The sequence below is a fragment of the Callospermophilus lateralis genome, unplaced genomic scaffold, assembly GCF_048772815.1.
Source record: "Callospermophilus lateralis isolate mCalLat2 unplaced genomic scaffold, mCalLat2.hap1 Scaffold_96, whole genome shotgun sequence".
NCBI lineage: Eukaryota > Metazoa > Chordata > Mammalia > Rodentia > Sciuridae > Callospermophilus > Callospermophilus lateralis.
The window spans coordinates 5,105,467-5,175,910 of NW_027517776.1; the positions used below are offsets into that span (position 1 = coordinate 5,105,467).

General features: G+C 54.2%; 1 protein-coding gene and 2 pseudogenes across 1 annotated transcript; 1 reads left to right on the plus strand and 2 right to left on the minus strand.

The window, feature by feature from the left end:
• The first annotated feature begins 1,205 nt into the window (after positions 1–1,205).
• On the plus strand, positions 1,206–4,670 carry LOC143641336 (RING finger protein 223 pseudogene; annotated as a pseudogene).
• A 14,822-nt stretch (positions 4,671–19,492) lies between these two features.
• LOC143641337 (agrin-like) lies at positions 19,493–36,637 on the minus strand. Its single transcript, XM_077108589.1, is given in 38 exon segments — positions 19,493–19,689; positions 19,917–20,020; positions 20,303–20,527; positions 20,774–20,806; positions 21,532–21,555; positions 21,726–21,813; positions 21,883–21,912; positions 21,915–22,074; positions 22,205–22,333; positions 22,745–22,856; positions 23,013–23,177; positions 23,259–23,358; positions 23,534–23,650; positions 23,738–23,957; positions 24,373–24,586; positions 24,745–24,867; positions 24,869–24,944; positions 25,086–25,439; positions 25,532–25,651; positions 25,740–25,854; positions 25,979–26,106; positions 26,500–26,637; positions 26,822–27,154; positions 27,238–27,343; positions 27,421–27,545; positions 27,628–27,771; positions 27,928–28,092; positions 28,172–28,288; positions 29,112–29,217; positions 29,297–29,445; positions 29,527–29,727; positions 29,815–30,009; positions 30,081–30,299; positions 31,275–31,481; positions 31,594–31,818; positions 31,897–32,121; positions 32,212–32,427; positions 36,322–36,637. Coding segments are annotated over 38 exon segments (6,021 nt in total).
• A 251-nt stretch (positions 36,638–36,888) lies between these two features.
• Positions 36,889–42,419, minus strand: LOC143386841 (podocalyxin-like protein 2; annotated as a pseudogene).
• Between the last annotated feature and the right edge of the window lie 28,025 nt (positions 42,420–70,444).

Below are 70,444 nucleotides of genomic sequence, written 5' to 3' on the forward strand. Positions count from 1 at the left end.
AGGCCATGCTCTCCTGGACTCACCTGCACAAGGACAGCTCCTCTATCTGCCACCCACATTAGGTGGGGAGGGATGAGTGAGGGCCTGGCCCAGGGAGCCCCCAGGGTGAGGGGTACGGGGAGAGGAGACAGGAGAGAGTGAGGCAGACCCTGTGTGCGCACACGCACCCATACACTTCATGCATGCACAATGCTCACTCGGCCATTGTTAGGGTGCTGGTGCACACACCCCATTCACTCGCTTGCCTACTCATGATGTGGTAACAGGTGTGCCCCATCCACTGCCCTGGACACAGCCTGCCAAGTCCCCTCACTGCTGGGTGGGACTCCCCCAGGCCCAGGTGGGGGAAGGCAGGGATTCTGGCCCCACCTCTGCAGCAAGGCCTGGTACATTCCTTGGGCCTCAATGTCACACTCGCCTCTGGGTACTGACTGTCCCCTGAGGAGCCCGGTGACCTCACAGTGACAATATTCACAGGAGCCTGGGGAGGAGGTTTCAGGGCAGCCAGGAGTCTACTACCTGGAGGGCTTGTGATGCTGAGTCACTGGGCTCGCACAACTGGCTCCAGGGGCTGATCACAGCACCCCAGGAGCCCCCGACCCTGCTCAGGGAGCCAGTCCCTCTCTAGTCACTACCTCCTTCTGGGCCCCACCCCCTCCCTGGGCCCCAGCTGCTCTCTGTTCCCCTGCTTCCTATCTGGGCCCCCTCCTTTCCTGGCCCTGAGATCTCTCTCCACTCCAGGAGCAGATGGGGACGCTGAGGTCAGGTTCCCCTCTGGTAAGGCGTCACCCCCCAGCTCTCCCTCAGGCCCTGGGAGTCTTGTCCTTGAGCACCAGGATTTTGGGGAGCAACACTGCAGGGGCTTCTGATGCCCAGTCCACTGAGGTGGTCAGTGGTGCCTGCAGGTGGGCGGGCCCCCGAGGAGCAGGGGCATCCCTTACCCTAGCATGGCCCCTCTCACAGGGTGCCCTTTCCACAGGCCTGTGTGTGGGCTCCAACCTCAGAACCTGGGTTCTTGCTAGCAGTAGGCCCCGTCCCAGTTCAGCATCACTGGTGAATCGACCACTGTGCTAGGCAGAAGGAGGGAAAGCTCAGGACGTGGGAGGAGAGCCTGACCGTGACAGAAAGGGTGGGGAGGGCCACATCCATTGGAGGGATCCAGGTTGGTCATCTGGAGTGGAGTGGGCAGTACTCCTCCACTCACAATGGGCGCTCAGGTGAGCTGGCGAGGGGGTGGTCTGTGCCACTGGCTACTGCTTGGCCCATCGGGCTTTGGTGCAGTCCCCTCACCCTCCCTCCACTCTAGCCTCAGCCCTGGGTGAACACTGACACTAGCCCGGGCCTTTGCCCCGTGGTTGACTAGAGCCCCATGCTGACTGGCCAAAGCCAGAAAAGCTTCTGCGATCCTCTGCTGGACCTGGGTCTCCCTCAGCCCCTGGTCCCTGCCCCACAGAACACGGTGCCGGAGGGGGGAGGCTTCTTGCCCACAAGCTGTTGTGACCACCCAGATCACAAATGTCCTCGCTCTGATTTCATCCTCAAAGTTGCTGCTCAGGCCCTGCCTAGCCTTGACTTCTCACCTCACTTCCTGGACCCCAACAGAGGGAGGCTGGGCTGGAGTGGGACCCTGGGCAGAGGCAGAAGAGTGCCATGCGTGAGAAGGATAGTCACAGGTGGATGGGTGGGAGGGGGTGGAGCTTCTGGGGAGGCAGGTAGCAGTGCAGGTGACAAGCTGGGCTATAACTGTGAGGTGTTTGTGGGTTCCCCTGCTTTGGGCCCACTCAGGAGCCATGGGCAGCCGGAACTAGAACAGAGTGGACAGACCTCCATGCTGCAGAGGCCTGGGCTGACCCCAGACCCAGAACTGCTGATCCCCATGTGGCCATGCCTGTCCTGCTAGGTAAAGAGGATGGCCAGCCAATCCTGAAGCCCAAGCCACACCCCCAGCCACCCTGGAGGTATAAAGGCACCTGCCCACAGCTCATGCCTTGAGAACTCACACCTGTCCCAGACGGCCAACACCAGGACAAGCACACGCATCCTCTATTCCTGACAGCCCAGTTACACTTGCCAGTACCTCAGGACAGCTGCTGGCCACTGGGCCCAGGAGAGACACCTGCCAGGTGGAGCCGAGGCCAAGCCAGGACTGGAGGAGAGGGAGCAAACAGTATTGGAGCTGGGGAGCCCAGAGGCTCAGCACCCCTCTGTGGTCGGTGGAGAGGATCATGCCCAGGAGCTGCTGACCCCCCGCTGCCAGGTAAGGCTGCTCAGCCTGTCCTCACCCTTCACCTGAATAGGCGCCTCTGTGAGGGTGGGGCCTGGTGCCAAGGAGCAGGTTCTGTGGGAGAAAGGTGGGGGAGGGCGTCCCGAGGTCCTCCCAGGCTCTCCAGGGCCACAGCTGTCCCTGAGATGTGGTGACTTCACATGCCAGGAGCCTGGGGCCCTCGTGACATCACGGTGATGTCAGGTGACTCACAGGATCACAGTGACAATTAGCAATACCTGCACCATCCACCTGCCCCCAGGACTGGCCAGTAAGCCTAGATCAGGGCCAGGAAGGCAAGGGGCCACCTCTAGTGAGGCCTCCAGGGCTCCATGGGTCCTGGGACCAGAGCCTTTGAGATGAAAGGCATTGTCACTTGCCTGTCCTCTAGGCAGGACCCTGTGGCTGGGGAGGGGCAGCAGGCAGGGCAGGGCAGGTGTCTGGTCAGCGGGGTCTTCTGAGCCCATCAGGGAAGTAGAAATGGCCATGGAAGAGAAGGCCCTGGACCCTTCAACATCCTGCTTCCTCTTCAAAGGGCAGCCATGACCTGACATTCAAGGGCACAGAGTGGATGGCTGAAACCTGCTTCACCCTAGCCGGGGGGTCATTGGCACAAGACCCTGGTCACCAGCCAGACAAGTGGGCCCCAATGTGTCCAGGGTGCAGCTGGGAAAGCCCTCCCTTGGGATTTCACTCAGGCCTTCCCAGTCTCCCACCATCACAGGGCTCCGCTGCCCTCAGACTCAGAGACCCCCCACTCTACTTGGCCACTTACAACTCCAGCACGTGCCGACCAGCCCAGGCGCCCACTGCATGTAGTTTCACATCACTTCAGCCGCCCAGAGGCAGCCCACAAGCCCAGGGCCCCCATCCTGCAGGCTCCGGGTTGAGTCAACCTGGTTGAGCTGCCCACCCTCAAGCTGCCTTTCCCACAGGGCCTGTACCCCAAAAGATGGGATGTTGCAGGAGCCATCACAGACCACTGCCATCAGAAGTAGAGGCAGGGGCAGAAGGTGTCCACTGAGCCATGAGATGCACCCCAGCACCCTCTGGGCCATCTAGGCCTGGGGCCCACTGGAAACCCAGCCCTGGGACAAGTAGGGGAGGGTAGGTGATAGCTTGGGTGAAGGAGCTCCAGGGACACAGAAACTTCAGAGGTACCCCCAAGTGGACAGTGTGTTCCCTGGAATCTGGGGGCTGATGCTGGACAAGACTGACCTCATAGGATGGGCAGGAGACACTCACAGCAGCCTCTGTTCCGCAGCCCAGCACCATGTCAACAGGCCAGCAGGTATGGCACACGGTAGTACCACCCCACTGCCGGGGCAGCCCCACAGTCTCGACACCCAGGTCACCCGGCACCCCTGGTTCAGAGAAGGTGGCCTCCCCACTGGAGTGCTCCATCTGCTTCTCAGGTTATGACAACATCTTCGAGACACCAAAGGAACTGTCCTGCACCCATGTCTTCTGCCTGGAGTGCCTGGCCCAGCTAGCGGCCGCCCAACCCACAGGCTCCGGCAGTGAGGCTGTGCCTTGCCCATTCTGCCGGAAGCCCACAGCTGTGCCAACTGCTGGGGCCCCTGCACTGCGTACCAGCCGCCAGCTGCAGGCCAAGATGCCCGCACACCTGCAATGAGAGGAGCCAGTGTGGCTAGAGGGCACCAAGCTGTGCTGCCGCCCACTGCCTGCCACACCTGGCCGTGAGGCACACAGCTTTGTGTGTGTGGATGTGGGCCTGAGCAAGCCTGCTGAACCTACCCCACCTGCGCCTGTCCCAGACCTGGCCCCTCGCCGGAGCCGCCTGGCCCGCTGCTGGGCACGCTGCAGGGACTGGCGGTGCTTGGCATTGGTCTCTGTCCTGCTGCTGGTGCTGTTCTGCATGGTGCTCTGGCCCGTGCAGTGCGCGCTCAAGACTGGGAACCTGCACTGCCTCCCCCGGCCACCTACCGCCTCCAGCACTGCTGCCGCTGCCTTCTCCCTTGAGCCCCTGGCTAGCAACTAGGGTCACCAGCCTATGGCCAGGCCTCTGACCTGCTGGGGTCAGGAGCACAGCAGCTACTGGAAATTTATCCCCTAGGGCCCCACTGAGGGTCCTCATGAGATGGACAAAGGGTGCCCAAAATCTCTAAGAATGATTAGCTCCTACAGGCCCTAGAAGCTATCCCTTCCCCTGTCACACAGTGGTGGAAGGGACCCAGGAGGTGCTGGCCAGACCCCTGTCCTCCTCCACACACTGCAATGCATGGATGGCTTACTGTCTTTGAGGCCATTTCACCAGGGCCTTCCCAGGGCTCTCTCTAGGCAGGGCTGGCCCCTTCTGTTGGAGGGATCAGAGAGCAGAGGCAGGGCAGGCCCTCTGCCCAGGCCACTGCAGAAACTGCCCAGATGCCCTTCTATGCTTGCAAATAGTACATTTTAAAATAAAATATTTTATATCCATGTTTGGTAAAATGTTCTCACTCTGTGTCCCTGCCGCCACTCAGTCCCCACCCCTCCAGAAAGCCCCCTGTTCCACCCAGCCTAGCCTCTGTCCAGGTTCCCCATTGGATCATGGGTGGGACCAAGGACTAGGGGGCCAGCTCCAGTACCATGAGGTTCCCCTAGGGAAACAGGGAAAGTCCCAGGGCACCCCAGCAGGTTGGAGCCTCAGCCTGGCCCAGCACCCAGTGGCTCTAAGGGGGCTTCTCTTCCCCATCTCCCACCATGGCCATCCCTGCCTACCCCCAGGAAGTTGTGAACCCCCAGCCCCACCAGGAGAGCTGTTTAGGGAACCATGGGACCCAAGACCCCTGTGGAAAACAAGGCCCAAGGGTCCCTGAAGCAGAGGTGGTGACAAGCAGTGGTGGCCCGATGATCTAGACCTTGGGTCCCTCTGGGAGACCTCAGCCCTCCTGAGCTAGCCCACCTGCTGAGCAAGTGCATGCAGCTTTGTGGGCTGGGCCTCCTGCCCACCCCACCCCACCCAGGTTCTGCCATGGCCCCAGGAATCCTGTACCACAAGGTAAGTGAGACCAGGAAGGCCCAGACCTGCCCCAAGGCCCAGATACTTCCTGCTCCTACCAGCAGGGCCTCTGACGAGGCAGAGAGAGAGAGCAGAGAGAGTCTCTGTAGAATCTGGGTCCAGTCCTAGGGACCACATACACCCCTGGCCCAGCATTAGGGGGGCCAGGGATCAGCCTAAAAACAGAACTAAAACCAGCTTTACTAGAGACGCCCTGATGCCACAGGTAGCTGTGAGAAGGAAGGGTGCCTCCATGGACACAGGCAGGGGTGTCACACCCTGTCACACACAGTCATGCATATGTGGAGTCACCTCACCACCAGCAGGGCCAGGCACGTGAGTCTGCACACACGGTCACATGAGCATCTCTACAGGCTCTCATTCCACAGGCCTTATTGCACAGGCATGGTGGTGAGGAGGCCAGGCCTGCTGCCCTGAGATGGGCAGGGCACACAGGTCAGCAGGATACTAATACCGATGGCTGCAGTCATGTCAGGCATGGACTGTCCCTGTTGCTCACTTCACACACAGGCCAACATGGAGTGGCTGGACTTGAGGCACATTCAGGTTCACATGTGGTCACTGTCAGCTCTGCAGTCCTCACAAGGCCAAGGACACTGGATCTCAAGACTGTTCCCCTATCAGTCGGGGCCAGGTCTGGCACGCAAGTCTGAGAGGTGCACTCCAGGCCCCCGCCACTCCGACACCTGAACACCTCAGGCCCTGAAGCCGCCCTCTGAGGAGCCAACAGCTTCCAAGGGCTCCAGCCCTACCCCAGGGCACAGACAGGACAGCGCGGGTGGAGGGTGGCAGAGGCCCCTCGGCCCCCAGGCTCTGTGGGCAGAGAAGCAGGTCAGCTGGCTCCCAGGAGATCCCACCCAAAACGGGTGGGATTCGCCTGCACCCCGACCGTCAGCCAAATCATGCCGCGGGCTACCGGGACTGCGCAGGTCGGGGACTGCGGCAGAGCTTCCAGTCCTCCGCTAGGACTCGCGCTCCGCTGGGGCCCACGCAGTCCCGCCCCGCCCCCACCTGCTCGCGCAAGCGCAGCTGCTCGCCTCGGATGTAGCACTGTCGCGCTAGGTACACGAACTGGCACTGCGCTCGGTTTGCACCTTCCGCAAGCGCTGCTGCCGCACCAGCTGGTTCCTCCAGCCCTAGGGACAACGGCGTTCAGGGCAGCTGGCAAGCAGAGGAGGCTGGAGGGGTCAGCAGAGAAGGGGGCAGGTGGTAGGGTGGACTCTGGGTGGGGCTAACGGAGAGGGCAGGGCCAGAGGGGCGAGGCCCGTGGGAGGGCGGGGCCATCAGGTCAGGAGTAGGGAGAATGGAGCCTGGGGGAGGGGCAGCGGGAGAGGGTGTGGCTTCTATGGGGCGTGGCCTCCGGGAGGGGAGGGGCCGGAACTGCTCACCAAATTTGCGGATGAGGTCCCCCAGAAAGTCAAACACAATGATGGTGCCCTTGCGTCTGATGCCCACGCTGGGGTCAAACCAGGCGACCTCTTAATAAATTCAAGGAGTGAAGCCCTGGTCCCATCCTTACCAGAAGGCCTGGTCCACAGGTCCAGTCTCCTATTGCTCCCTGCAGTCCCACCCCTGGTAGCACCTGCAATGCACCACTATGAGCCCAGCGCCTGGCAGGGTTCACCTCATCCAGGTCAAGTCCTGAAAGTGCTTCGTTGTGCGCGGTGGCTCCTCCTGGGTAGGGCAGGTCTGGTTTGGAGAATGTGAGTGGCAGCTCCCAGGTAGGGCCACCGGGGTGAGAGTGTCCTGTTAGGACCCCTCGGTGGGAGGGGCAAAGGGGGTGAGCTGGGAGAAGGTGGAGGGGCTGGGGACAGGCCAAGGCCAAGCAGGAGGGGAGGAAGGAAAGGAAAATGGGGGTGGAACAGAAAGGGAAGGAAAGAAGGAGGTGGCTGGGCAGGAGTGGGGACAGGGAGTTTTGTTTAGGCAGAGCCAGCCTCCTGCCTGAGGAATTCGCAGGACCCTCCCACAAAGAGGTGGTTGGTCAGATCAGAGCCCTGTGCTGCTGGGAAGGGGGAAGGATCTGTGCCTGGGGCAGGAATAGGCACCAGTGGCACCCAGAGAAGAGAGCTGCTGACAGGAGCCAGGCAGAGACCTGGGAGGCAGATGTGAGCATGAGCCACCTGGAGCCAGGGCCAGGCCCTGGAGCTGGGGTGGAGACGAGTCCTCTGTGAGCAGAGCCCAGTCTGTGAACCAGGTTCAGGAGAACAGAAGCCACCAAAACCAGTGGGGATAGACTAAGTCAGGTTTCTCAGCTCAGGACCTCCTCTCCCTCAGCATGGACCTGGGGCACCCTGGCCCTCTGACCTACAGCCACACATTCCACTGCCCACCAGACTCACCTGGTCTGGCCGCCCCACTTGTAGCTTCTGTGCATAGTAGCCCTGTGGCACACACATAGATGGCCTTACTCTTGGTGGCCCCGAAGCTCTGGCCAATACCAGAAACACTTGTTCTGAAGGAGGTCAGCCTGTGACGCCTTGCCTGGCAAGCACACGCACACAGGTGCGGTCATGGGCTCTTCTTCCTCCCTCCGCCCCAGTGCCCCACAGCTTTTTGTCCCGGAGGAGGAGCTGCTTCCTTGACCAGTTAAGAGGGAAGCCTGGACCTCACAGTACAGGTAGGACTCCGGGCTCCTACCCACCCCTGCTCCACCTGTCTGATGGTCATGACAGGGACATGTGTGTTCTCTTGGCACATCGTGCCCCGAAGGCAGCTGACGTGGTCTGCAGGGAGCCCTGTGTAGCAATGTCCACTTTGCCCACTCCCAAGTCTGACTTCTCCTCTGGGTCACTCTGAAAGAGGGTGAATGTCAAAATTAAAGCTGAGAGGACAGATCTAAGTTTATGCAAGTGTGCAAAAGAGCCTAGGTGGTTCATGGTTCCTCACACTTAAGGCCAGGGGAGGGCTGAGGAGTCACACTCAGTCCAGCTTGCTCTGAAGACCCTGCTGGCTGGCTTTCAGCCCTGCCAGGGTCCGCACTTTGCTCTCCACCCCTTGGACCTGGCTCTCTGGGACCTCCCAGCATGGTCTCTGGTGCCCAAGATGGAGCCCGGATGACTGGGGGGGCAGACACAGGTCAGGGTCTCCTGTGCGATCCAGACAGGCCTTGAGGGCAGGATGTCATGCACACCTACCTGCTCCCTCACACACCCACCTGATGCAGTTAGCCTTGACGGAGTCGGCTCCAGGCATGCTGGTGTCCACGTCATGCGGGGTGACATGGGTGGTATCAACTGGGAAGGTAAAGAGGCCATTCGGGTCTCCTGGAGAGGTGGGAAGCTCCACCACCCTGTCTCCTTGCCCACTGACCTGTGGTGAGCAGAGGTGGGGAGGTCTGGGGCCTTGTGTGTAAGAGGGAGCCAAATCTGGTGGTGGGCGCTCCCTGCCTCCCCCAGGACCCCTGCCAGGTGGTCTCCACGTGCCCATGACAGTGAAGCACTTGATCACGGGGAAGGACGTTCTTGCAGAGGTTATCAGGCTTGGCCTCTGTGCCTTCTTCCAGGGTTATAGGAGCCAGCTTTCCTGCTGTTGCAACACCTGGGAGAGTGGAGGCTTCAGCTGTGGCCCTGTCCCTCTGCAGAGCCCTCAGTGCCACCACCCCGCCCCAGCCCTGGAGGATGGAGTCAGAGGTAGGCAGCAGGAAGGGAGCACCTCAGACTCCTCCCAGAGACCCTGCTTGTCTTCCCACGGGCATCTGCAGCCTGGGTGAGCTTCTGCACGTGGCTCTCGGCACTGATTCCTGTGGCCTTGCGGGGCTTCCAGGCAGAGCCCCCAGCACCCTTCACCAAGGTGGCCACCACGCCCTGACCAGGCCCAGGACCCTCATTCTGGGGAGGACACTGGGGCCATCTGCCAGGGGCCTTGCCTATTCCTCCCTTCTCTTGGTCCTTCAGATTCCCAGGGCAGGCATGCAGGAAGTCTTACCCCTGGCCTTTTTCGTGGAGGGGTCAATGTGGCATTCCTTTGGCCCCGGGGCTCCTGCAGCAGCCTACCTGCTGGAGCTGCATGACGGCCCCGACTTCTCCACCCAGGGGTCGGAGAAGCCTTCCTGTCGGGTCCCACCAGTTCTCTCAGGATGTAGAACTGCTCCCTACCTCCCGCCACACTTCCCATCTGTTTGTGGGGTGGCAGTGAGGGGCCTGGCTGTGAAGCCCGCCCTTCCCAGAGTCACAGCCCTCTCATGCCGCCTACAGCTTGGATGCAGACCATCATGTAGGTGATGCGGGGCTGCGGTCGGTGCCCGGTGCCTCCTCTGGCTCCTGAGTCAGCACTGTGAGCACAAACTCCCCAGGGTTGCTCTGATTCTCCTGTACCAGGAAGCTGCCCGGATGCCCTTCTCCATCAGCAGCTTCTCAGCCTCCTTGCCAGACAGGTGCCTGTGGTACCACCTGGCCCAGGGTGAAGCACAGATGTGGTTGGAGGCCCTAGCCTGGGAGAGACTCGTGTGAAGCTGACACTTCAGAAACAGATATGGAGACAGAGACAGACAAGCATCAGACCTCTGGCCCAACCCTCTGACCCTCTCTCCCCCAGCAGTGCTAAAAGACAAGACAGCTGTGTTGAGCAGGGTGCGGGGTGGCCACCAGGTGGCAGCCTGGTCCTCAGCAACAAGAAGCAGAGTGGCCTCCCAGACCAGCCCACCGGGTCCCTGGCACAACCAGCTTCCTGTAGTGGGGAAACAGATTGCAGGAGCTGGCTCACCCCAGTCACTAGCCAGGAGGGTAGTGGTGGCATCAGGGCCCAGTTCCCTGCTCTCTCACCCCTGCACCTGTGCTTTGGATTTGGGGGACACGGGCCTCATAGCACACGGGGGCAGGGCTGCCAACACTCTCAGTTTGGCGGCCGCTGCACCTGGGTGACTGAAGAGTAGGTGAGAGGTGGTTCCCAGCAGACTCACACACTTGCACACACATACAGGTGCCATTAGCCCAGGCTCATCACTCTGACATGGGGTCCAGGCAGCCCAGTGGGCCCTGCTGTGATCGTGAAGCAGCCACCCACACTGGCCCGTGCAATGCTCCACCAGCTCAGCCAGCGTGGCAAACTTCTTCCCCCCATACAGGTCACAGTCGTCACCCACGTTCTGGATCATGATGTGGGTCCCTCCTTGTGCCACCTGGAGGGCAGGTTCAAGGGCAGCTATGGGAAGGGAGCCTGGCTCCCACCATCCCCCGCCTCCCATCTTCACTCAGCCTCCAGGACAGTCTCTGGGCTTTTCCTGCCAGAAATAGATGGGGCCAGGACCCTCCCCACTGCAGCTCTTGTCCAGTCAGTGTGGGCACTCCTCCCACCCCCTGCCCAGGACTAGGCTTTGGGACCCCAGGCCCAAGTTCCTTAACCTGGAGGCCAAGGCTGGGGCAGCCCACCACCAGTGGTCCTGCCCAGGAGCTCAACAATCAGGCTCAGTCCCCTACCCCCCCCCTCAATGTGCTCAAGGTGCCACCTTACAGTTGGGGAGCTCTGGGGAGTGAGCCTGCTGCCTCAGGAGAGAACCTAGGCAGATCTGAAGCCTGTTAGCACCCCAGCGGCCACTTCTCCTCACAGACTGATGCCTCCTCGTCCAGGCAGACATGGGTCCAGCTGTCTACTCTGCTGTCACAACTCCTCCCTTGCCTCTCCTCCCACACAATCCCCAGGAGCTGGCCCCCAGACGGCAGGCAGTGGGACCAGCTTTCCCTCACTCCCTGAGCCACCCCAACAGAGTCCTGCCCAGGGGCATAGCAGCTGCCCCACAGCACCCAGTTTCCCTCAGCTACTGGCCACTACCCTCTGGGAGCATCCTCAGGTGTTCAGAACCCTGCCTGGCCAGGCCCACCCTCCGCAGACAGTGTGGAGCCTCCTGGGCTGCTCTTGCTGGGCCTGCCTGGGAAGCTCCCCTGGGGCCCTGGGACAGAAGCAGCATCTCTGCCTCCACCCCACTGGCGTTGGGGTGAAGCCACCTGGTATGGGGACAGTACGTTGGAGACTGCAGACCAGTCCTGCCCCAGCCCCTGCATCATCTCTGCAGCTAACACCCACAGTTGCCAAGTGGGCCTCCCCTGCTCAAAGCTTTTGATGGGCCATGATGAGGAAGGAGGCGGGGGCCAGGTGGGTGAGGGAGACCCTTCCAGCGCGTCCAGAGGACAGCCATCAGAAGCACCCTTCTACATGACCCAGCTTCTCAGGGTGGAGCTGGGTCCTGCCACAAGCATGAGCCCTTGTTCAGACCCCCTAGAGCCACCCCACTGGCCCCTTGGTCTTGGAAGACTTCAGCTTCCTGGCTGCAGGAAGGAAGGCTTTGCCCAGCTCTGGGGTGGCTGCCCTGGCTGACAGAGGCCAGCAGCTGCTGTGCCCTTCTGGCTTGTGCACTTGCTGTTCAGCCCCCATCACAGGCACCACACTGAGTAGCCTGCTGAATGTCTCCTACTCAAAAATGAAGTTCCATAAGTGCCACTCTGTGTGCTGCCATTTTCCAGGGCTGAAAACAGTGCCTGGGACCAGAAAATAATCACATTTGAATCAAGAAGTGAATGACCTGGGCTGGGGATATGGCTCAAGCGGTAGCGTGCTCACCTGGCATGCGCCAGGTGCTGGGTTTGATCCTCAACACCACATAAAAATAAAATAAAGATATTGTGTCCACCTAAACAACTAAAAAATAAATATTTGAAAAAAATAAGTGAATTACCATCAACATTCATAGCAGCACAACTCACAATAGGTAAATTATGACATTGACCCAGATGCCTGTCAATAGATAATGGATTAAGAAATTGTGGGCTGGGATTGTGGCTCAGCAGTAGAGTGCTCACCTAGCATGTACGAGGCCCTGAGTTCAATCCTCAGCACCACATAAAAATAAATAAATAAAGGTATTGTGTCCAACTACAACTAAAAAATAAATATTAAAAAAAGGAAATGTGATATGTGATACACACACACACACACAATGGAGTTCTGCTCAACCATAAAAAAAGAATACAGGGCTTGGGATGTGGCTTAAGTGGTAGCGTGCTCGCCTGGCATGCGTGTGGCCCGGGTTCGATTCTCAGCACCACGTACAAACAAAGATGTTGTGTCCGCCGATAACTAAAAAATAAATATTAAAAAATTCTCTCTCTCTCCTCTCTCACTCTCTTTAAAAAAAAAAAGAATACAATTATGGCATTTGCCAGTAAATCCATGGAAATGGAGAATATTACACAAAGTGAAATTGGCAAAACTCAGAAACCCAAAGGTCAAATGTTTTCTCTCCTTTGTGGAAGCTACAGTAAAATAAAGGAGAGGGGGAGGGAAGGAGAGGATAACATAAAGAACCAAATACAAATCAATGAAAGTGAAGGAAGTCCAGCAGAGCAGAGGAGGGAGAGGGCAGGGAGGACAGGAGGAAAAGGGGGATAAGCAACTGGAGACGAATTCCGTGTGTCTAGGAGTTGGTTGATATAAACCCAACTACCATGTGTAACCTTAAAGCTCCACTAAAAGAAGAAGTGAATGACTAAGAATGGCAGGCGGTAGATGGCAGGGGCTGTCAGTGGATGGGTGGATGGGTGGATGGGTGGATGGGTGGGTGGAAGCCCAGCAGCTGGCAGGAGCCATTGAGAAAGCCAGAGGCCATGAGTTCACTGACTACAGGGCACAGCAGGACAGAGGCAAGTGCTGGTAGGGAGGAGCAGCAGGCCCCGACATGGCAGGCCTCTGCCCCCTCCCAACAGGACTCCTGTCAGGGCCTTGCTGTCGTCCACTGAACATGAGCCTCCAAGTAAGTGCAGGCAGGGAGGCTCTTCTGCAGACCCTGTGTCCCTCCAGATGTCCTTGGGCTTGCCTCCCGCTCCCCAACCCCACTGAGACCTCCTTCCAGGCTGCTCCCCACCTCTGGCCCCAGGTCCTGCTCTTCCTCAGGAGTCCATGCTTGTCTCCCACCTCCGGGGCCTGGCCATGGTGCTTGGCTCCTCATGTGGGGTCCCACTGAGTCCACCTGCCATTCACCTCCAGCCCTAGCCCTGCATGGAGCTGCAAGCTCATAGACACCTCAGCATCTCCATTTGTAAAGAGAGCAGCATCTTTCGCAATATTTGCAGGATTTGTCTCCCGTTCTCCATCTTCCCTCTCAGCAAAGCAAGCCACTGTACACCCACTGCCTGGGCCTCAACCCCAGCAATGATCCACCAGCACTCTCTGGTCACACCTTTGCAACATGCCCAGAGTCACTCCCTTCTCTCCCCGCCCACCGCGCGGCCCCATGGCAGATGGCTGTGTTCTCAGAACTTCCAGTTGGACCTGCCTACTGCTGGTCATCGGCCTTTCGGCTGTTGGGAAGCACCAAGAGTCCTGCAAAGCAGTCCCCCTGCCAGCAGGTGTGCCCCATGGATACAGGCATTCACACTGCCTGAGAGGCCCACCCCAATGCCATTGTGCCTCCATGACTGCCCCTCTGTACGTCACAGGAGCTTGTGGCATGTGTGAGGAACAAGTGTCCCCCTATACACCTCAGTGTTGACCTGCCGCCCTGTGGATTCTGCCCAGGCGTGAACCCATCGGCAGCTCTGTTCTGAACCTGATGGCTCCCCAGAGCATACACTTCAGTTCAGAGGGACCAAGAGCTCAAGGGGCTGCTCCAGGGTGGTCCAGCAGTACACTCTGGTGCCACCTTCCTGTGGGGAAGAAGGGGTTTCTGGGCATAGTTTGGGCTTGGTGCCTGAGCTCCCTCCCACGCTGGCAGACCTTGGGCAATTCCCACTAAGGGGGCCAGGTTGGAACCAAGGAGGGCTTTCTGCAGGAGGAGATGCTATATGGTGACCCCAGGGGCCAGTCTAGGACAGCAGGCAAGGCCACAGGAAAAAGGCAGGCAAAGGTTCCATGTCCCTGCATAGTACTGACACTGCAGAGGAAGAGGGACGGAACCAGAGGTGCCTTCCTGCCCCTACCTGGGCTGCCCACTATGCTGACCCATATCCTGAACCCAGGTGCTGTCCAACAGCCCCAGATGGGCGATACAGAGCTGGGGGCAAGGGCAGTGCCAAGGTCCAGCTTCAAAGCCACAGGGGTGAAGGGCCCCTGTTTGTCCTTTTGGGGACTCTAAATCATACTTTTAATCCCCTGTCCTCCCACCAGGCTGCCAAGAGTCTATCAGGTAGAAACCTCCAATGGGGGGCTCCCTAGCTGCAGTGGCTCCCACCAGTCTGAGGCAGGGTCTGATGGTGGAGTGGGGTACCCAGTAGGCCAGTGGGCATCTGCATCTGGCCGAGGCTGGTAGGAAGAGGGAGGGAAGAAGGGAGGCCACAGGTGCCCATTTCAGAGCCCTGCTGCCCTTGATGCTGCTCAGGGGCTAGCCAGCTCCATGGTATGGCGGTGGCTTAAATCTAACCTGGCGACACCAGGCCTCCTGAGGGGACCCAGGGGCAGAGCATACTGGGCCTAGGCTACTCAGGAACCCAGGGACAGTGAAGGACACCCAAGAGGACAGCCTGAACCCATACTGGCCATGGTGGGCCCAGATCCCCTCACAGCCTTGGCCTTGATGTCCCTTGTAGATATGGACCCAGGGACATTACCCCACAAATATGGGTCAGGGGACACACCACAGCTCATCAATACACCTGCACACACCCAGAGCAGGAACTTCGGTTCAAAGGGATTAAGCACACTTGGGTGCAGACATGCCTGTCTGTGGTGGTGGGAAAGTATTCCAGGCCAGACTCCAGGGATGGGGGTCAGTTCCCCAGAGCACCTGGAGGTCTTTATCCCAGCCCTTCCCTGGCCCCAGCTATTCCTATTCCAGAAAAATCCAACCAGGATCTGTCCCGACTATACAGGACCAAGTGGACCGAGATGTGCTTCCTCTCCAACTCAGGGGGGTACAGTAGGCTTGTCCCCATGGGGTGCAGATCCTCCCAGGCTCTAGCATGGGCACAGAACCAGTCCTGTCCCCATCCTGCCTCGCTATGCTGAGTGGGGGGGGGGGGTGAGTGGTGCCTGTTGACCCACAAACCATGGTGAGAGGGCAGGGGGAGGGCGTGGCTCTACAATTTGGTGGGGCCTGTCAGGCCTGATAGGGTTGTGGGCAGGGGCCCAGGACCAGAGGACGAACAGTCATCACAGGTGAGGGAGGGAGGGGGAGCAGGTGAGCAGAGCCCCACCTGGGGCTTTCCCAGACCAACCTGGGTCACACGCACATGACACAGACATGACCCTCTCTGAGAACCAGTCCTGTACTCAAAGGACAAGTAAGAATGAGGTCCAGGGGACCCAGGGGCCACTCCAGCCAGTTTCTGAGATGGATCATACACATGTAGCTCTGTTTCTTGGTATCCAACTGGACATTATACCTTGGAATCACGAGGCTGCTGGCTTGCAAGTTCTGTGATCCAACTCACTTTCACAGTTCCTCAGCCTGTGAGGGCCCGAGACTGTGCCAGGCCTGTCCTGCCTGCATCCCACACCTCACTCTCTACCCAGAGATCCCAGGACCCTGATCTGGGGACGGTTGCTCAGTATCACTGGGGACCTCTCCTGTGAACTCCAGCCTGACCAAGCACCAGAGATGGGCACTCTGGGTGATATGCCAGATGCCAGGGCATAGGGCTATGTGGATCATGTGCTTTTGCTGATCCCTACCCCTGCCCACCTGCCTTCAGTGCCCTCTAACAGGCTGCATCTCTGGTGGCAAAAGGGAGCAGGAGCAGGGCCTGCCACACTTAAGCAGGAGGAGGTGCCACTGTCCTTCCACAGCCACCCCCCACACCTGGGCTACCTGCAGGGCACCTTCCCTAGGGTGGGGAACAGCTGATCTCCATCCAGGCCAAGCCTCTGCAGTTAGTGAAGAGCCTCCCTCCCACATCTTTGGGGAGGCTAGGTGCAGAACATTGGGCCTGGAGGCCACAGGCTGGAAGCACAGGGAAGTCCTGGGTGGCAAGAATCCCGCGCCCACTGGTGAGAGCTGGTCGGAGCTGCAGCGCATCTCTTGGCATGCACGTATCCGGCTGCACGCAGGCTAGGCGCATCTTTGCGAGGTCACGTCAGCACCAGAGCCGCTCTCCGATGCGCCAGCCCCCGGCCAGCCCCCGAACTCCGCAGCTGTGCCCTCCGGCTAACCAGTCCCACAGAGGCCCCACCCCTGCCGGCTTCATTAAAATGCAAACCCCCGCCCCTGTAACCGCCCCATCGGCCTTGGAGCCCGGGAACTCCGGATAAAGGTGCTAAAGTTTCCCAGGGTATCCGCACTTCAGAGCAAAGGGATGCGCACGGGATTCCGGGTTCTGAATGTTAAGGCGTATCACGGCCCCACGGCCCTAGTGGCCTATGGCCTTGCCACTCAGTCTACACGATTACTAAGGGATCAGCCCTAGGCTGGAAGCTGCTCCTTCCAAGAATCTCCTGTGCTCGCTCCGATTAGGGGCGGCCAAGCCAGAGGAGGGCGGAGTAGAACCCCGCTCCCCCACCGCAGCCCCGGAATTCCAGGCAGAGGTGGGAGGTGGACACCAGGTCATCCCCTTCCTTGCTGCAGTCTCTTCACTTCCTTGCCACAGGGGCACCCTAGCTGTGGTCAAGCCTGCTTGTGTCCTGGGGTTCACAGCCACTACTCTTCTGGGGTCATGCAGACTTTCAAGAAGGGTCCACTGTGGCCTGGAACCATCTCCCCTGGGGTCTTTGACTTCAGCCTTTGCTCCTGCACCCAATGCACTGTCGCCCCAGAGAGCAGGGTCAGTGCTGTCCTGACTTCCTCTCTGACTCACCCAAATCCCAGAAGGGCATGTCACCCTCTCCCTCTCCTGGGCTTCCCTTCTGGGTCCTCACCTTCCCTGTGGTCCTCTCCTCCACCTTGGCTCACCCTGCAGCAGGCCATGTAAATGCTGGAGTCCATGAGGGGCCCGAGCTCCCCAAGCCAGGGGTCCTGGCCAGGTGCTGCCAACCAGGGCCTGTCTTTCCTAGCGTAAATGACCCAAACCCCATCCAGCTGGGCCACAGGGCTCTCCCAAGCACCCTGCGTCCCAGGGCAGGCCTTCTCATGAAGCCTGAATATTTCATCCCTAAAGTCCTCCCCAAGCCCCAACAGCTTCACCCTCCATGGCTTCTCTGACCTGGCCCTGGCCTCTGGCCGTTCCTATGCTTCCTTTCTGCCCCAAGAACCTCTGTTCAGACTCGGGACACTTACATGTGCCACCCATGGTGCAGATGTGCCTTGCAATCCCTGTGCTTGGGTAATGGTTGATATCTTTAGCTGGTAGGGTACTCCCCACCCTCCCTGAAGCCTAAACTAGGGCAGCCCCCACCAGCACCACTGCCTCTTGCAACCCCCAGCACCTGCCTCCCCCAACCCAGCATCTGACTTGCCTGGTGTTCAGCAGCCAACACTCCTTAAAGAACAAGTTAGTGAGGGGGTAGGAAGTGAATACCCGAGGACTCCCTGGGTCCCTGGGTCTGAATTCGAGGGTCTTTTTGTTGGGAGGGGGTGCTCATTAATACAAAATCAAACAGGCGCACTTATTATCTTCAATTAAAGTCATGAGTTTGAGGGAGGGGGTCACCTATGTGACCACACAGCCCCCCTTCATCTCCCTTTCCTTTCTAAGCTCAGACTTCTGCCAGGAATGGGGCTGCGTCTGCAGAAGCTCCTGCATATACAGCACCCTGGTCTGGGCCACCTGTCAGTGTCTCCCAGAAGTGCTAATGGGTGGCCCTGCACACTGGAGCCAGTTCAGCAACTGCCTGCCACCCAACTCACCACACAAGACCCTCCTACACCCACTCGCCCTGGTTCTGGCCTCCACAAGCGTGACTGCCCCCAGGGCAGTCGGCAGGCCCCCTCAGCCCATTGCACATCCTGGAGGGATGAAGGGAGGCTGCTGTGTAAGTGCAGATGGGCATGGGCTTAGTCCACAGGCCTCCCAGAACTCCACCTCACACCCCCAGGCCACCTGGACTAGTCTCTGTGACCCCACCGAGCCCACACCTGGGGGGCCACCTGGATACTGTCTGTGACCCCACCTTGTCCCCACACTGCACAGCACTGTGCTCATCCACACACGGGGCTCCTCACCAAAAAGAGCCTGGAGCCCCAGCTCTCAGTGCAAGGCCACCTAAGGGAGCTGGAAGCCTGTGTCCCCACCATGAAGCCAAGCAGGGCGCCGCCAGGGTGTAGGGCTGGCAGTTGGGGAGGACAGACATGGCCCTTCTTTTAAAGTTTCCAAACTTTATTTCACGGTGCTTGACAAGACACATACTGGAGTTAGTAAGGACACACCAGGGCAGTTTCCTGCAGCCCCCCACCCCCAGCAGAGGATGGCCAGGCTGCCAACCCCACCACCGTTGTCTGGTCTTACTCCCAAGAGGACTGGGAAGGGCATCCAGGCGGGGAGTGGGGGGTGGACGTTGCAGTTTAAGGCATTTCTGACTCTGTGGCCACCTCTGCCACCCCTGCACCTACACTTTGGTCTTGCTCAGACACTGGCTAGACCCCAGTCACTTTCAGATAAAGATGATCACTTCTCATACTGACCCTGATGAGGATGCTTAAATGCTCTGGAGTCAGGACAGGAAAGATAACAGCTCTTCTGCTTTGGGCACCAAATAAAACCAATGGTCCCAGAACATGTTTGGTGGCCAGGCCTGGACATCCATCACTCTAGAGGAGGACACAGGCAACAGAGGTCAACCATATCATGCACAGTGGCCCATTCCCTCTCAGGGGCTGCTCACAGGGCCTGGAGTGTGTGTGTGGAGGCCATGTCCATGGTAGAATATGACATCAATGGTAATGTCATTTCTAAGTCACAGTATTGGCACAGGAGTCCTGGGGTCCAGGCTAGCCTGGGGCAAGGCTATCCACAGCACAAAGGAAGAAACATCAGCTTAAGTAAGGACCAAGAAAGGTCCCATGGGGGTACTCAGTGGAAGGCCCCTCAAGCCCCTCCTGCCCTGGGACAACAGGCTTCATCAAATGCAGCAAGGGTGAGGTCGGGAGCAGGGTCTGCCAGTGGACCGGGTACAGGAGGGAAGTGTGGGGGCCGACACACGGGGACACACAGTGCAAAGGGCTGGTGTGGTGCCCTGAGGCCAAGGGGCACGTCCTGAAGCTGCCACACCACCCCTGGGAGCCTCTTGATACCAGTCTGTCTCTGCAGCACAGCTGCCTGGACGGAAGGGAGGACAGGCCAGCAGTCCTTCTGGCCAACACACAGGCAAGAAAATCATATCAAAAAGCAACAGTTTACAAAAATAGAAAATAATTACAGTAGGGTGGGCAGATGGGGGTGCTCCGGTGTCAGTTTAGGAGGCTGGGCAGGGCCGAGCTCTGGCTTGGTGAGGGCATCCTCCAGCAGGTGCAGTGGACGCTGGCCTACCACCACATCCCGGAGGCAACCCACAAAACCTGTTCCATAGGCCTTTGGCAGGGCCTGGCCCACAGGCAGCTTCTGCAGGCCCCCTACAGGACAGACAGCAGGAGATCACACAGCTGTGGCTAGAGGGCAGAGGGCCACCACTGCCCAGGGAACAGGTGGGTAGTAGGCATGCCCACCCATAGGACCCTGTCCTCTGGCCTTGGGCCTGGGGCCAAGATGGGAGAGGACGCAGATGGACAGATGGAGTCTGTCCCTTAGATAAACTGAGGCCCTTGGATGGCCCCTGGCCTGACCTCCCTCGAGCACTCACCGAGCCAAAGAGCTCCATCTGTGTCCAGTTGTGTGGCACCCAGTGGGGAGGAACCGGTCACAGGGGCCTCATTGCCCACCTGAAGGGAACCTTCTCTCTGCTCCCTGAGGGTGCAGGTGGGGCAAGATTATCAGGGGTCCTCCCCACCTCCTCCAGATCAGAGCCCCCTCCATGCCTTACAGTGCTGCAGGCTGGGCCCACACCAGGTCACCCTGGAGCCCAGGATGGTGGCAGTAACAAGCCTCCTGCCACACTGCTTCTCCTGCATCTTCTTGTCCTTCCTTCCTCTCCTCCCCATGACAGTGACCCTGGGTCAGGCAGTTGGTGACAAGGAGTGGCTGGGAAAGTGCAGGCACTGCCTGCTGTTCTCAGGGGGCCCCACTGACCTGTGAGCCCTGACTCGCAACCAGCGGTTGGTGTTGACCCTCACGGTGGAGCGCAGCACCACGGGCTGACAGCCCAGGTCATAGGCCAGCTGAAGGTGTCCATCCACAATGGCTAGCGCCATGTAGTCTGCACGCTCGGTGGCCTTGCCGCTCCACAGCACCAGCCCCTGTGTAGCTTCAGTGCGCAAGCTTAGCTCAAAGTGGTTGGTCTGCAGTGCTTTCTCGCTGGAGGGTGAAGGGGTGGGTCAGGCCTCCAGGAAGGCGGCAGGGTGGATGGGGAGGGCAGGAGGACAGAGCCTGGACTTCACAGGCCATGGGGGCTGGTGGCTGGGTGAGGGAAACACCAATGGTGGGCGGAGGAGAGACAGACAGATGGAGGGACTGGCAGAGGTGATCAGAGATCGAGAATGACAGGCAGGCACACTGTGGGGTGACAGCCACTCTGCCCCTCAGGCACTGCCACATGCTCACCTGTTTAGGGCCCCAGAATCCGGAGTTTCGGGGCTTAGAAACAGGAAGAGAGGGAAGCAGTGAGCCAGGGACAGACAGGCCAAGCACAGGCCCAAGTCCCATTTCCAGCACTGGGAAAAGCAAGCATACACCTGGACGCGCGTGGCCCTGGGCCCCACTGATGACCCTCCAGAGAGCCATAGAAGTGACATGTGTGCAACACGCGTGTGCAGACACAGCTGGTGGCATGGCCCAAGCTAGTGCAGAGTTCAAGGAATTAGACGTGAATGGCAGATGGAAGCAGAGGGCTCATCTGCCTGGGGGTGGCCCTGATGCCCAGCACACATGCATGTGCACAGAACATGGACACACAAGCAAAGACATGCTCATACACACTTGAACTCACACACGATCCACACGAACACACCTTACATCTCTGCATGCACACACAGGCATACACAGGAACACCTTTACTCACACATACAGATATGTCTAAGTGTGTGCACGCACCCACAGGCACAGGCACAGGCACACACTCACGCCGGCCTGGGGTAGGGTGGTGGCTGCAGGGTGGATGAGGCACGTGTCCTGGGAGGGGGTACCATTTCCCAGGAAAGAAGCTGAGCCTCACACAGCACTAAAGGCCCTAACCCCCACCTCCATCCAGGAGGGACATTTTGCCCTTCGAGGGGCTCAGGACTGTGCTGTGGCAGGGTCAGGGAAGCACAGATGGGCATGGATGAGGGGAAGGTGCAGGTGGGGGCCGAGGGGCTACTTACACTGGGATCTCATTGGTCAGTTCGCTTGGAAACAAAGAGACAGAGAGGTGAGAAGGAAGGAGGGGGAGGAGGGGTGGACACTGGGGCTTCCCGCCTGGTCAGAGCATGGTGTCCTGCCTTGTGTGGTGTGTACAGACAGGATCAGATAGACAGCGGAGGGTGCACCATGTGCTGGCTCCTGGGCGATGCATTACCTCTCGGTCACAGCATTGAGGTACTCGATGTAGGTCCTCCCATCGAAGGCCAGTGCCTCAAGGTCCCCTGCTGACTTCTCAACCAGCCCTGGGAGACAGGCAGGGTGAGGTGGGCTGCAGGTGCAGGTGCAGCCCCGGCCTAGCCACAGGTGCTCACCCTTCTCGCAGTGTAGCCCCGAGAAGCCATGGGGCACAGGCATGTGTAGGTGGCTTCCTTTGGGAGACACAAGGCGCCATGGAGGCAGGGGTGGCCTGAGGCCTGGGTACAAGGGTGGTCTGCAAAGGATGAGACGTCCACCGCCTGCACCACGTGCTCCTGGGCCAACAGCTGGCGGCCTCCCAAGGAGACCTGCAGGGCACAGGGTGAGAGCCTGTGTCTCAGCAGGTGCGCCCTCCCTGCCCTGCAGTCAGCCCGGGGCAGCCCCTCCTCCCCCACTGTGGAGAGCCCTGGCAGGAGGGCCCCACCCCATGCCTCGCACCAGCTGAATGGCACCGTCGAAGCCAGAGTATGCTGCAGCTGCCCGGGCAAGCTTGCTGAAGTCGGGGGCACCCCCGAAGTAGAGTGGTTCCTTCAAATTGAGCATGGTATGCGGCACCTGCAGAAGGCGCTGGATGAGGGTGTGCAGGGCCTACCCACTAGGCAGGGGCAGGTCTGAGTCCCAGACCAGGGTGCCCAACTGCCTGACACCCACACCCCAGCCCCTAGCTAACCAGCAGGCAGCATTAACCACACAGAAATGGTGGACAGGGGCCTTAATGGGGAGGAGCTACTCTAGGGTGGTGTCAGACAATGAGCGGTATGAGCAGCAGACAATAACTGGAGAGCATGGGGGTGCAGAGTAAGAGCCAGAGAGCAGGGCAGAGAGGAGACAGACCAGGCACAGGACAGACGAGAGAAAAGACTTTTGTAAGAACTGGCATGGGGGCTGCCAAGCCCCCAGGAGGAGGAGGAGGAGGAGGCGGAGGAGCAGGGCAGGGTGGGGGGACACTTGGGCCCTCCGCACACCTCGGACACTCACCGGGGACTCTCCCAGCACGCGGGGCCCATCACCCACACGCAGGGCACCCTTACGGCCATTTCTCTCCACCAAGACCCTAATCCAAGAGCCCAGGGCTATGGGTTCCTTGCTCCTGTGAGGAAGAGGCTGAGTGAGCCGGCTGTGGGCTCTGCCTACCCACTGAGTGACAGTGTCAGGAGCCCCAGCCTTACCCCTGTCCAGTCCCAGGCTTCCAGGCCCTCCCTGTGGGCAGCCCAGGACAGAGCCTCCAGCCCTCATGCTTGCCCACCTGATGACTGCTGCCCCTTTGCCCAGGTCATAGCGGAATTCCAGGTGCTGGTCATGCAGGGCCAGTGACACGAAGTCCCCTTTGCCATCGGTCTTTTGCCCATTGTACAGGAGCAGACCACTGGGTCCTTGGGCCAAGAACACCACTTCGAGGGCCATCTTCTCCCTGGGTCACGTGGGTCAGCGTGTCTCACTGCCCCTTCCCTACAGGCTGCCTCCCCTCCTCTGCCTCACCTACCCTACTGACCCCAGGTCTCTTTCAAAGGTGTGCAAGCCTCTCAGCTCCAGGTAGGAAAAGCCATGGAAGTCTGCCAGGAAGGGCTGGGCACTACCGTCCATCTCAGACACTGCAGAGGGAGGACAGGGCTCACTCAGGTCGTGTACCCCACTGTTCTGCCTAACTCGACAGAAACCCACAGGACCCAAATCCCAACTCTTCCTGGACCCGAAGACTGGGCCACAATTCAAACTGAACATTTGACCCTGACTTCTTGTCCCCTCCCGACAGCCTGGTGCCCCTACCTGTCTGGCAGAGCATGCCTCTACGTCCTGCGGGGCACTCGCACTTGGCCCCGCCCTTGGGTAGCATGCGGCAGGGGTTCGGCTGGCAGAGGCTCTTCTCTTCTGCACAGGTTGGGCCTGGAGGGAGATGGAGATGAGTTCCAAGAAGGCAGGCCCCCTGACACCCGGTTCCTAGCCCTCACCCGGATCCCAACCTGCCCTCACCAAAGCGGCCAGGTGGACACTGGCAGTGAAACATGTCGTCTCCCAGGGCCTGGCATGGTGCCCCACCATGGTAGGGGCTGGGCACGCAGGGGTGCTCTCCACACTCTCCCACACCGGAGCTGTGGGACACAACCCCCTGCCAGGGGCCCAGCTCCAGGCGCTGATTGTTGACATCCAGCAGGCGGATGCAGCCCTTCAGGCCCACGCCAACGGAGGTCCGCTCAGGGCCCTGCCACAGGAAGGGGGTCAGAGTAAGCTCAGGCAGAGGCCTCCTTCTCGCGGCCAGAGTCACAGGGTTACAGTTAGGGTCAGAAGTCAGAGCTGCTCCATCCCATCACCCTTTAGACAAAGCAGCAAGTCCCACAAAGAGGACCAACCAGAGGGTGGGGCCGAGGTTAAGGGTTAGGACTGGAGGTAAGGGTCAGCCCAGGCCCTCCTCACTCTGGCACCAAAGGTAAGCCACCCAGATGAGACAGGGAAGGGCCAGGAGCCCCAGCTGAGCTCAGGGTCCTAGCCACACCCACACCATTCTTCTGATCCTATTTGCTATCCAATGGAGGTTGCTCTGGTGGAGTCCCAGGCAAGATCAAGGTCAGAGACCCAGTTTGATGCATGCTCCACCCTCTTGCTCACACATCAGCCTGGTCCTCTGGGACTCCGCCCACAAAGAGGTTGGTATCTAGGTTGAGGCCATCTGTGCCACTGGGGCTCTCACCCAGAACTGGGGTCCCGCCATCCACAGACAGTGTGCCTTGGCGCCAATGCCGTGATAGTTCTAGGTGGTGCCACCGGCCTGGTTCCACAGGTACTGATCTGGTCAGTATTGCTGGTCCAGAACCTGTGTCAAACCTGGAGACCCAAGCAGGTGCTTAGAGCACTGGCCTGGCTCCATCCACAGTCTGGTCAGGAACCACCCACAAATTCCTCCCTGGAAGGCCCTGGCCCCACCACTGAGCATTAGCCCTGCCCACCCACCAGACAGTCAGGAGGCCCCACCCTCTCTGCACCTGAGCTGAAGGCGCCCACCAAGCAGCAGCACCAGTGCCAGGAAGTCCTTGCCTCGTGTGTTGCCATTGTATAGCAGCAGTCCCTGAGGCTACAGGGATCAGAATTCCAGCACCAGGTGCAGCGTGATATGCACGGAGGGTGGGGAAGGCCAGAAAGGAGGTACCCCCAAAGGCAGGAAAAGAGACAGAGGGGCGTAGCACTGCAGGGGATAGGGAGGGTGAGCTGGAAGAGTACCCAGGACCCTGCCCCTACCACCTCCTCCTGGTGGCTTCTCTCTGCCCTCCCTCCTTGCCCCCATCAGCCTTCCTGTCCTTCCAGAGAGGTGGACAGAAGTGCCTACCATCCTCACAGAAGGTGCTTCCCCTGCCTGCCGGGCAGCTGCAGGTGAAGCCCCTGCCAGAGTCCTGGTCCTGGCAGGTCCCCCCATGCAGGCAGGGCTGAGAATCACAGGACCTTGGGTGCTGCTTGGGACTGGGGAGCAAAGGCTGGTGTCCAGCCACATGGCCGGGAGCTGTGGTGGGGGGCCGGTGTGTGTGTTGGGGGGCCGTGGTCCTTCCAATGGGCCTGCTGGTGTGACTGGGGTGGACCCGAGGGATCACGGAGGAAGGTGGTTGGCCCACAGTGGTAGCTCTGGCTGTGGCCACTGCAGCGGTGGCTCCTATGGTGGCTCCCATGAAGAATGCAGGAAACCAGTCTGTGGGGCAGGGAGTGGTCAGGGTCTGCAAGGAGCAGGGGGCGGGGCAGTGGAGGATGGGAACAGACAAGGAGGCCCGGCCTGGTGCTCACCAAAGTCCATGAACTGCACGTGCTCTTGCAGAGGCCTCCTCACCACCAGGGCCCGGGGCCTGGAGGCCTGGATCTCCCAAAGCAGGGCCCGGCCCACGTCAGGTGCCCTGAAGGCTGTGGCTGGGGAAGAGGGGGTACTGAGCATGGCCTGGCCCTGTGCAGCCCCTACCCATCACCTCCTGGGAGAGACTTAGCGTGGGGATCTCACTGGGGTCAAAGTGCACATCCACAGTGGCACGGAATGATCTGCCAGGCCCCAGGTCCCGCAGGTGGACACTCCGGAAGTCCTTTTTGACGTCTGAGTTCCGGAAAAGGTTGTCCAGCTGTGGGCAGGGAGTGAGTGAGGATACTGGGCACCGCTCAACGCACTGAAATCAGTCCCCTTACACTGTGGGGTTCCTGCCCTGGCCCCCTCTGGGTCTGACCTGGGGGGACGCCCCCACTTACAGTGCTCTCGATGCTCCTGGCTGTCTCCCCAAACAGCTCTGACTTGGGGTCGGCCATTTTGGGTGTGTAGAACAGCTCTTGCCCCTCGACCCCCTCCAGCTCCAGCACGCCCTGGTACGCCTTGGTGGCTGTGGGAGAAGGGGCGGTGAGGCCCTGCCTGGTACCGGCCTGGTGCAGGCCCCTGGAGCAAGCCACATAGGGTACAGGGGCAGGTGGATGTTAGTCAGATGGTCATGAGGTTAGTGACCAGGGCTGGCGTCAGTTACCAGGCAGACTCCTCAGAGCAGTTGCCCCAGGCTTGCTTGCAAGGAGAGAGACGGGTTAGGTACACGGTCCTGGGCACGCACAAGTGTTAGGGCTGAGACCACACGTGTGCACATGGGTGCCGGATCCCCAAGGTCTCATACACACTTGAGACCCAAGACCATAAAACCTGGACCCACCTGCTGCCAGCGGTAGGAGCAGCACCCATGGCTGCCCAGGCTGCTCCTCAAGCTCCACCTGCCCTGCCACCCACTCACCAGGACAGTTGGAGCCCTCTGCGTCCAGTGAAGGTGTCTTGCCATCCGAATAGCAGCCCAAAGGTGAGTTGTAGCAGGAGGCTCTCTCAATGGGTGGTCCAGGTGTCACCACACTGCTGTCCATGGAGAGTTCCAGTCCTAGGGATGCGAAGTCTGAGTCCAGCCACAGGTGGGAGCCTCTCTGGGCCCTGCCCCAACAAGGCCCTGCTCACTCCCCAGGCCTGTCCCATGTCCCTGAGCCCCTACTCACCTCCCAGGCCTGCCCCACACCCCAGAGCCCTGCTCACCCCAGGCCCACCCACGTCCCCGAGCCCCTGCTCACCCCCAGAGCCCCCCCCACTGGCCTCCTGGTCCCCACTTAGTTCCTCATCGCGACTCCCATCAGTGCTGCCAGATTCTCCAAAGGCAGACGCGGAGAGACTGGTTGCAGTGGAGGTTTCTATGGGGGGCATGGTCAGCGCGGGCCGAGCTGTGGTCTTGGGGAGCCTGGCTGTGGTCCGAGGTCGTAAGGTGGGTGGAGGGGTGGGCCGGCTCTGGGGGGTACTGCTGAGAGCCAGGGGGAGGGCACTGGGTGGAGGCAGCAGAGGCTCACTTGGCAAGTGCCCCGGGGCTGTCGTGGCCCTGGGGGTTGGGTGAGCGCCAGGAACTGCAGCCTCTGTAAGGAGAGGGAAGCTGGGGCTGGAGTCGGGGAGGGCAAGGCCCTCCTGTCAGTGCTGGGTGGTGGCTCCCAGACCCTACCCTGGCACGGGCCAAGGCTCTGGGTGAAGATGTCCAAGCCCTGGCGGCAGGCGATGGTCTTCAGTTGGCACTCGCTGCCGTAGGTGATGCCATCTGATCCACAGACCTGAGGCGCAAGGCAAGGGCACTCAGGCGGTTCCCCCACCCACTGCCCTTCACACTCTCCACCCTCACCTTGCTCACCTTGGTGGCACTGGCCTCTGGGCAGGTGAGGGCTGGGCAGATGCAGTGGGCAGAACCTGCCTCTTCCACACAGGAAGCGCCAAACTCACAGTGCATCTCCGCACAGGTCACCAGTGCTGAGGGATCTGGGGTGGACACAGAATCTCCACCAGCTCAGGCTGTCCCTCTGCACAGCAAACCCCAGGCCAGCCCAGATCTTGTCCTCACCTGCCTCACAGCCGGTGGGGCCCAGGGTGTGGCCATCAGGACACTGCCCACACTTGGGACCAGCAACGCCTGGCTTACAGGAGCACAGCCCAGTCATCTGCTCACAGTCATCCCGCACAGCGCCCCGGGGGTCACAGCTGCAGGCTGCGGGGAGGGGAGCCTGAGTCTGTACCTAGACAGTCTTCTCCACCTGCTGCAGAGCCTGCCAGGTGCAGTGCAGGCCAGGGCCTGAGCACAGGGATGGGGGTGGACAGGCAGGAGGACTTGACTGGCAGCCAGCCCTGGGGCCCTGTCACTCACAAGTACAGCCGCTCCGGCTGTCAGTGACAATGCCACGGAAGTTCCAGAAACCAGGCTCACATCGGTCGCACTTGAGGCCGCCCACGCCTGGCCGGCAAGAGCACTGGCCTGTGGCTGGGTCACAGGTGCCTCCGTAGGAGCCGTGCGGGTTGCACTGGCAAGTGCCTGCAAGGGAAGGGGAGAGACAGGGTCAGCACAGTCACACAGCTGTGCCAGGCCAGGGTGAGGGTACTCAGGTACTCACTGGGGCAACCGGCCAGGCCCATACCCCGGGCAGCAGTGACATTATCCTGGCAGCATCCGTAGGGGGTCTGGGCACAGTGAGCAGGGGCTGCAGGCAGCAGTGGGGCCAAGGTGAGGCCTGCAGAGAGGGGTGTGGGGTCAGACTTGAGGCAGTGCTTATGCCCACCCCTCTGCCTCAACCTCCTCCACACCACTACTCAGCCTGACACCATGCCCCTCAGGTCTGGAATCTGAGGCTAAGGCCCTGGGTGAGGCCACCATAATCATACAAGGACATGCAAGTGCCACATGTAGGACCCAGCACACAGGAAACATACAGGTCCACATACACACAGAATACCCAAAGTCACGGACACAGCCTTGTGTGTACACAGAGCTATGGACACACAGATAAGTGTAAAGGCAGCACACACACATGAAGACGGACATGCACTCACATTCCTCCAAACCATGCACATTTATATACAACTGTACAGACACATCTGTGAACGTGCATGAGCATACCATGAGCACTCGTGTGTGACATGTGGCATTTACAGACCACTGTCAGTTCCTGCCCAGAAGAGCAAAAGGGCCCAGAAGGTGCCCTGTGGTTTCCTGCTGCCTCCTGCATAGAAGCCTGGCCTGACCTGCAGTAGGAAGTTGGCATACGCTTGCTTTTATGAGGCAGTATCTCACTGCATGGCTCAGGCTGGGCTCAAACTCACAATCCTCCTGCCCACCCTCCTGAGTGTGGTGCATACTTTGACAGATGGGCTTGTGTCCACAGTGCACGTATCAGTGCTTTATACTCAGAAGAACACACAAGACCACAAGCCTACCACAGCACACATGGATGCCCATGTGTCCACACCAGTGCAGGCATACACCTTTGAATATGCACACACAGAAGTGCAGAGGCTGTTGCACAAGCCTACAAGAATGTGCTCCGGCCCACTCACCACGGCAGGGTCCCTGAGCTGCGACGTACAACTCTCCTTGAGACTCGCACCTGGCCCTCTTCAGGTCACACTCACTGCCATAGGTGACCCCATCTGAGCCGCACACCTGGAGGGGTGGGGTCAGCGTGGGCAGCCTTGGCCCCTTCCTCACTGCCCCCCTACAGCTGGGGGAGGTGGGGGCTCACCGGTCTCCTGAGAACACCCTGGCAGCTGAAATCGCAGGCGCATGGTCCATCCTCTGAGTCCTCATCCCACACCCCGCCACGCTGCCGGCAGAGTTCCTGCTCACACTCGCTGTCCTCCCCAGAGCCGGAGCCTCCTGAGCCACACTCAGCTGTGGGGAAGAAGGGCAGTTCACCCACAGGTTCTCCCCTGAGGCTGGTGCCCCACAGCTCAGGCAGCTGCCCAAGCCTACCCTGCTCACAGGGCCCTGCCCGGGCTTCCTCAAGCTGTATCTGCTACTGGCAGGCAGCCTCCCGTAGCTCACACGCACTGCAGTAGGTGACACCATCGCTGCGACACACGGGGCCAGGCGGGGGGCGCTCACAACGAGGACACAAACACTGGCCGGCTGAGCACACAGCCCCAAAGGCACACACTGTGTCTCCACAGGTCTCTGAAACATATGGAGCCAGCAGGGGTCAGCAGACCCAGCCGGAGAGTGGTGGGACCCTAGCCCGCTGGCCCCCATGGCCCCACTCACGACAGTGTCCAGCTGATGCCACATGCAGGCTTATCTGGTGCGTGCAGGCGTGGACATGCAGCTCACACTCGCTGGCATACGTGTACCCATCAGAACCGCACACGGGTTGGGCTGAGGCCACACACTCAGAGGGGCACACACAGCGCCAGGTCTCGGCCTCACACAGGGCTCCAAAACGGCACTGCCCGCATCGGTCTGGGAAGGGGGCTCTGTCACCACTGTGTCAGGAAGGCCATACCCCCCAGGCCTGCTTGTCCACTACTGACCACAGGGTCCTCTGCGGGCCACCCGGATATCCCGCCCAAGGGCACAGGCCATGGCCTCCAGCTCGCAGGTGCTGCCATAGGTGACGCCGTCACTGCTGCACACGGGGTCGTAGGCGCTTGCACACGCCTGCTGGCACTCGCACGCAGCCTCCCCGTTCTTCACCGCGCACGTCGCCTCGAATGCGCACTGCACCCCACGGCACGGGGATGGAGCCTGGTCTGGGAAGGACAGGGCACTCAGCCCACCTGCTACCCCCCATACTGGGCAGAGCCCCCAGCCCCACGCAGCAGGCCCTCTCCCAGGGTGGGGTGGTCAAGGAAGAGCTAGATGTGCAGGACATAGCAAAGAAAGGGACAGACACACGACAGAGGCAGATGGGGACACAGGAGCCTCCTGACTGCCCACAACAGGCCACTGACCCCGACCACCAGCAGCCCTGGGACACCCATGCATGTGGGGGCTCTCTCCAGGCTAAGAGGAGTCTGCACCCCAGAGTCACACCCAGGGCTGCACGGGGAGGAGGTGTCTGTCCACTTGTTCTGAGAACCACAGGCCAGGCAGTAGCGAGCCACCCCCCCCAGCCGCACCAGGGGCAGACCTCGGGCTGTGGGCTCCTGGTGGGCAGGCGCGGCACCTCATCCTGCCAGCAGGTCAGGCTGGAAGACACAAGAGGAGGAGCCTAGAGGGAAGGACCGAGGAGAAGACAGACGCAGAAAGACAGACCAGAGAGATGGACAGAGGATTGACCCAGATGGTCACAGGGTCACTGCAGCCCTGGTCCCCATGGGACATGCTGGCCACTTCCCAGCTGCCTCCACCCTCCAATGACTCCTTGAAATCAACTGAGATCCTGCCTCTGAAGGGGCTGGTGACAGTCATGTCCCAAGAGTGAGGGACCCCGCCGCTGTATCCACTTCCTGCCCACCCAAGCAATCTGTACCCTCAGGCAGAACAGAGACGGGTGGGCAGACAGACTAGAGGACCTGCAGCCTGGACTTGCACAGCCAAGTGCAGGCCCATCTCTGACCGCCTCCCCACATATCCAGGCACCCTCTCGCAGCCTCTACCCTCCACACCCTGCACCCTCCCAGGGGACCCACCCTGGCCCAAGACCCTGGGAGGTGGGTGCCAAGGAATGAAGATGGCATGTGATGGTGGGCAAGGACTGATGGCAGGGACCACAGGGTGCTCACCACACGAGCCCTGGTGCCTGGGAGGGATGGCTCACTGCTGCCGGCACTCAGCCTGCTGGCGCCAACAGTCGTTGTCATACGTGTGCCCATCCTGGGCACACACCGGTCTGTAGGCCCCATCACAGGTGACACGGTCATAGGAACAGCGGGGTCGGCCACGGCGGGACAGGCAAATGGCACTGAACTGGCAGGTCCCGGAGCACTGGTCTGGGGGTGGGCAAGGAGATCAGAGAGGCCAGAACCACACCAGCACCTCCACAGCAGGGACCCGACGGACACGAAGGCAGGGGACACACTGTGTGCAGGGGAAGCAGCCCACCTCCAGGCAGGCACTGGCCAGAGCGCACTTTCTGGAGGAGCAGACCGCGGATAGCCCCTGAGCGGCCCATAACGCAGTCGTTTGCATAGGTGACCCCATCATCCCCACACACAGGCAAATGCCAGGGAGGGCAGGTCTCTGGGCGCAGGAGCATCTCTGGACGGCGAGTGCGTGGGTTCACACGGCAGATGCGGTTCGTGTCAGCATGGGCTCCCTGGCAGGGGTCTGGGGGTGGACAGGCAAGAGTCAGGGTTATTGCCTGCATGCCCAAGGAGAGGAGCCCCACATGGGGCGGACACTCACCACAGGGGCCGTCGAACTTCCTAAAGATGTTCTCCTGGCGTGCACATGCCTGGCGCAGCAGCTGGCATTCACCGGGGTAGTCCATACCATCACTGCCACACACGGTGCCCTCCGGGGCCCCGCGGCAGGTCGTGGGACACAGGCAGGAGGCGGTCTGCCCATTGGCGGAGGGTACACAGGTACTGCCGAAGCTGCAGGTCACATTGGAGCAGGGGTCCCGGGAACCTGTGGATGGCAGGGTGGGGTCACCCTGGCTGTCTGTCCACCTCCAACACCTGGCCCACCCTCCCGCCCACGCTGGGCACACTCCCTTACCACAGGGTCCGCGGCGGAGCAGGCGGATTCGCCGCTGCAGGCGGCACTGTGCACGCTGCAGCTCGCACTCGTTGCTATAGGTGGAGGCATCTGAGCCGCACACTGGCGCCACGACAGCAGGACAGGCGCTCTTCTTGCACACGCAGGAGGCCTGCCCTGGATCCTCTGCACTGGGCTCACAGACCGCGCCAAAGCCACACAGCATTCCCCTGCAAACTGAGGTTGGGCCCAGGAAGGGGTTGTTTAAGCCAGGGCCCAGGGCTGGGCACTGCTGCAACCCTCACAGGCACATCCACACCCGGGTGTGCAAGCATGTTCAAGCCCACGCATGGCCACAAGTGTCACGGACACTCTATTGTGCATGTTCACCGGGTCTGGCCCCCTGGATGGCTCCCCTGCCAACCCAGGGACCTTTCCTCATTGGAGAACACTCTCTATACCCTCTACCAGGGGAGAGGGGCCTCCTGTCCCCATAACAGGACAAGCCACCCACTCCCATCCCACCTCAGCAGATTCCCCAACACACAACAGGAGAGGACCCCAGGCCAAGTCCGAAGCAAGCAGTCGAGGCCCCACTCTGCCCAAAGCCCTCTCCCACATCAGCCCCAGAGTCCATCTGGTTACCCCCACGCAGGCCAGGCTCATCCCAACTCAGGCCGTAAGTTTCTGGGGCCTCATCTGGGAGTGCCTGGGTGTTCCCCATGCCTGACCCGGCCTCTTGCCAGCTCCTAGCCTTCTCCCACAGCCCCTCCCAGGGCAGCTGCTCTGCACAGCCTCACACAGCTGTTGGCACAGCTGGGCCTGTCATCGGAGTCTGCCATTTCAGCCCTTAGTTCTGCAGACAGCAGGGTGCAGCACACGCCCCATCACCATTAGGTCTCCACTGCGTCCCTCCGTGTGGGCACAGGGAAAGGCTGGCCCTCTGTCACAGTGTACAAACGAAGAGAGCACGGGGACACTGAAACCCAGAGTCATTAGGGATAGCCCCAAGTAGCCACCCTGAGCCCAGCACTGGGACTGGGGATAGGTTGGCTCCTTAGGTCAGTGTACCCATGGGGGAGGTGGGTCCATTAGGGGTTGCAGCTGCCTGGATCTAATAAATGTTTAATCTGGCTCAATTATCATTAATAAGTCATGGTGTCAGGGCTCCCATCAACTCCCGCAGGTGGTGGAAATGTAGCAGAAGACCCCTCCCCATCTCCTAGGAGAGGTGCATAGCCCAGGAGCTAGAGCCAGCTGTTGCCATTCCAACAGCCCACCCCAGGCTTCCACCTGCCTGACCCAACCCTGGAAAGCTGAAAAAACAGAGGCCACAGCCTGCCTTCCCTGCCCCCACCCATGTTCCCATTCCCCCCACCTCACTATGCCTCAGTGTCCCTTTCTGTGAATGGGACAGTAGGACCTGCTTCCAAATGACTGCAAAGCTCAAGAGGCACCGGGCACAAGCACCAAGTGGAGGATGAGCTACACCTACAATAATGGATGGTCACCACCACTGGCCTCCTCTCTGTCCTGGCTCAATCTATGTCTGCCAGTGTCCCCTCTTCATGCCAGGATGTAAGCTCCCTCCATTTCCCCTTCTCTCTCCTAGTGGCACATCCCTCTTTCTTGACCAGGTTCCTTGTGACTCCCAAGCCAAGTCCAATAGGCCCATGCTAATGCCCAGCGGTGCTCTTGGGCTTCAGCTGGACCTGCTGATCAAGGTCTCCAGGGTTGAGCCCCAGGGTCAAGGGCCCAGTCATCTCCCTGCCCCTGGGCTCCTTAGCTTCTGCTATCTGTGCCCTGGGCTTTCCCTCTCTCTGCACCGGGTCACCTGAGCCACCAGCTCTCTCCCAAGGTCCTGACCCCACAGCGGGGAAGAGCTTTTCTTGGGGAGCAGCACACTCCTCCCCACCACCACCTGGTTCTCACTCCACAGTCCATCAATGTTTCCACTATAAAGCCACAGTTAAGAGCACAATATGCTGGTCCCTACTTCTGTCCCCTGCCAGGACAAAGTAACTTCTCTTTTTCCTTGGTTTAAGGTACTGGGGATGGAACCCAGAGATACTTAGGCATTTTCACATTTCTTATTTTTGAGACAGTCTTGGTGAGCTGCCCAGGCTAGCCTTGAACTTGTGACCCTACCAAACTCCCCATAGCAGCTGGATCACATGTGTGACCACCAGCTGGTCAGAGCAAAGTAACTTCTCAAGTTAATTCAGTAATCCCCACTTTCAGGATGGGCGCCACTTTGTCCCATGCTTAGCCTGGGAGAGGGGCTGCTCCCTGGTCTCCTGTTGGTACCTATAGCATGACTGCCCCTTTATGTGTCTCCCTGGCCCATGGGACCAGGAGATCGGGAGGGCTGAAGATAAGTTCCTTGATTGAACTTTCTTGAATCATAAACACAGAGACGACCCACCCCCCCACAGGCCCACCAGCAAGCACACACACAGGCACACCTGCGCACAGGTGCAGGCAGGGCCTGCCACAGCAGCCAGGCCCTCCTAGACGACCCACCCCCCCACAGGCCCACCAGCAAGCACACACACAGGCACACCTGCACACAGGTGCAGGCAGGGCCTGCCACAGCAGCCAGGCCCTCCTAGACGACCCACCCCCCCACAGGCTCACCAGCAAGCACACACAGCAGCCAGGCCCCCTTAGACGACCCACCCTCCACAGGCTCACCAGCAAGCACACACACAGGCACACCTGCGCACAGGTGCAGACAGGGCCTGCCACAGCAGCCAGGCCCTCCTAGGCATACTCCTTCACACACATAATGCCCCTCCTCAAGCCCACTCAGCAGAAGAGGAAACTGAGGGCAGAGGTCTCCTGAAAGTCACTACTAAGGAATGGAAGAGCTGGACGCAAGACACACCTGCTGCCCGTGACCCCTCATAAATTCAGGTGACATGGTTCCCTAGTGGGTCACCTCTGGGGGCCCCACCATGCATGCCCTGCTCAGTCCCCAGTGGAAGCCTCTCCCTGGCCACTGAGCGTCCCACTGGAGCACCCTCTCACTGCAGTGCGGAGGTGGAAGGGCTTTTTATAGCCACAGATGCCGCTGATATATTTAAATCTCCTCCTGGTCTAGAGTGGGTTGGGGGATGGAACCAACACCCAGAGCCCTGCTTGTGGCCACATGTGTGTCCTGATGGCTAGGGTGTGCACAGGGACTCAAGTGGGCAGCTTCGGGGAGGGTGGGTTAAATCGAGGGACTCAGGAGAGAGGCTGTAGACACTCAGTGCTCAGCCCCAGCCCAGTGCAGATTGGCTTCCTCCTTAGTCACCCCACTGGAGGACATGGACCCCTTCCTGGAAGATGTGGGACCTGTCTGGGTCACAGCCTCCTGCCCCAGGCCAGAAGGGGGACAGTGATCTGAGACAAATGGGATGTACCCACATCCACTTACCCCATCAGCCACTGGTCCCCACATTACATGCAAATACCAAGGGTCACATACCATGAAGGGGTACTGCATTGCTCTGACCCAAGGCTCCTGTGTCTCAGGAGAAGGACTGCAATCCCCCAGAAAGAGATACCTCAGAGGCCACAGACTCCCCTCCCACAGCCCAGGTGGGGCTCGGACCTCTGAGGGGCCTTCAGGTCTGGTGGGAGCAGTGTGAGGACGGGCATTGCTGTCAGAGACATGGGTTGCCCAGCAGAGCCCAGGGCCAGGATGTGTGTCCCCACAGCCACTATCACCCATTTCTACTGCCCCACCCTAAATGCTGTCCAGCCCAGGGACTCTGGTACATTTGAAAATACGCCTGTGATACCAGCTACTTGGGAGGCTGAGGCAGGAGGATTGCAAGTTCAAAGCCAGTCTCAGAAATTTAGTGAGACCCTGTCTCAAAATAAAAAGTAAAAAGAGGGTGGAGCAAGGGCTGGGACTCAGTGGTAGGGCCTTGGGTTTGATCCCCAGCATCACAAGGGAAAAAAAAAAGAAAGCAGTCAATATTCCTGGAAGCTGCAGGGTTAAAGAACAGCGGGTCACCTGGACTAAGTGACAGCACCCAGGTCTGGCCCCGAGTGAGCACTGTGTTTACCGAGATAAAACACCAACACGGAAACAGGGTCCCCTTGCATGTGACAGAGAGCTCAAGAATGAAGGGGACTGACAACACGTCATTGGGTTCCACGAGAGCGGGGTGAGGAATGCAGGGTGCTGCCCTTCGGGGAAGTAGGTAAGGAGACCAGGGACCTCGGCTTCCCGGGGCTGGTCCAGCAGCTGCGGAGAGGCTGCCGTCTGTCCTTCTGCCCAGGTCTCCCCAGGAGGCCCCAGGCATTCGGCACCCAAGATGGCAGTCCATGTCTGGCACCCCAGGTCCCCAGCAGGAGGAGCAATGGCGGCTGGCCATTTGGAGGTACTGGGCTGGTGGCTCCTGAGGCATACCCAGGTTTCCAGAACATTCTTGAGGTTTCTAGAACCTGTCATGCTCCCTCCTCCAGGTGCTACGGGTGTCCTGCTATTTCCTGTTTGACCCCCACCTCCTCTTCTCCAGGCCCTCCCCTGACTCCCCCTCTCTCCAGGACCCCAGGCCCCTTCCCAAGGACCTGGTTGGGAAGGGCCCCCAGGCTCACCCCGCCCAGAGCCCGATCTGTTTGGGCTTCCTTGACCCACGGGCTGTGGGGCCCACCAGGGAAGTCTGCGTGTCCCCAGAGCTTGAGGGACAGACGGGAGCGAGCTCAGGAGCAGCTCGGGGATCCAAGTCCCTGTACCCTTACCTCCTCCAGGCTCCTGCGGATGTCACCCAGCATGGAGAGGACATCTTGAGTGGGCACCACCCCTGGGAGGAGAAAGGCCCCCATCAGCATGGCCATGACCCCTGCGGCCCCTCCGGGGGTCGCGAGACCTACACCCCCTCTGGGACCACTGGCCTGAGCCCCTTCATCCCCACTTTTGGGCTCTAATGACACCCAGATCCTCGGGGCGCACAGGTGCAAGCGCGCACCACCAGCTCCTGCAGAAAGGGGCGCCCCCTCTCTGTGTCCTCGGCTCCCTGTCGGCCCAGCTGACCCAGTGGGTGACCAGGTAACAGGTGTGGCCGGACGTCACCTCTGCAGCCCCTCCTGCCCCTCCCTCCCACCACACCTGGGAGTCCCTACCTGGGCTGCAACGGGTGTCCTTGCGCCCTGCCCCTGCGCCCTCCACCTTTGCCCCCAAACCCAAGCTGATGGGGTGGCCTGGAGCCTGCGACCAGGAGGGGTGCTGTCCTGGGGACCCAGGGCCCAGGCCGCCCGCCCGCCGTCCTCACCCTGCTCGCCCACCAGCGCCATGAGCAGGTGCTGCTCCTTGTCGCTGGGCTTGCTCAGGGAGATGTGCCAGTCCCTGTGACGGCCGCTGCGGTGGCGGGGCAGCACCTCCTCCACCAGGGCCACCAGCTGGAGCCCCTGGTGGCGCCGAAACACCTCCTGCAAGGTCAGAGGCTCGCTCAGGGAGGGACAGACCCATATCACCCTGCGCTCCGTGGCCAAAGGCTGAGAAAGACCCTCGGGCTCCTCTGGGGACCACCTGTGAGCCAGAGCTGGGCTGCGGGGTGGGACAGGAGGATGCTGTCCCTTCTGCTCTGGCCGCTCTAGGTGAGGAAGGGGTGGGGCCGCCTCTCTAGCCCCCAGTGGAGCTGGGAGAACAGGGGACAGGTGGCTACTCCTCGGGCCTGGGGTCAAAGCATAATGGGGTCTGGCATGGGGTACAGAGAGGGTTGGGGACCGTAAGGACGCACATCAGTACAGCCACTGGAGGAGCGGTGACAGGGCTCGTCTCCTGCCCACCACAGCAGCAATGCGGCCCCCAGGATCTGGGGAGAGGTGGCCTGTCTCCCCTCTGCCACCAGAGATCTGGCCCGCGGTGGTAATGAAAAGAGCCACCACATGCTCTTATGCTGGTGTCTTCAAGAGAGAGGGCCCAGTGGCCCCTGGAACTGGGGACAGGGCGGAGATGCTGGAGGTTGGACTTCTGCCCACTGGGCGCTCTGCACAGCTGTCCCTGTCCTTGACCAGGCCCAGGCACGGTCACGCCATGTGAAATGAAAACTAGGGTCTGGTCCTAAAGAGGAACCCGGTGGCAGGGGCCCAGGCTGGGGCTGGAGGCCTCTTGGCACACAGATCACCAAGTCACATCGGGGAAGAGACCCTTCTTTGGTCCCAGGGCCACTAGGCCCTCCAGCTCCTCTTCTTTCTGGATGTGCAAAGTAGCTACATCCACGTTCCCAACCTCTAATGTCGGCTGCCCCCCTTGGGTCGCTCAGCTCGCCCTTGGGTGCCCTCCCACGGACAGGTCAGCCAGGGCTGCTGGCGAGGCAGAGCCACTCCCCCGGCCACCCAAAGGGAGCCCCGGTCAGCCCTCGACTCTAAGCCACCAAAGGTGACAGAAGTGCTGCCTTTCAAGAGTGGGACAACTCCCTTCTCAATATGGGTGCCCAGAGCCAATGGTAAGGAAGCCTTTGGGTGCAGTAGCTGTCATCCCAGCGACTCAGGAGGCTGAGGCAGGAGGATCGCAAGTTGGAGGCCAGCCTCTACAACTTAGCAAGGCCCTGAGCAACTCAGCGAGACCCTGTCTCTAAATAAGATATAAAAAGGGGCTGGGGACAGGGCTCAGGGGTCGAGGGCCCCTAAATTCAATCCCTGATATGTTTAAAAAAGGGAGAAAATGAAAGACCCCTTAGAAACCTTAAAATGCAAAAAGCATTCTGTCTCCCTCCCTCCCAGTCTGTTTTGTCCTTGTTTGTGGGTTTGTAGCGTTGACGGGGCTGATGGTCCTGGGGTCAGGCTGGCCCTGGGACCCCGCCCCGCTCTGCGCATGCGCTGGCCGGCCACTCACACAGTCCACGTTCTCGGTCATGTTCAGGATGATGTAGTTCTTCCTCGCCAGGTTGCTCCAGTCCTTGCAGATGACCTGGACCAGGAGACGGAAAGAGGGTGGCCGCAGTAAGAAGGTGTCCCGGGGGACAGAGACCTGACACCCTGTGGGAAGCCGGAAGACACTGGCTGCTGCGGGTCTGCGGAGCCAAGTGGGACGGGCGACCTCTACAAGGTGACAGGCCACTGGTTCTGCCCAGGAGCCACAAACCCAGGTGGCTTCAGGGACCCGCTGAGGGCGCCTCAGAGAAAAGGGGAACTGTCCCTGGGGCCAGGCTGCGGGGCCCTGTTCAGAGACTGGGGGCAGGTTGCCGGGTCTGTGGGTCACAGGCAGACCCTATCCTGGTGTGGCTGTGACATGTCCCCAGAGCCCCCGTGGGGATGATGTAGGAAGGTCCAGAGGAGGAGTGAGGGGTGTGAGGCCTGAACCCCAGCACTGAATGGCTCCCTGGGGGTCCCCTGGTGGCCCCTGGTGGGGTGTGGGGAGGAGGTGGCCCTGGGGCCGTGGCTTGGGGTCTCTATTTGTCCCTGGAGAGTAGAGTCCCTGCTCCCTGGTCCCCATGGGAGCTGCTCCCTCCCCACACTCCTCCTCCATGATGTCCTGCCTCCCCTCGGCCCAGGAGTGGGGCCGCCATCTGTGGACTAGGACCTGGGACATCCTGGGCCCCACGTCCACTGTCCTGCTCTGCAGTTGTGCTGGAGGGATCTTAAGTCACAGCAGCAAAAAAGCTGCCTACAACAGACCCCTGCTGGGCACGCCTGTCATCCCAGTGACTCAGGAGGCTGAGGCATGAGGATTACAGTTAGAGGCCAGCCTCAGCCAAAGTGAGGCTCTAAGCAACTCAGGAAAACCCTGTCTCTAAATAAAATGCAAAACAGGGCTGGAGAGGGGCTCAGGGGTCCTGGGCCCTGGGTTCAATCCCTGGTCCCCCCACCACAAACCTGGCCCCTTCCTTCCCTTCTGGAAACTGTGGGTGTGTGTTGGAGGCCGGGGGTGGAGGGGCGCAGGCCAGCCACCTGCTGCACTTCTCCTAGGAGCAACACCAGAAGCCACGGCGCAGCAGTAGCCTCCTGAACAGTGGAAACCAGGAGGGGCCACCAAGCCTCTCCCAAGGTCTTTGCACTCGAGTGTGGCACACGCCCCAGGCTGGGCCATGAGGAGTGGCGATGTCCCAGGCTTCCCTGGGGCTCTGGGGACAGCCCCACCTGACAGGCCCTGCCCCACTGCACCAGCCGGGGTGACGGGGAGGCCCACAGGGTGCGGCCGAGGCCCATGCGGCCCTCACCTGTGTGGAGTCCCAGGGGGTCCTGGAGGGCGCTGTGGCCACCGGACCCTCCTGTGGCTGCTGGCTGGGTGTGTCTGGCCCCAGGGTGGCAGGGGAAGGGGTCGGCTCCGAGTCTTGGGGGGCTGGTGGGAAAGAGGCTGAGGTCCTAGGGTCGAGGTGACCCTCGCCTGGGGCTCTGGTTGCAGGGGACGGAGCCAGGGGCGGCAGGTCCCCGGACCGGCCAGCCAAGTCGGGGGCCCCCACAGTGGTGTCTTCACGGGGTCCTGGAGGGACCTCGAACTCTACCCCGAGTCCCGCCGCTGGCAGCATGGTGGCCGTGTCCTCCTGGCTGGGCAAGTCCTGGTCCCCCAGGGTCACCGTGCGTGGGGTGACAGAGGGTGGCGACAGGCTGGGCTCCGCACTGCGTCCACACTCGATGACGCCTGGTCCCCAGGGTCCTCCTGCCGGGGTCTGGTGGCCCCCGGAGCCTGGCTGCTGCTGCCCCTGGGAGGAGAGTCTGGTGCCTGCGTGGTGGCCTCCGCCTGGGGTCCGCTCACAGGAAGCAGCTGTTCTTCCTCCTCCTTCTCCTCCTCCTCCTTCTCCCTCTCCTCCTCCTCTTCCTCCTCTTCCTCCTCCTCCTCCTCCTCCTCTTCCTCCTCCAGGGGCATGTGCCAGGGAGGCTCCACCAGGTTCATCTTGGGTAAGGACGAGGGGAGTCCCAGAAGGTCCTGGGGCTGGTCAGCGTCCTCCAGGGAACCCGACTTCCCCGTTAAGTCCGGGAAGACATAGTCTAGAGACAGGAAAAGTGCATTGGCTTCTTCAAACCCGGACTTACTGGGATCCACTGGGCAGGGCTGAGCGACAGGAAAGAGCTATCACCTGCCTACAGGGACAGGGACGCATCAGTCTTGGTCATGTGGGGCGAGAGTGAAAAATGAGGCTGGGGAGGAGGGCAGGGTGAACACAGAACACAGGGGTCTGGCTCTTGGTTTTTTTAGTCCCAGGGATTGAATCCAGGGGCCCTCGACCCCTGAGCCATGTCCCCAGCCATTTTTACATTTTATTGAGAGACAGGGTCTCCCTGAGTTGCTCGGGGTCTTGCTAAGCTGCTGAGGCTGGCCTCCACCTTGTGATCCTCCTGCCCCAGCCTCCCAAGCAGCTAAGTGATATCCTGACTCTAAATAAAACATAAAAAGGTAGGGAGACGTGGCTCAGTGGTTAAGTACCCCTGAGTTCAATCTCTGGTACCAAAAAAAAAAGAAAAAAAAGGAAAACATCTTAATATTTTCAGATTCAATATGAAATTACACCCATAAAACAAATACATAAAAGGATAAAAATTCTTTACTTCAATATAAGTAAGAACTTTATAATAGATCGATTCAAAAATAAAATTCAGTGCATAGCTGGGTGCTGTGGTGCACACCTGTGACTTGGGAGGCTGAGGTAGGAGGATCACAAGGTAGAGGCCAGCCTCAGCAACTTAGCAAGTCCCTGAGCAACTCAGTGAAACCCTGTCTCTAAATAAAATATAACAAGGGCTGGGGACAGGGCTCAGGGGTAGGGTGGTGGCCAGGCATGTGGAAGGCCCTAGGATCCATCCTTAGCACTGGGGGAGAGACAGCCAGCCAGCCAGCCAGCCACACAGACTAACACGAAGGGAGGGATGAAGGGAGGGAGGAGGAGGAAGGAAGGGTCTGTTACACTGTGAGATCTCATGTCTGAAGGTCCCTGGGACAGCAATGTAGGTGACAGCAATCGTGATGACCAGAAAAACCTCAGGAGAGGCCCCTGCGGGAGAATCGGGGCCCCTGTTGGGGGCTGGTGACAGAAGCAGCCAGCCCTGGCTCGTGGGGGGCACGCGGGCACTGACAGAGTTGGGGACCTTCCAGAAGAGCCCGGCTCAGTCGACAGACTGGACCAGGCGTGTGGAGGGTGCGCTCCCCACTGACCCCACGAAGCTGGGGAGATCCTGGAGGCCAGCACCCCCCACAGCTCAGTTGGAGGCCGAGTTTTCCGAAGCTGGACACCCCCACCCCCGGCCACCTTCCAGTGTCTGGCTCCTCCTCTAACCCCGTTGGTGGCACTGGTCATGCTATTGACAACAGTACCTGGCCATGGGGGGACTCAGCCACTAACTGACCTGTCCACACTTCTGTAAGCCCCTTAACCCCTCTGGCTTGGGGTTTGGGGCAAATCACATGGGAATGTCGCGATCCATGATTCCTAAGGTCCTAACGCCTGTATCTTAAGTGTTGGAGGGTCCTGGTAAGTGTGTTCTCTCCATTGGTGACACTAAACCCCTAGCTCTGCAGCTGGGAGGCTGAGGCAGGAGGATCGCAAGTTGGAGGCCAGCCTCAGCCATTTAGCAAGACCCTGTCTCAAAACACAAAATGAAAGAGCTAAGGACGTGGGCTGGTGGCAAAGTGCCCCTTGGTTCAGTTCACGTCACCATAAGAAGAAAAGGCCAGAATTGTCCTGGATGTGGAACAGAGAGTCCCACTACTGTGATGCACTGATAAAGAAGACAAATATACACCCCAAAGGTGATGCCTCCAGGAACCCACTTCCTCCAGCCACAGCCCGCCTCCAGCTGCTGAGGCTGGCCTTCAACCTACAATCCTCCTGCCTCAGCCTCCAGATTGCTGGGATGAGAGGCGTGCCCTGTGCTGGCGAGGCAGGTTGCAGAGCGGGCTCCCGGACTCCAGGATGGCCACTCTCTCACAGATGACCTTTGGCACCAGCTGAAATATTAATGAACCGACTCCTCCATTCAACTCAGGAATTTAAACAGGCATCTGGGGGCCGGAGTCCTTGGATGGTCACTTTAAACGTCCTTTTAGGTTAATGTCAAATCGCTGGAAATTGTCCCCTGAGTGTGACTCTCAGGCCAGTTATTCAATCAAGCGATAATGCAAAACCACTCAAAAGTCAAAGGAGATTTGTGAGAAACGGAGGATCATGGGAAGATCTTTTCAGTACGGTTAAAACTACTTTTTAATGGCCAACCTCAGTCGGCATCCAAGAAATACAGATCAAGGGTGGAGGACTAACTGGGTGGCAGAGCGCCTGCCTGGCATGCGAGAGGCCCTGGGTTCCATGCTCAGCGCTGCCCAAAAGAGAAAAGAAAAAAAGAAATATAAATGAAAAAAGAGAGGGCAAGTCAGGAGGGGTGGCCCACGCCTGTGATTCCCAGCAGCTCAGGAGGCTGAGGCAGGAGGATCGCAAGGTGGAGGCCAGCCTCAGCAGCTCAGCGAGGCCCTGAGCAACTCAGGGAGACCCTGTCTCTCAATGAAATGTAAAAATGACTGGGGACGGGGCTCAGGGGTTGAGGACCCCTGGGTTGAATCCCGGTACCAAAAAAGAAAAAAAAAAATCAGACATTCAGAAAATAGAATTTCCCTTCTGCCCCAAGGCAACGATTAAAGAAGCAGCAGATCAGCTCAGCCTCTGTGCTGCGAGAAGGGACAAGATGACAGGTTCCTCTTGCCCTGGATATTTCTGTGACAATTCTGGGGCTGGAGAGCCCCAGAATTATTTAATTATTTAGGTAATTACTAGAGGCTCCTCCTTTTTCAAACTCGCCTACCATGAGATGACACCAAAATATCGGCAGAGAACACCATTATGCTGTTCATTTTGTGCCTAATAATTAATCTGCCTTGGTGGGTACAAGGGCACACATCTGTAATCCCCGCAACTTAGTTGGGAGGCTGAGGCAGGAGGATTGCAAATTGGAGGCCAGCCTCAGCTACTTAGCAAGACCCTAAGCAGCTCAGTGAGACCCTGTCTCTAAACAAAACATAAAAAAGGCTGAGAACGGGGCTCAGGGGTTAAGCACGCCCTGGGTTCAATCCCTGGTACTAAAATAATAATAATAATAACAATAGTCATAATAATATAATACCTGCTTTAGTTGAGATCGCACCTGACTTAAAATTGCAGAATCACACTCTTTGCGTGACTGATTAGTATTTCCCTCTAGCACCTGTGATGTGTCACTTCATCATTCCGGGGACAGAAGGTGAGAGAAGAAGAAAGACAGGGGTGGAGAATGGGGGTATTAACCCAAACTCAGAAACAAAAAAAAGGCCCATAAGAGAGGCTGAGGAATTAGAGGCTGAAAACACAAAGACACCCACACCCCAGGGCCCAGGCTGCACAGTGGGGTCTCCCCTGTCCACCTCGGTGCCTGCAACCTTGCAGCCGGGCCCTGTGGGACTTCCACCGTCAGGGACACGCCCACCTCCCCGTGATTGGCAGCTTTGAAATCCAGATCCTCCCCAAGGCCTGGGCTCGCGCCAGCCTGGGAGGTGGCCGGCGGCATCTGTCATGCAGCCCCCACAGCCTGGCGTCAGCCACAACAGAGACGGTTGGGTACTATCACCCAGCCTCGCTCGCACACCTCCACCGCTGCCTGCAGGACCCACCACGGTGCCTGTTGGGCCCGGAGGACAGGGAGCATGTGACAGGGAGCATGCGACAGGGGAGGAGGGGACAGGCTTTTTTTTTTTTTTTTTTTGGTCCCAAGGACTGAGCCCAGAGGCACCAGACCCCTGAGCCTTGTCCCCAGCCCTTTCTTAGACTTTATTGAGAGACAGGGTCTCGCTGAGTGACTCAGGGCCTCGCTAAGGGGGCTGAGGCTGGCCTCCACCTGGTGATCCTCCTGCCTCAGCCTCCAGAGCCGCTGGGGGTCACAGGCGGCAGTGCCCACTGGAAGGAAGGCCCCCGGGGCCATTGAGGGAGCCCTGCCACCGTGCACACCCCCTGCCAGCACCTTCGCCTGGCCGCAGAGCAAGGAAGGTCCCCCCCTCTGGGGCTGACCACGTGGCCTTTCAGACACGTCCTGATGTGACCCAGCTCTGCGGACCGGCTCCTGTCCCTTGCTGAACCGCTGGCCCCCGCCAGCTGCCAGCGCCCGGGCGTCCCTTCCTCACACCGTGCATCCGTGGTGTCCCGCCCCGCTGTCACCCGCCCACCCCGTCGTGCCCTGGGAGGCTGTGGATGGGGACCCCCGCCGTGGTCATGTCAGTGTCACCCCTGCCCGTGGGCTGGAGGACGGCGCTCGTGGGGCCTGCAGCCCCCCCACGCCCGCCCCGGGGACCCTCGAGAGTGGCCCCCCGCGTCCCGGCGTGAATGTCGCCCCACACTCCCGCCGCCCGTGCACGCGCACACACGCCCCTGGGCCTTGACACGCGCACCTGTCACCTCCCGGGCGGGCGGCGCTGGGGGGGTGGGGACCCAGGTTCCCGCGGCCCGGCCACCGGCCCGCGCCACTGTCGCCGGAGGGGCGCGGACCCCGGGACACCGGCGCGTGTCACCGCACGCCCACCCCGCGCCGGCCACCGCAGCCGCCGCGCTGGGGGGGGGGTCGCCCTGGCCGCCCACGCCCTGTCCCCGGCGCGGGGAGGGCGGCCCGGGGGGACACGCGCGGCCTCGGTCCAGCCGCCCGCGCGCCGCCTTTGTTGGCCGCCCGCGTCGCCGTCCCGGCCCGCCGCCCAACCGCCCGCCCGCGCCCGCACTCACCCGCGGCCAACAGCAGCAGCAGCGGCCCGCAGCAGCCGGCCCATGGTGCAGCCGTCGCCGCCCACAGCCGCAATGGCGGGCGCCTGGGCCCGCGTCAGGGAACTGCGCTGGCTGCAGCGGCGGCGCGCGCTCTCCTCATTGGCCCGCGCGGCTGTCACTCACGCCTGGCCCCTCCCGGGCGGGCGGCGCTCGGGTGGGGGGGGGGGGACCCAGGTTCCCGCGGCCCGGCCACCGGCCCGAGCCACTGTCGCCGGAGGGGCGCGGACCCCGGGACACCGGCGCGTGTCACCGCACGCCCACCCCGCGCCGGCCACCGCAGCCGCCGCGCTGGGGGGGGGGTCGCCGTGGCCGCCCACGCCCTGTCCCCGGCGCGGGGAGGGCGGCCCGGGGGGACACGCGCGGCCTCGGCCCCGCAGCCCGCGCGCCGCCTTTGTTGGCGGCCCGCGTCGCCGTCCCGGCCCGCCGCCCGCCCGCCCGCCCGCGCCCGCACTCACCCGCGGCCAACAGCAGCAGCAGCGGCCCGCAGCAGCCGGCCCATGGTGCAGCCGTCGCCGCCCGCAGCCGCAACGGCGGGCGCCTGGGCCCGCGTCAGGGAACTGCGCTGGCGGCAGCGGCGGCGCGCGCTCTCCTCATTGGCCCGCGCGGCTGTCACTCACGCCTGGCCCCTCCCGGGCGGGCGGCGCTCGGGTGGGGGGGGGGGACCCAGGTTCCCGCGGCCCGGCCACCGGCCCGCGCCACTGTCGCCGGAGGGGTGCAGACCCCGGGACACCGGCGCGTGTCACCGCACGCCCACCCCGCGCCGGCCACAGCAGCCGCCGCGCTGGTGGGGGGTCGCCGTGGCCGCCCACGCCCTGTCCCCGGCGCGGGGAGGGCGGCCCGGGGGGACACGCGCGGCCTCGGCCCCGCCGCCCGCGCGCCGCCTTTGTTGGCGGCCCGCGTCGCCGTCCCGCCCTGCCGCCCGCCCACCCGCCCGCGCCCGCACTCACCCGCGGCCAACAGCAGCAGCAGCGGCCCGCAGCAGCCGGCCCATGGTGCAGCCGTCGCCGCCCGCAGCCGCAACGGCGGGCGCCTGGGCCCGCGTCAGGGAACTGCGCTGGCCACAGCGGCGGCGCACGCTCTCCTCATTGGCCCGCGCGGCTGTCACTCACGCCTGGCCCCGCCCGGCCGCGTGCAGCAGGCGCGCCCCCGCCGAGACCAGGTGGGCGCGCGGGTGGCCGCCCCCCCTTCCGCAGCGCCCCCCCCTCCCGCGTCGGAGCGGCCAATCAGCACCCGAGGAGGCTTCGGGGGGCGGGGCCTCGCCGGCTGGACCCCGGGCCTCGCACCTCGCCTGGCAGCTGAGCGTGCGCTGGGATTTCCGGGCGCGGGAGGAAGTGCCAGCGCGAGGCTGCGTGAGGCGGCGTGGTGCGGCGGCTGCGCATGCGCCAGCCGTCACAGCGCAGCAACGACTTTCCAGCCAGCGGCAGCGGTGGCCGCCGGCCCTTCCTCGCCCCCCGCCATGGGGCTGCCCAGGGAGCAGGATGCTGCGGCCAGCGGCGGAGGACGCCCCCGGCGCCACTGAGCGGCCAGCGGCGGCGCGCCACAGGGTAAGGGGCGGTGGCGGCGGCGGCGGCGGCTGTCCCCGGCGGGCGGCGGGTCCCGAGCGGCGCAGGCCCTGCCCGCAGCCGCTGCCGCTCGCCGTCCAGATGCCGCAACTTGGGGAAACTTTGTGCGGAGGCCGCGGCCGGGACGCGCCTCCGCCACCGCCTGGCAGCGGGCGCCAGGCCTCTCTGGCCGCGGCGAGGGAGGTGGGTTTCCTTTAATCCGCTGCTGAAAAGTTAATGCTGAGTCATTCCTCTGCAGATGAATGATTCATAATCGGAGCTGCAGAGGCTGGCTGCGGGCGGTTCTGGGATCTGGCGTGGCAGAATGCGCACACACCACCTTGGATTAACGCCAAAGGTCAGAGCGGGTCCCCGGCGGGGAGGGAGGAAGGCCAGCCTGCCGGCGCCCGCCCCAGGCGGTGAGCCACGTTTCGCACGGGCCAGCGGTGCGGACGCCCTCGCGTGGGGACCCGGAGAGCGGTTCCGAGTGGACTGCGCCTTGCCTGAGTCCGGAGCACGAGGGAATGGAGACGAAGTGTTGTGGACGTGCTCTGAAATTTAAGAAGCCGTGGGATAATGGTCCGCTGGGCGAGGAACCGATTTCGTTTTGCGTTTTTCCTTCTGAGCCCGGAATCGGTTTTCGGAGCGAGACAGGGGTGTGTGCATGTGTGTGTGCTGTTGTTGATGCGTGTGCTCGTGGAGTCGTGGAGGCGGTGTGGAGCCGCGCAGGCCGCCTCTCATTTACATTCACGGCAGGCCGCTGAACCGGAGCCAGGGCTTTTTTCCTAAACATTATCTGTGAATCCCCTCTGGTGAGGGCTGTGGAAATGCCCCTTGCCGTGACCCGGCCAGTGTCTGTGGACACCGCGTTTGAGGGGCGAGCCGGGCCTCGCTGGGCTAGAACCCCTGGCGCCGGTGCCTGTAGAGGGCCTGGGAAATGCTGCAGCGCCTGGGGCAGGCGGTCTGGCCCCTGGCGTGCGCGTCTTGACTCCAGCGAGAGGAAGTGCTTCTCCCCGGTGCTGGGACCTCACCATGGGGACACTTTAGCATTCGGTGAAAATTATTTGGCCAGAGGAAAATAAGCCTTATCAGTGTGAAAACTGGGAAATACCCGCGAGGCGGGAGAGCTCTGTGAGTACGGGCTCAGGACCGACCCTGCAGACCGCCGCGGATTCCAGCGTCACTAGCGAGAATCAGACCTTATGGTGGCTAAGGTTTAAGATGCAAGGTGTCTCACCCAGATGCCATTTGTTCAGCTGTCACAGCTAGAAAGCCAGGGACTCAGGGAGAGCTGGCCAGAGAGAATTCCAGCGGTTTTTTTTTTTTTTTGTAAGATATATGAGTTTTCCTATGACAGGAAAGAAGACCAGTTATTTTTCTTTGGATGGTATCTGTTCTTTTTGTAGTTAGTAAGATGGCCTCAGTGAAAGGCTGCAAAGACGTTCCCCTGGAAGCAGGCAGCAGCAGTGGCCAGTTGGTGCAGATACCATCATGCCATTTCCTTCTCTGATTGTGCCTTGGAGAGAGTCCTTCCTGTAACTAAACATCTGAGCTGCTGCTGCTTTTCCCCTGCGTTTGGGCCTTCTCTAAGCATCCCTGCTAGACTTCCTTGGATTTTTAAGTGTGCAAATCAAGAAGGACGTTCTCAGGTATTGTCAGGATATGTATACTAATGAGCTGAAAGATGAGAGTGATTTATCATTCTTTAAAACCCTTTTTTAAGATGTTGAAGCTCTGCTTCAAGAAAGATAAAACTGTCACTGTGGTGTTGTAAGCTGCAGCTAGCTCACATACACAAAGGAAATTGCATTAGATTTACCCATCTCTATTTTCTCATCTTGTATAGCAAGATTCTTCAAACAGCAAGTGATCTAACCTGTCAAATATTATGCAATAGATGAATTTCCTGTCATTGGTCAGTTCAGGAACTATTAACAGAGAAGTCCCATGACCAGGGACCTCTGCATTTATTTTATGGAATCGGGACCCCTTGCATTCTTTGCAAGTGTTCATAGAGGAAGAAAAATAATTTTTTTTTCAGGTATCTGTCTTCAGATACAGACAGAAACTGGCAAGAGAGCTATAGTAAGAAAGGAGGAGAGGCCAGAGGATTTGGAAGCTGACAAGGGAGAGGTAGCTGAGGCCTGAATGTGCAGGATGATGCTTAGGCTTGGGTGGGAGGAATGGGAGTCAAAGGGTGAGAGATGCCCAGAGGCCAGCAGGCAAGAGGGCAGTAGAGAGAGGTAGAAGATGGTTTTTTTTTTTTTTTGCGGGGGCGGGCCATCTGTGTAGTCTCTAAGGAGCTAGTGGAAAGAGAAGAAAATTCAGATTCACACAGAAAAAAAAAGTAGTGCCTGTGTTATTTCTGTTATTTATAATTAACAACAAATACAAGATGACTTTTTTTAAAGAGAGAGGGAGAGAGAGAGAATTTTTAATATTTATTTTTTTCTTTTTTGTTTTCGGCGGACACAACATCTTTGTATGTGGTGCTGAGGATCGAACCCAGGCCGCACGCATGCCAGGCAAGCGTGCTACTGCTTGAGCCACATCCCCAACCCAAGGTGACTTTTTTACTTTGGAAAGCTAGCTTTTATTGACTAAGGTCTGCACAACAGTGTTCCAGGAAAGGGTGTGGGAGGGGAGAAACCAGTGTAGAAAGGAGAAGGCAGGACTTCTAGCACTCAGGGTCAACCCTCCCCTTTTCTTGGTCTGTGGGTTAAGGTGGCAGGTAGTGTGGTGTCATGAATGTGGGCAATTGCTGGCTTCTGCCCTTTCAGGAGTCGGGTGGGATTCCTGTTGCATTCTGTGTTCCTTGAGATAAGTGGATCAGCTGGGTCTTGGGAGTCTTTTTTCATTTAATTAATGCTCAGTTAATGTGCCCAAGTTCCCATGATATTATGTTTACTATGCCAGGATGAGAGAGGCATGGCGTCTGCCTTCATGGGAGATCTGGGGCATTTTGGCCCCTGTGCATGATGATGGGAGTTGCTAGAGGTCAGCAGATACTGGATTGTGACCCTGGGACAGGAGCCTGGTAGGAAGAGTGAGGAAAAAGGAAATTTCACCATCCTGCATGGAAGAAGTTGTACCCACCAGGAGGAAACTAGAAGACAGCTGTGGTGGCACATGCCTATAATTCTGATTACTCAGGAGGCTGAGGCTGGAGGATTGCAAGTTGGAGGCCAACCTTAGTTCAAAAAAAAAAAAAGACTGGGAAATGTAGCTCAGTGCCCCTGGGTTCAATCCCCAGTGCCAAAGAGGAAAAAAAAAAAGAAAAAAAAATGGAAATCTCTTGACTGGTTAGGGTGGTCATAGGGTGGTACTTCTGGGAGTACCATGGAGCTGAGCCCAATGGTGGGAGGTCTCTGGCACAGTGGCTCCATCTGGGCTCACTTGGAGGACCCTGAGGATAGCAATAAGAATTTTGCCTCCCCAATTTCTTTTGGTAAGATGTGATCTGAGTGTTGTTGTCCTTTTCTTCTTTGCCAGTACATGTGGTGCTAGGGATGCTGTTGGTCATTGGGTTCCCATTTGAGATGCTTCCTGTGCTTCCCTATGGCTCTTGCAAGGCCCTTGACTACAGGAGCTCAAATGGGTCTGGTAGGCTGTTGCTGTGAAGAGCATGATCTGTAGAGGGGAATGGGCAGTGGGTCCCATTACACTGCTGTCCCTACTGTTTTTGTGGGTATAAAATCTTCAAAAGTGGTGGTGGTTTAAGGGGTGTAAAGGTTTAAAAACAAAAAAGACCCTTTTAGTGAGAACATTAGGGTAGAGAAAGGAAATTGGGAGGGAGAAGAGGAGGACAGAGGGAATCCTGGAGAGTGAAATTGATCAAATGATGTTCAGGTCAGAATTTGACACACTATTTGGTAGCTGTTTTTTTTTTTTGTACCAAGATTAAGCCCAGGGGCACTTAACTACTGAGCCTCATCCCCATCCCTTTTTGATATTTTATTTAGAGACTGGGTCTTGCTGAGTTCCTTAGGACCTTGCCAAGTTGTTGAAGCTGGCAAATGTACCACTGTACCCAGCTACTTGGTAATTTCTTATAAAGCCATTCTGTACAGAAAGATTTTAGGATTTGCTGTTTTGATATCCTAATTGGCTATTCAGTTGAAACAATTCTGTGGCAAAGCTCAAAAGCATATTTATTAGAAACTTGATTTCTTTTTTTTAAGTTGTATTTTATTTATTCATTTATTTATCTTTATGTGGTGCTGAGGATCGAACCCAGGGCCTCACACTTGCTAGGCAAGTGCTCTATCACTGAGCCACAACCCTAGCCCATGGAAACTTGATTTCTTTAATTGGAGAGAAAAGATAAACCAAGTAACCAAATAGGATAACAGAATTTTTTTTTATATATATACTGGGGATTGAACCCAGGGGTGTTATACTACTGAGCCAAAATTTATTTTTGTCTTTTGAGACAGGGTCTTACTAAGTTGCTGAGGGCTTTGATTTTGAATTCAGCCTCCTGAGTTGCTGGGATGACAGATGTACACCACCATGTCTGGCTCTTTTTCTTTCTCATTTAGGGACAGCATCTTGCTAAGTTGCCCAAGCTAGCCTGGAACTTGCCATCTTCCTGCCTCAATTCCCAAATAACTGGGATTACAGGCATGCACCACTGTACCCGGCAGGTAATAGAATCTTGAGGACAGCAGTGGAGTCTGAGGTGAAATGCGAGTGCCTATAAAGTCAGTGTTCCTTAGGCCTGCATACATGTGAGGTGCCGTGGTTCTTGTTAGGCCTCCCCTCTTTCTGACTGCTAGGCACTTAGTAAGTAAGGCTTTTTAGTGTTTGCATCTATATGCTGCAAGTTGGGTGTTCCCTGTGCCTTGGGGTCTGTGTCTGCAGTTGGGAAGACCTTGAGGGCCTCCTTTGACTGTTTTCCTGGTGGGGGCGGGCAAACCTGTCCTGATGTTCTGTTACATGGGGAGGCATGATGGGAAGCTCATTTGCCACTGTAACCCTTAGCTTTCCTGCGTGCTTTTCATGACTTAAAAGCTGAAAGAACAGGCACATTTAAGCCCTCCCTTGCCACTAATGCCCAGAAGTCATAACTATACTGGAAATTAAGAAATTAAGTTCCCTCATTTTTGTATTACTGTAGCCTGCTGTTTTCAACCTTATTAAAGGGTAAATTAAGTTTATAGATTTCAGAAGGCCTTTCTATGTGACTTCTCCCTTAGTGGGAGTGGGGACAAGCCTGTTTTATCTTAAAATTTAATGTAAATTTTATCTTGTACTTGGTAATGTTTCCGACTCTCTTAACATAAGCACCTTTGTCTGACAGTCGGTTAGTACAGTTGATTTTCCAGAAGCTGCCTGGTGCTCCTCCTGGGCATCCATGCATGGGCATGGTGGAGGTGCCAGCTTGGAGGAGCTGAAGTCCTACCCTCTGTGCTGAACTGGAAGGCAGCTTGGGTGGGCCTCGTGGCCTCTGAATTGGTGTCCCCATCTCTAAGAAGAACATCATCTGTTATGAACAAGGTAGCCAGTGAGGCATCCTACAGATGTTAGTTTTCATAGCAATGGGCGAATGAGATGTAGCAGGGGAAGGATGTCACCGTCGTAGTGCAGACAGTGTGCCAGAGCTTGCTGGAAGGGGCACAGGTTTCCTGGGAGGCAGCTGGGGCTCAAAAGTGTTGGATAAGTGGCCCTCCCAGATAGGGGCAAGGCAGGAGCTGTGGCCCAGGAGGTGTGTGTTTTCCCTGGCATTCTTCATGTCCCCAAGATTTTCCTAAGGATGCTGACTTCTAATTACAGAGAGCTGTAATTGAGAATTATAGGTTGAGTGTTCTTAATCCAGAAATTCACAACCTGAAATGCTCCAAAATCCCAAACTTTTTTTTCATACTGGAGATTGAGTCCAGGGGAGCTCTACCACTGAGCTTTATCCCAAGCCCAACTCCCCTTCTCTCTTTTTTTATTTTGAGACAGAGTCTTGCTGAGTAGCTCAGGCTGGCCTCAAACTTGGCAATCCTGAGTTCCTGGGGTTATAGGTGTGTGCCATTGTACCCAGCCAAATTCAAAACTTTTTGAGTACCAGTATGACTCTACAAATGGAAAATTCCACTCCTGACTTGATGTCACTGGTCATAGGCAAGACAGGCATATTGTGTAGAATTATCTTCAAGTTATGTGTAAAGGATGTGTATCAAACATAAATGAATTTCATGATTAAACTTAGGTCCCATCCCCAGGTATCTCATTATGCATATGCAAATATTCCAAAATCCAAAAATATCAGAAATTTAAAAGACTGATGGTATTTCGGAGAAAGGATATTCAACCTGTATTTAATCAAAACTTTTTTTTGAGAACTTCCTATATACTAGGGGTTATATTATTGGTTGCTAAAGCTAAAAAAGTCAAGGAAGATGCTATCCTTCCTCCAGGTGCTTTCATGTTATGACTGAGCCAGAAAAGTGATTTGATTATAGCGTGGTGCAGGGGGTGACATGACAGGAGGATGGGTATGGTGGGGTTTCAGGGTGCCACACAGTCTGGACCATAGGTACTCATTAAGGATGAGCCTGAGCAAGCCTGTGGAGGGGAGTGTGGCTGGCAGAGTCTGGGTCTTAGGGACCACGGGTGGCTGTTGTTCAGGGGTATGAGCAATGGAGCAGGGAGCTGGTCCCCTTGGGTTGCTGTCTTTGTGCTGGCCTGCCTTTTGGGATGGGAATTGCCTCCCCCCCATGCACCAGGTAGAGTGGGGGGCAGGCCTGTTGCATGTGGATCACATTTCTCCATAGCTCTGGATAGTTGAGGCTGCATTACAACCAGTTTCAGTTTTTTTGTTCTGATTCAAGACTTTTGGTTTTGCTTTCTGAGGCTAAACTTCAGTTTTGTTCTCATGGTTTTAGTAAATAGATTATTGCTCCAGCAGACATGTTTCATGTAGTGTTTCTCTTTCTTCCCATGTCTTTTTTGTTTTGCCTATATTGGCTTATTTTTCTAGTCAGTAGTACATTTCTTCTCTTTGGGTTATTATTTTTTTTAATTTTTATTTTTTATTAGTTGCTCGAGACAATACAATGAACTTGACATATCATATTGGGTTATTTTCTTATAGTAGCACCCTTGTGTTTAGTGTGCTTGAACAAGTCCAGTTGGGGGTTGGGTAGCTAAGTGGTGAGTGCTTGCCTGACCTATGACACCAACCACTGAGGAAAGTCAGGAAAATTTTACCCTGTGGCTCAGCTTTGCTTGCTTCTTGCTGAAGAGCGATCCCTAAACTGATTTGCTAATGTGTTTTCTTTCCCCTTTCTCTCTCCTGATTTACATTTAGAGTGGAGTCTAGTAATAATGATAGTATTTAGTCCTTGTGTCTTTACAAGCATTAGTTCATTAGTGGTGAACATGTCCCTGAGGCCTGGCCACTCTGTGGAGAACATAATGGTTAGCCCAGCACCCATTTCATCTTGACTGTAAGTACAGCTACAGACTGCTTAGGGAGTGCAAGCCCTTGCCACAGTTACCAGGAAATGATGTCGTTGGCTGCTCTGGAGGAGACTTTATGTAGCTCCTCTGCTAGAACCACTGTAAAGCTTTAGAGTGTGAAGCCAGGAATGGCCAGTGGCTATTTAACAGGTGTGTGTGGGGGGCTTGTTTCATCTGTCTATGCTCCGGGAAGGGCTGTGAATCCTGGGATGCAGGCAGCCCCTGTGGTGGCACAGGTGGACTCTGTTCTTGATGGGTTGCCCCTGATAGAATGGGAGCAGTGGTAAAGTCACAGGTCCTCCCTATGATTTCCATGTTACAGGATATTCTGGTGCTCCTCAGACAGGTCTCTGGTGTTGGGGTGACAAGCTTCTTGAGGGTAGAGTCACTTTTAATCTTCATATTTCATACTCTGCCCAAGATGTGCCTAGTTAAAATGAGATGAATTCATGTACAGAAGGGATGAGACCTGGTTTGAATTCTGGTTCTTCTCTTAGCTGACTGTGATTTTAAGTTACTTATTTTCCTTAAATCTTAGGTTCTCAGCTGTGAAAGGATGAAGGTGGAGTTCTGAAGATGGACGGGGATGGAGGCCTGCAGCACCTATGAAAAGCTCTGGGTTTAAAGAGGAGGGCTCTGCCATAAGCCAGCATTCCTCTCCCCTTCCTGAGCATGGTTTCACACAGGGAAAACATGGCTTGTTAGCAAGGTGACTGCTGGACACTGATGGGAGATCAGCCTAGTTCTGGAAGGATATCTTGTGGGTGGACAGAGTCTTAACACAGGGTAAGATCTGAAAGCCAAACTCACAGTATGTATGCAAAGTAAGCTAAACTAGACATCCCCTCTGTAGCTAAATGCATTCTCCTGTGTGATTTTGTGTGTGTGTGTGTGTGTGTGTGCGCGCGTGTGCGTGCGCGCGTGCGTGCGTGCGTGCGTGCGTGCGTGTGCATGTGTGCGTATGTGTTGCTGGGAACTGAACCCAGGGGTGCTGTATTTCTGAGCTATAACCCTAACCTGCTTGATTTCTAATTAAAAAAAATTTTTTTTTATTGTAGATGGACACAATAATTTTATTTATTTATTTATTTTTACATGGTGCTGAGGATTGAGCCCAGTGCCTCACACATGCGAGGCAAGCACTCTGCCACTGAGCCACAGTCCCAAACCTTGATTTCTAATTTTTAGATACAGGGGCTTACTAAATTGCTGAGGCTGGTCTCAAACTTGTGATCCTTCTGCTTTAAACTCCTGAGTTGCTGGGAGGACAAGTGTGTGCTTCTACACCTGGCTAGATATCCCCCCCTTTTTTTAATTAGTTATACATGACAGTAGAATGGACTTATATACTTTAATGTATCATACATAGATGGGATATAATTTCTCATTTTTCTGAGTATACATATTGTAGAATCACATTTTTTAAAAATAAAGCAACTTTGCATTTGAAAAAATTGAATTTGGGGCTGGGGATGTGGCTCAAGTGGTAGTGTGCTCGCCCAGCATGTGTGAGGCACTGGGTTCGATTCTTGGCACCACAGAAAAATAAAATAAAGATGTTGTGTCCACCTAAAACTGAAAAATAAGTAAAAAAGAAAAAGAAAGAAAAAAATTCTTTCTTTTCTTTTTCTTTTTTCTTTTTGATAGTGGGGATCAAATCCAGGGGTGTTCTACCACCAAGATGTGTTCCCACCAGCCCTTTTAATTTTTATTTTGAGAAAAGGCCGTGCTAAATTACCTAAGCTAGCCTTGAACTTGTGATCCTCCTGTCTCATTCTCCTGAGTTGTTGGGATTACAGGTGTGTATCACTGCACCTGACTTAAGTCCTTTGTTTTCTTTCATTATTTAGCAGGAATAATATTCTCCAATTTATTCAGGTCTCTATTCAGATTTCACCTCTTTGCAGGGGTCTCCTCTAAACACCACTGATTAAAAAGTCAATGCCATCATTCTCTGATCCCTTACCTTGCTTTTCCTTTAATCTGCTGTCTGTCTCAATAGGTTTGTCTGTTTTCAGAATATCATACAACGTTTGACCTTTGTAGTATCTTGGTATCTGCTTCCTTCACTTAGCATAACGTTTTTGAGGTATATCCATGTTGTAGCATTTTTGCTGCTGATAATCCATGTGTATGTATTTCACAGTTTATCCATTTTCTGTTCATAGGCATTTGGATTGTTTTCATCTTTTTTTGCTATTGTGAATAATGCTACCATAGATATTTGTGTACCAGTTTCTGTATAGACATGTTTTCCTTTTTCTTGAGTATATACATAGGAGTGAAATTGCTGATCATATGTAATTCTCTTTTAATTTATTTTGGCCAGCAGTTTTCTAATTTCTTTACATCTTTGCTACCACTTATTTTGGGTTTTCTGATTAAAACTATCCTAGTGGGTGTGCAGTGGTATCTCATTGTGGTTTTGGTTTGAATTTTCTTGATGACCAGTGATACTGAATGTCTTTTCATGTTTTTGTTATGCATTCGTGTATGTATGTATGTGTGTGTGTGTGTGTGTGTATATATGTGTGTGTGTGTGTGTGCAAATATATATATATATATATATATATGATGTTTTAATTGTGTTGTTTATTTTTTTGTTGTTGAGTTTTAAGAGTTCTTTTTTTTTTTGAATAGTAAAGCCTTTCATCTTTTTTTTTTGTACTGGGGTTTGAACACATGGGTGCTTTATCACTGTGTTTCACAGTGTTGGAGCACTGTGGGGGAGGGCTCAGATTTTACAGCAGAAAGAACTGTGGATGACTAACCTTGCAGTTGCTCTGGCCTCTGCACCCATGACTCTTGTGCATTTCCTGTGAAAATTTCACCCCACCCCCACCCCCATCTTCTAAAGCCCGGGAGATATTTCTACACGTAGCCACAGGCTTTACCTGGTACCTGGACAAGGGAATGATGAGAAAGGGGATTTGGGATTTTTTAGGGGAAAATTACTTGGCTTTGAGAAACTTAATGGAAAATATGTATTCAGTGCAGCTAGGTTTCAGGCACACACTGGAATAAAAAATTAAGCATTGTTTCATCTCTAAAGAAGTTGTCTAGTGTGAACCATCTGTGTGCAAATAAATGGTTTCAATTACTGTGGAAACAGCAGCAATGAAAGGTGCCACAAAGAATGGTGGGTAGTATAGAACATGCAGTGGTAGTGTAGATCATGCAGCCAGTGGAAGTGTTCAGGAGGACGTTGATCAAGGTGGGTTTGGAAGACAATGAGAAGCTTGCCAAATAAACAAGAAGGGAGATCACCAGGGCAGAAGAACAATGAATGGTCTGTCTCTTAAGAAGATTTGGAGCTAAGAACCAAATCCAGAGACTGGGTGTATTTTGCTTCAGTTCCACCTTATACCTGCCTGTCATGTGACCTGGTTTCTTTGCTTTTACTAAGGGAAAGAAATGGAAATCCCCATGTCTCCCTTTTGTTTGGCATAGAAAACTGAAATGTCTAAAATTGTGATCTTGGGCTAAGATTATTTAGTTATCATCTAATCATCAGTGATAGAGTATTGTCCACAATAAACAAGGCACTGAGTTCCATCCCTGGCAATAGGGGTGGGGTTAGGGAGAATTGTGATTGTGTCTAACTTGGATAATAAAACTTATAGAGCCTGAGATAGATGTACACTATTAGTTTAGTGACAGATATAGGGTCAAATAAGACATTCACATTGTTCAGGTTCCATTTCAGTTGCTCTACATTTGAGTCATTACTTTTTTTGCCCCCTTGCTGGGTTCATTGCTTCTCATTCATTAATTCAGTGCTTACTGAGTTGGTTCTAAACAGCTGTGCAGTCTAACAGAAGTACAATTTTTTTCCTGTCTGGAGCTTAAAGCCTTAAAATGTGAATTAACTTTGGAAAATATAGGCTGGTATCAGTTTATGAAGAGCTAGTCTAAGAAGTTAGGACTTAATAATTTGCACCCCCAACCCAGGGAGAATGCCAATGAGTTCTTGGAATTTATAGCCTAAGGCAAATCCTTTTTGATTCCCCTGTTCCTTGACTTTATTTATTACAGGAGGATAATGCATTAATGTGTTTGAGTAAATTTTGAAAATGTATACATAAAGGTAGTTTTATAAGCTTTGCATTGTGTGAGAGAGTAGTTTGTAAAAATGTGGACTCAGGGAGCAAAAGAGCATGGTATCTCCATTATTTATGAGCTGTGTGATCTTTGGCTATTAAACTAGGAGTATCTCCTTATATGAAAAATGATAATTTAAATCATTGTCACATAAAAATTACTATAAGGAATAATGAACAAATTCAAACAAAAGTATACAAGTAGGTCGCCTTACACATAGTATTATCCACAATTGGATTGTCTGGTGACCTCCTTTAGTGGGTCTGATTTTTCTAATGCCCTTGAACATTGCTGCTGTTTCTGTAAATTTGTGCATCAAAATCATTGAGAGGGCATCTTAAAAATATACATCTCTAAGGGTTCTAGTTCTGCAAAGAGTGTTAGCCTCATTCTTTCCTTTAAACTTTTTCCCCTTAAGGTCTTTTTCCTTAAACTAAAAACCTTGAACATGACACAACAAAAAAGCACATGAAAGGTAGAAAGAATCCAGACTGTCTATGACTTAGGGACTTGAGAAAAGGCTTGACGGTGAATCCTCTGGATTTCCTTAATGATGCCTAAGGACACAAAACTCATAAATTGTGTAGTTTTAGAATGGGTATTGTGGGAACTTCTGATCAGTAATGGCTACAGTTATAGGAACTCCCCTCCTGCCCTGCTTCCCTATCCAAAAAAAAAAAAAAAACTTAAATGTCTGTTTCCCTACTGTATCCAATACCAAGGGGAAAATCATATCCCATACACCTAAAGCTACAGCAGGGCAGAGCAAAAAAATTGATCTTCACACTCTGCTTTTTGGAAGCAGGCAGTGTTCATCAATACCCCTGCCAGGTGGTGTCAACAGCGGGGTGCTGATCTTCCATTCCATGATTGACAGAACTAGGTGGTTGTCTAGAAGAGTACCAGGGAATATAAGTAGGGGTGGGGGTTGGGGAGTCCAGGCTGATACTGAGCTTCCATTCCCATCCTTCTGCAACAAAGTGGTAGAATCATCCCTCATCTCCCCTTCCCCTGGGTGCCAGTGGGGCTGAGAGGAACCTGATCTTACACCCTCAGCTGGCAGAAATGAGGCAGTGCCAGTGAGTGCATATTTTCTTTGGATAGGTGTAAGCAGGGAGGTGAACTTGCTCCTTGCCATCTGTAACAGGCAGTGAGACTCATGCATTCTTTTTCCACTCTAGCATTTGGTGGGTCCCAGAGGGAAACAGAATCTACACCCTGCCTCCCCATCCCCCATGCTACATTTCAACATGCCTACTAACTAAAGACATCTGGAATAAAATGAAAAGAATCAGGAAAATCGAACACGATGGAGAATAGCCAGTAGCACATGTCAGCACTGAGATGAATTAGATATTATAATTATGAGAGGAATTTAATACTTCAACAAGGAATTTATTTAAATAATTAAAAAACATGAAATCTTAGGAAAAAGTCTTGTGGACGTAACAGGAGACCAGTTTTGATGTTCACAGCGTGATGGAGATGTTGTAGATCTTGGTTGTGGATACTACACCAAACAGTGTACTTACAATAGGTATTTTTTTCCTGGATCTAAAGTTTTAATTTTAAATAACCAAACTTTATATTTTTATATATGATCCAATACAATATTAATAAAATTAGCATTTCAGCCTCCAAGAATTGGTATGTGATGGAGATAGTCTTGAAACCAGAATGGGTGCTTTTATTTGAAGTAAATTATACCTTAATAAAGTTGATTTATTAAAAATGCATGGGGCCAGTAATTCAAATGTAGAGCTTCTGGTTCAGTAGTTCTACGACAGAGTCCAAGCATATATATATTTTTTATTTTAATAACTCATCACATGATTTGAAGGCAGCTGGAGGCTCTGAGGAATACAGATTTCTCCAGAGGAATCTAGGCTAGTTGTGAATTCATTAGAATATAAATCTGTTAGCAATCTGTACAAATAGAAACTTGTTCTGGTAAATTATGAATTACCGGATAAGTACCTGCGGAATAAACAGAAAACATAATTACAAACGGTTAAGTGTATTATCCCCATATGGAAGTTATTTTTGTCTGTTTCTTTTATTGGGCAATGTTGTGAAAAATGTTATGTGGTCACCGAATTGGACGGGGGTGGGGGGAGCCGGGGGAAGCAATTTGGGGTGGGAATGGGAAAGATAGTAGAATGAATTGGATATAACTTTCCTATGTTCAGATATGAATACATGACCAGTGTTACTCCACATCAAGTACAACCACAAGAATGGGAAGTTGTACTCCATGTATGTATGATATGTCAAAATACATTCTATTGTCACATATAACTAAAAAGAACAAATAAAAAAAAGTTATGTGGTACTCCTGGAAGCTGTCAATTATGGTGCTAGGTCATAAAAAAGCTGCATTGTGGTATGTCAGGTGACTAATTAGAGAGGAGATTAGATAGAGTTATATATTCTAATCCTATTGGCTTTGTGTTAGGGGAACTATTTGTGGGGGGAAAATAAACATTTGGAATTTTCAGCCTATATTATAGGTGATAACACTTAAAAATTTGTGTATGTATTTGTCTTCAAATCTGTATGATTTCTAAGATGGGGTAGCTTTTTTTTTCTTTCCTAATGTAGAACCATGACTGAATTAGAAGGCAAATACAGTATCATTCTGTTTTAGGAACAGCACTCTGGTAACATTTTGAAAAATGTAAATAAGTCTTATGTAAGTGAACATATTCAAGAAGTTCTGGGTGTGGCACAGAAGGGATGGGTACTGGGGAACCTCTAAGAATATTTTAAAGTTTCATTTTCTGCTGTTCTTTAAAAGACAATAAGCCATGAATACAACTGTGGAACCATAAGAAATACTCATAAAAAGTGATTTCTGCTGGGTGTGGTGGTGCACACCTGTAATCCCAGCAGCTCAGGAATCTGAGGCAGGAGGATCGAGAATTCAAAGCCAGACTCAGCAAAAAGCAAGGCACTAAACAACTCAGTGAGACTTTGTCTCTAAATAAAATACAAAATAGGGCTGAGGATGTGGCTCAGCGGTTCAGTGCCCCTGAGTGCAATTCCAGTATCTCCCCTGTCTCCCAAAGTGATTTCTATATGTGCTGGTATCCCTGGCTATGGATCTAATGTGCTTGTTTGTTTAGCAAACCTAGGAGTTAATAATGAGGAGTCATTTTTGTTTCCTTAGGTGGCTCTGGGATCTATGAGATAACAAGAAATACCATGGTATGTGCTTATCTCTTCAGGCTCCCTGTTACCTGTCTGTGTTTGACAGCATGATTTTTAACCATGTGTAGTATGTACAGCCACTTTCAGCATCACCATTCTTTGACCTGGGGAGGAACACAGCCAGTTTGCTAATCATTAATCCCTGACTGTGGAAAGCAGTTTACTCAAGAGTGCATCCTGATTCCTACTCGAGATGAAGCTTCTTTTATTGAGAGCAAAAATAAACTCAAAGTGGTTTTCTTTGGGGGTAGGGGTGGGAGTAGGGTTACCAGGGGTTGACTCAGGGCCATTCGACCACTGAGTCATATCCCCAGTCCTATTTTGTATTTTTTAAATTTAAATTTTAAAGAAAGGGTCTCACTGATTCGTTTGGTGCCTTGCTTTTGCTAAGGCTAGCTTTGAACTCAAAAGTGCTTTTTGAAGTAACCATCATAACCACTTTTCCCGCTTGGTGCCTGTACTTGCCCTTCTATGGTGAGAACAACTTAATATGTTTGGAAAATAATAAAGGCATTGTATCTAAAGGGAACTTTAGAATTACATGACTTTCCTTAATTCTTGGGCAGTCTCAGGTAATCTCAGAAAGCGTGGTCACAATAAATCAGCGGAGGCTATCATAAATGGAGGAAATCTATCCCATTATGCCTGCCCCATGCCATTTTCTTATCTGTAACTTAGGATTTCTAGACTACTAAAGTTTTCTGGTTGTATTAATGGAATGGTTGTATTTATTTCAAGCTCTGTTACTGAAGCAACTTTCTAATAGTCATTTGTACACTTTGTAGTTCTGAGAACACACTTTGCTTTAATTGAAGGTCTTGCACCCATATTCTTATGGGAGCAACTAACATTTTTTGAGCAATTCCTGTGAATGCTTCCCTTTATGTAGATGATTCTCAGAAAGCTAGGTTTTAGAATAATTCCCTATAGGTGCTACTATTTTACTCTAAGGCCTTTGAGATTTGATTTTTTTAAGGTTTCAAGTATTGAACCCAGGGGTGCTTAACCACTGAGCCAGGTCCCCAGCTCTTTTATTTTTTGAGATAGGGTCTTACTAAGTTGCTGAGGCTGACTTTGAACTTGGAATCCTCCTATTTCAACGGCATGCACCATTGCATCTGGTCTGAGCTTTGATTTCTTAGAAATAGTGGAATCTTTAATGAAGTCCAATGAAGTGTTTTTTTTCAATAGATGATTGATTATTATTGATTTTAATATAAAATCATTCCCCAATAATTTTTCTTTCTTTCTTTTAAAAACAGACTTTGAAGAAAAATTTCTTCTTCAGGATAATTTTTTCCAAATTTCTTCTTGTAACTCTTGATTAAAAGAAGAGGATTTTTGGATAGTATGGGAACAGCTGACTCCTGTAGGTTTAGAAGGAATTGGCATTTAATCAAGTTTCTGGGGACAGACCACTCATGCCAATTTATATTGGCATAGAGCCCTCCCTTTTTTCTGTGGAGCGTGTGGCTTATGATTCCACATATAGGCTGACTGAATGATAAGCCATTAAACATTAACAAAGCACCTACCTGTGTAAGGCACAGTACTGGGTATAGGGATATTTAGAAGGTTCATTTTCTCCCTTTGAGGACTTTATTTTTTTAAAGAGAGAGTGAGAGAGAGAGAGAATTTTTTTTAATATTTATTTTTTTATTTTAGTTATCGGCGGACACAACATCTTTGTCTGTATGTGGTGCTAAGGATCGAACCCGGGCCACACGCATGCCAGGCGAGCACGCTACCGCTTGAGCCACATCCCCAGCCCTTTTGAGGACTTTATTATCTAATTGTAAAGGTAAGATGTAAATGCCTTAAAAATGAATCAACAGTACAGTAATTCTTAAATATTTTTAGGTTTTCTAGTGTAGTGGTTCTTGGATGTTAATGTGCCTCAGAATCACTTGGAAGCCTTGCTGAAATACCGATAGTTGCCATGTGCCATAGCCCACACTGTAATTCCAGTTAATTAGGAGGCAGAGGCCAAGAGAATCTCAAATTTGAGGTCAGTTTGGACAACTTAGACCCTGTCCCCTCCCCTCATTATCTCTCCTTCCTTCTTTCTTATTCTTATCGTTTCTTCTCACCACCTCCCTTTTGTGGTTCTGGGGATCAAACCCAGGTCCTTTACTGATGAGCTGCACCCTCAACTCTGAATTTCTAAGAAGTTCCCAGATGCCACTGGTGTTCCTGGTCCAGAGACCACACTTAATGAAGCGCTAGCCATGTGCATTAGAATCATCCAGGGACTTTAACACACACACACACACACACACACACACACACACACACTCAAGACCAGGTAAACGAGGATTGCTGTATGATGGGACTTTCAATGTATTTTTCTTTTTTTAAAGCTCTCAGTTATTTGTAGTAAGCAGTCAGATTGGGGAGTTAGTCGTCTCACATGTAAGGGGCATAATTTTAGATTTAGAGTACATGATATTACTGAGAAGTTATTAATTCTGATCTTAAAGAATGGTAAGAGAAAAGAAAGGTATGTTTTATGTTCTTATAAAACTAACACTGAGAATAAGTCAACTAGTTTTCTAGTGGTTTCTTGGGGGTAGGCAGAGGGGCTTATGAGGCAGCAAGGGGCCAGTGGGTAGGATTGAGGTGCATGCTACCACTAGCAGTAAGGAGCATTTGCTAACTGCCTTCTGAACTTCCTCTTAAATAGGCTAGTACTTACCCTAACAGACTTTCTTGTAAGTGCATTTGGAGTGAGGCATGGCTGTGGACTATGAAATAGTGATAGGCTGAACTTTGAAAAATGACTGTCATTTTTACATTTCATTTAAACATTATTTATTCATGTATAAAATAAGGTACTGCATATAGTTGCTATAGTTCAGTGTGTGTGTGTGTGTGTGTGTGTGTGTGTGTATAACAATTTTAGAAACATTGTTTTTTACATGTTGATCCCTTAAGTTCTAGCTGTGGGTCCTACATACAGTGTGTGCTCAATAAATCCATGTTTTTTAAATGAATTGGAAAGGCTATCTTTTTGCATTAAGTGCCCCTACATTTGGAAGGACAGAGAACACTTGTTTCTGAGCTTTACAAAACAAACAAGCCCCTGCCGTTTTAGGTTTCCTAACCTAGGCAAGAAGTCTCATAATTAAAGGAAATAATAAATAATGGAAATACATTTTCTCTATGTGTACCAGTCATAAGCTGCCTATCATCTTTAGAGTTCTTTTCCTTTTCAGTCCCCATTGATATTTAATCATGTAAAATTTAGGTAATATTTTTAGATTTTTGTTTTTGACTTTATTAAGTTAAATTGATTATAAAATAATAGAATATTTTGTGTTTAATTTCTTGGAAATAGAACTTTTGTTATAAATTTCACAGGGCTCAAAACTTACAAAATAAATATTGGAGATTTGGTATTAAAATTTTGACCTTTTCTGTTTTAAGTCATTTGAAATGCTATGGTAAAGTGGCCATCCTGTGTTGGCATCAGGTCTTTTCTCCACCCATCAAGGGAAATGTGACGCACAGCAGCATCTGGATTTTGGCCCCAGGGCGAAGAGGAGGAGAGATAGTAAAGAAACCTGATCAGATCATTTGATGCTAATTTCACAGGTGGCTGGTCACTGTGTAGGGCCTGGCTGTTGCTATTTATAGAGCTGTAAGTGGATGTAGGTACCTGAAAGGATGGTCTCACTCAGAGTGTAGTGGTAAAAGTGGGAAAGTAGAATCTAGGGATAAATGGTCATTGTTAAGTGCCATTGCTAGAGTTAAATGAAACTCAAGTGGCTGTCATGATTTCCACTCTGAATTCATTGCCATTCTTGAATACTTTTGAAAGCAAAAAACAAAACAGATCTAAGCAATCACTGATAGGCTCTGCTTTAAAAAAAATTTCGTTGATATTATAATCAGGTAGACTTGATTTCAATTTCAATTAAAAGAGCTATCTACAGAGCTATAAATTAATTCAATTTCAAAAGGACTTGATCATTTTCAATGCTTCCATCTCCGATTCCCTATCTTTCTGATGGGGAAACAAATCTAGCAGGGTCATATAACTAGCTTAGTTTCACAGCATTGAAACTGGAGCAGGAATCTGGATCTTGAACCTCTTAGTTAACTTTTTTGCTGTTTCATTCTCCTTCCCATCCTTTTTCTTCCCACTTCTTTTGCTGGATATTGAACCCAGGTGTGCTCTACCACTGATATACATCCCCAGCCCTTTTAGTTTATACTTTAAATTTTGAGATAGGTTCTAATTATGTGGCCCAGGCTGGCCTCCAACTTGGCAATTCTCCTATCCCACCTCAGCCTTCAGATTCATGCCTGGCTCAGTTTTCTTTTTCTACTCTGTTAGTTCTATAAGATTATCCTTTTTTGTGATATTTTCTCAGAATTATTTCATTAGTTGAAAAATGTCTCTGTTGTTTTTATTACTTAAAATGAAAAATACAAACTTCTTTAATTGATAATACATCTGCTTAATGCCAGCATTATTAGTAATAGTCACAGTACCTCTTGGGAGAAAAGGGGGGGTTGACTAGGTATGGGGGCCAATGAGGAGCACACAGCATTAGTTAACTGTTGTCCATAGACTGGTGGTACCTGAGATAATGCCTGGAGGGGTAGTTACTTTGAATTACATCTTGGTCTTGACCTCAGATTTGGAGACCAGCTCTCCTAAGAAAACTCTTCTTCTGTTCTGCCTTCAGCAGCCTTGCAGAGAAGTAGAATAACTTATTGTTTAAATAATTGTTTGTTTAAAGTTTTACTAGCTAGTTCTTCTGCACAGAATTGACTGGCATCTCTGTGAGAATATTTCTAGTCTATTAAAGGCTCTTCACCACATTACTTGTAATCTAATTTCAGTGCAGAATGTAATGATAGGTTTCTGTTTTTTTCTCCTTCCCTTTCCACTTGTTTCAAAGGCCACACATCAAGCTCTGGAGAGGGAGATGCCTGTGGGCTGGAAGTTGGCTGCCCTTACTCTGGCTGGCTATATGTGGCTGCTGAAACAAGTGCCTTTGGGTCATTCATTCTCAGGTCACAAAGTTCTAATGTGAAGGCCTGAACATGGACTCTCTCCTGAATGATTTATTAGTTCCCCATCTGTAATTGGAGGGAAAGAGATGAACTTAGTGTTTCTTGAACTTCAAAATAACCCCAGGGAACTAATTAACAGCACATGCTCCTGGATGCTACCTCTGGGAGTTCAGGTTCAGGTCTAAGATTAGGGCCATATTTTAGAACCATGATTGCTCTGATTGTGAGGATCTCATTTAGTCCTGATGATTTTTTTTCGTACCTACCAGTGGAAGAATGATTTTAGGCCACAGAAAATTTTTTTGTAGTTATAATCAATTCTCAAGGATTTACCTCATAGATGTCTTTAATCACATAAACCTTAGCTTGGGAAGGTCTCAGGTTATATTTTCAGGCAACCTTTTTGGTATGTACCCAGATACTGAAAGATATATATATGTATTTTTTTTTATTTTCAGAAGAACTAATTTGGATGGGAAATCTGCCATTTGAAAAAAGTTCTACCTTCTGTTACTGTAGTCAAGTACAACTGTTGGAATTCTCTATTGGAAAAGAGCAGTATGATATGTTGCCTTGTGTTTGGGCAGTTTATTAGGGTCAGCCCGTATAGTAGCTCTTAACATTTGGTCCATGTTAAGAGTAAATTTGATTTTTAACTGACTTTTTCTAACTCTACTGTAACTTTAGAAAACAAATTCTTAGGGACACATACATATGCAGCGTTTAATACAGCATAATATATGTAGATTTTGAAATGTCCTCTTAATAGTATATTTTAAATATTTCAGCATGTCATTATTTTAGGAGCTTTCTGTGGAGTAGGTATGTCTTTCTGTTTTCTCTCCAGACATCTTTTTCCCTAACTCCTTTCCTCCCTGAATTCTTTCCCTTATTCCTCATGCTCACGGGAGAAAAATGAAAGCACACTGTTATCATTATATGGTTGGATCTGCTGAGGGAAATATATAGTTAAAAATAAATGAGATTTTGCCTTCCATTTAATAATAGGTGTTGATAATTAAGGTGCCTCTTTGGTTATACATCTGTCTACTGGTTTTTAAAATGTTCCTACTCAGAGCAATTTGCCAAGCTATATTAGTGAATTTTTCTGGACTATAAAGGAAAATTAAAGAGAGTGTAATGTAAAGGTAGGCTATGTTCTCCAACAGAAAAGCTAGTAGCCACATGTATTTCAATTTGAATTAATCCAAATGACATAAAATTAAAAATTCAGTTTCCCAAGTACATTAGTCCAGTTCAAGTGCTCAGTAGCCACGTTGCACAGTAGCTATAAAGCATTTCAGCCTCACAGCAAGTTTTGTTGGCTGGCCTTGAATGGTATCTATAGGTGATACCTGTTTATTTTTATTTATTTTATTAGAATTTTAAAATGATTTTATTCCCTGGATATTATAAATACTAATTTTTAGAAACAAGGAATAGCTCAAAATTATTTCACGTGTATATATCAATTTTTTAACTTTCCTCCCAACTTAATTTTTAAGATTTTAAGACTAGTGAAATAAAACATGTTATCAACCTGGGATTGCCAGCATTTTGCAATTCTTGAAGAACATTTAGAAAATTCTTGATAATAGTACAAAGTCCAGGGATGGGGAGGTGAGGGTGTGGGCTATAATCTTACTTGGTGCTTACCCAGAAGATGATGGAGGAGGAACTGTTTGTTTTTATAAGACACTCAGAAGAAGCAGAGTCAGTTTCTTTGGAGAATATAATTTTAGGGTATAATTACAGTATTAATCCAGGAAAACTGGGAACCATCAGAAAGAAGAGATAAGGGAGAAGGATGGAGAGGAGCCAGCATAATCTTTTTAGTTGTTGGGGACTTTCACTATTCCTTGCCATCTCTCTCCTGAGTCCTTTCCGTTCCCTGTGTACAGGTCACGTTCACTCAGCACTGAAAGCACCCAGTGAGGAACACAGGCTCTCGACTTGTTGGTCTGAGAGGCAGGGAAGTGGGTGATTAAGAGCTCTGACGCAGAGCCAGATGGCTGGAGCTTGAGAGTCCAGTTCTGGCTTTTTTACTGTCTGCAAGAGTGTAGCAAGTTATTTAACTGTTTATCTGTAAAGTGAGACAATTTTACTATCTACCTCTTCATGTTCCCATAATGGATAAGGAATGAAGAGATAAAACTCATTAAAGACTATATTGTTAGTATTGCTAACAACTGTTATATAGGTAACTTACGTTGGTAAGTGCCCAATAAGTATACGCTTCTATATTTATTATATCAGGGAAGAAGACATTTAAACAAGTAATTGCAGTAAAGCTGGATGAGTTTTATAATAGGCTAAGTTCAGTGTTCCATGATCATATATGTCAAAATGACCTAATTCTTGATAATTATTTAACCAAATTTAGCTTAGCTTTTAGTATGGCTGGTTTTTGTTTCAAACTATACTTTAATAGTTTCTTAAATCAGATCTTATTATTTTTATGGTTTTTGTTCTTTAAAATTTGTTTATTACCTCAATGTGATAAATGTTTGAAGGCTCCAAGATATTAAGTAAAAATGTTGTCCTGATCATTCTGGTAATATCATAACTGTCACAGTTCTTGCCCGGATGCTTTACATTATATACCAGGTTGCCAAAAACGTAATAAAATCCTCTCTTAGCAATAGCCTCTGGCTAATCAAAATAAAATCTGTCTTCCAGACTTTTACAGGGGAGTTTGGTTAGCTTCGAGTTTAATTAAAAAGCATATTATTTGATACCTATTAAAGACAGGAAATTGTGAGGTGCAACTGGTTTTCGTATATTGTGGGACACTTTCTTTAACTACATATAGAAGCTGCTAAAGTGAGTTTTCAAGTGAAAAATATGAAGTACACCTATGTAAGAGCTGAAATAGATTAAACTTAAGTACCAACCAGGTACACCTTTATCGAAGCATCATTTACTTCTCAACTTTCTAGTATGAGATTTTCTTAAGGACTCAGTTTGCCTCATGAAGCATTAAAATAGATTCTTGCCTTTGTGTTTCTTGGGTCACAATGATAGGAAATGAAGGGCTAAATTCCTTTTAGTTAATATAAGTTACATGTTTTGTAATATGGAGAAATGTCTGTAGTTATGAGGAATCTCTTTGTTTCATTGAAATCTGAATTTGGGGTAAAGGTTAGGGAGTTCAAAAATAAATGAGCAATAGGTAACAGGAACAGAGTGCTTGGTAAGGTGTTTCTGGACTTGATACCCAGGTAT